The sequence below is a fragment of the Microtus oregoni genome, unplaced genomic scaffold (genome assembly GCF_018167655.1).
Source record: "Microtus oregoni isolate MIOR12 unplaced genomic scaffold, Mior012 000080F_ref0000499, whole genome shotgun sequence".
NCBI classification, from domain to species: Eukaryota; Metazoa; Chordata; class Mammalia; order Rodentia; family Cricetidae; genus Microtus; species Microtus oregoni.
In genome coordinates this window covers 2,119,025-2,191,113 of record NW_024544538.1, presented here as the reverse complement: position 1 = coordinate 2,191,113, position 72,089 = coordinate 2,119,025, and the positions used below count along the sequence as shown (strand labels likewise).

Genomic DNA, 72,089 nt, shown 5'->3' with positions numbered 1-72,089 from the left:
TTGGGCAAAGTAATTTTGGGAGACTTTTCAGGGGGTCTTGTTCACTCAAACCACGTTAGTCTGGAAGGAATCCACAGGGTCTCATTCTCTTTGGAAACAACAGTAGAACCTCTTTTCCAAAGCAACATATCTTTAGACCCATATTCTGTAGTCAAGACACCTTTAAAATGTATATGTTGATTTAACTAAACAGTCCATACAATGAAATGTCTCTCTGTACTTAGCTCATTCACAGTTAAAAAATGTAAAGAGAACACAATAATATATACAATCTAGTCTCTCTGTGTATTTCCATCTTTATGTGGCTTATTTTTCTTTACGCTAATCTATGTCTGTATTATTCTATTTTACTTTTATTGTCACTTTAAAGACTTTACTGATTTTTATAATTGTCCATACTCTTTTTCCTCTCTCTCAAGCCTATGTAAATTTAATCAACACTATGACTCATTTAGAGGTCTTTTACATGTAAATTTGTCTTTTTTACATGGGTATCTTTAATTATTTTCTGAACAGGAACACTTCCTTTTTTCCCCAAATGCTAAGCTAGCATGGCTAGGACTAATTCCACAGCTCTGCCTGTTGGCTCAGCCTAGGCCAACATGGTGGAGTCATGTTCACCACCTCTGCAAGCCATACACACTGCAGCATTTCAGGCACATCGTGTATTTTAATTTGCCATTAAGCAAATTGTAGCATTCTGCTCACAAACCCCATTCAAATGCTCAGCCTCCTGAAAGAACCAGAACTGTTCATGCAACTAGCACAAACCATGAAGCCTTCCCTTGAAGAAAACATGCAGTTCTTGCCACTAAAGCTGACAGGAAACCTCTTAAAGGAACTGCATCTTTGCTTGCCTCCAGTTAAAGAAAGCCTAGCTGCTCTAAAGTATTTGTATGTGTGTGTGTGTGTGTCTAGAATTCCTTTCAAGATCGCTCAAGTTTTATGTGAATATAGTTACCAGCGTTGGTATCAATTCTTTTGGTGGAAGCTGTTCATTCATTTTTGGTCAATCAGACTTAAAATAACCAGAAATTATACTATTTGTACTACTGTTTGGCCAACAGCTTATGCATATTTCTAGCTAGCTCTTACATCTTAAATGAACCCATTTCTATTATTTTATATTTTACCATGAGGCTTGTGGTCTACCAGCATGGTTCCGGCTGGTGGCTCACATTTTTCTCCTCTGGTGGCTACATGGTGTCTCCCTGACTCTGACTACTTTTTCCCTGCATTCAGTTTAGTTTCCCCCACTTAGTTCTATTCTGCCCTATCACAGGACAAAGCAGCATCTTATTCATTAACCAATAAAAGCCACACCAGTGAAGGCTTCTTTTGGATCTTGTATATATTTATTGAGTGACTCAGACTTCTTTCCTGATTCTCTCACCTTTTCCCAAGCATATGAGGCTGCTAAACAACATAGGACCAATGTGTGATCATTCAATACATACTGTCTTTGCAACTCAGCATATTGGCCTTCACTTAAAAGCTGATCTTGGGAAATATTGATGCTTCTAGTTCTATTTTATTGTTGTATGATCACTGGCTTCCTCTGTCTAGCATGTTCACCATTGTAGCTGAGGACCAGCTTCCGAAATTGCTGTAGCTAAATCTTTTCAGTATTGGAGAATAATAGTTCTAATCTGAGTTGCCCATGAATTTAACATCTGCTTCACATAGGATGAATGCATACCATATAAACTGACCACTTCCTTGAATCTCCTCAAATCTAATATATCTGAAGGATTTCATTTACTTTCTGAATAATCTCAGGGGTGTCTATCATCTGGTGTTTCTTCTTCTATAGTAACTGGATAAACTAAGGTTGGTTCCCTAATAACATTGGGTCGCCCCTTTTTAGTATCATCGTGCAGTGGTGTGGTAGATTCTTGTCTAAATTCCTCTGTCTGTGTCTGAGTATGCTTCTTATTTTCTTGAGTAGGTCTTTCTAAGGCTTGTATCTTATCATTAATTAGTCTTTCTAAGGCTTGTATCTTACCAGTCAGAATTTCATATTTGGTAAATTACTTAACTTTTTAAGGATAAAATATGGATTACCAAACTCATAGTAATTGTAATTATATCAATCCCAGCCAAGTCTGTTATTACTCCCTTTATTTTATTCTATTTTCAAGCCATCCATTGTGGCATATACAGGGTTTTAACTCCCTACATTATGCTATTTCCCATTCTTAACATAGGAAAGGTTTTTTCTTGCAACTTCCCGGGTGTCTTATTAAATCTGCTATGACAGTTGCAGGGGCTGGGCTGTGAGGCACTAAGGGTTGGAGTGTGCAGGAGGAGCAACAGTGGAGGCAGAAACCCGAGCAGGCATTGTAGCTATGTGTGAGTGGGTGCTGTGCCATTTGCCTGGGGAGCAGATGTAGGAGGACCATGCCAGAGAAACCACCAGAGGAGTATGTATATCTGCAGGGAGAAATGTTGGCTCCAGAAGCCACTATGTGACCTCATGTCATGAGTTTGATGCCAAATGTTTTTATCTAAGTTGTTCTGTTTACCAATAAAGACTCAGGAGTTAGATGTTGAAAATCTGTTAGAACAGAGAAGTCAAGAAGAAACCTTCTGCCTGTTTTTTTTGGCTGGGGGCCCAGCAAGAGGACATCTCTCCATCTGTCACAAACCAAAACAGCCTGTCAATCTTTAAGTCCATCCCTACTCCTTTATGTGTGTCTCTCTGTCTTCCCAGATCCTCTACTCTCTATGGCTAGTTCTTGTCAACTAGTCACTTGCTCCATCCCATGATCCAAGGTTAATTTTATGAACACAGTCTCAGTGTTTCACAGTGCAATTAAATATCCCACAAAACTTTCTACATACTCCTGTGTAGCAGCAAAGCTAATGTTTTGAAATTGCTGTTAGGATTTTATCAACCATTTTTCATATTGAGTCTACAGAATTTTCATTTAGTTCAGTTCCATTGTCAGATTTATAGAATACATAAGTGAGAATCTTGAAAAGATGCCTTCTAAAAGAGATGGAGGCAACACAGTCATGCCTGATGGAAACATATGACTGTAATCACTGATGCTGTCAAGCTCATTTCTAATGAAATTTTCACCTTGTAGAGAGGTATAAGATATTGAGGGAGTCATTTGGCAAGAGGCTTGGCTCTGGAGGGGTTCCCAGGTATCCACGGGGACGACTCCATCTAGGACCCTTGGCCATGGAGGAGAGGGTGCCTGAACTGGCCTTGTTCCATAGTCACACTGATGACTATTTTGAATATCACCATAGAACCTTCCTCTGGTGACGAATGGAGATAGAGACAGAGGCCACATCGGAGCACTGTACTGAGCTCCCAAGGTCCAGTTGAAGACTGGAATGAGGGAGAATATGACCAAGGAAGTTAAGATCACAAGGTCTTTGTCCACCCACTGAGACAGTGTGTCTGAGCTAATGGGAGCTCACCAAATTCAGCTGGACTGGGACTAAAGGAGCATGGGATCAAACTGAACCCTCTGAATGTGGCTGACAATTGGGGCACACTGAGAAGCCAATGATAATGATACTGGGATTTGTCTCTACTGCATGTACTGGCTTTTTGGGATCCTATTCTATTTGGATGCATACCTTCCTAAGCCTGGATGTAGGGAGAAGGGCCTTGAACATCCCACAGGGCAGGGTACCTTGCCCTCTCTCAGGACTGGAGGGGGAGGAGGGAGAGTGTTGGGGGAGCTGGAGGGAAGTGGGAGGAGGAGAGGAAGTGGAAAATTTTTGGTATTATTTATAAAGTAATAAAAAATAAATAAAAAAGAAAATAAAAAAATGCTGTTGATTCTCCTGACTTTAGTGACTCTGATAACCACAAACTTTTCTTTAAAAAAAAATAAAGCATATCATCAGAAACTGTTGGCATCAATTTCTGTGGACTTATAGATGAAGCAGATTTATATTCACCTGTTTTCCATAAATTAGATGGGCAATTGTTTTGTGTCTGTAGTGCCCACAGTGGCCAGGAGAGGGAACCAAATCCCTCAGAACTGGAATTGTGAGAATGACTAAGAACAAATGCTATTAACCTCTGACCCAATTCTTAAAGCCCTAGTAATGAACTTTTTGTTTCTTAAACATAAATGCTTATTCTCTGTAAAATATGCTTAGTTTTATTTGTGTTGGATTCCCACTTTTTTCTTTTTTTTTTCTTCTTGCCTTTTTGAGACTGTTTCTCTGTGTAGTTCTAGATGTCTTGGAACTTGCCTTGTAGACTAGGCTGATTTCAAACTCAGAGATCCATCTGCCTTTGCCTCCTGAGTGCTGGAATTAAAAGCATGGGCTACCATGCCCCACTCAATACACATTTATTTCAAAGTTAGTCATCTGAGATGTTGAAGTCTTTTATCAAAAAGGCAATAGGATTGATCATGAAGACACAAAACTTGTTTGATAAGCATGGTTTGATCAAGGCAGTAGTACCCTGATGTAGTCACTGAAACTTTGAAATTGGTAACTCTACTAGTTACTTATGACTATAACAAAATACCTCACAAAGCTTATGGAAGGAAGGATTTATTTTGTCTTATAGTTCTAATGAATAAAATCCATCATGGCAGGGAAGGCATGACAAAACAATAGCAAATGGCTGATCATATTATATTCATAGTCAGGAAGCACAGAATATTGAATGCTCATGTTACACCAAATGTCTTTCTTTTGTTATGTAGTCAGAGACCCAACCTATAGTGGTTCCCAGAGTTGGAGTGTGTCTTCCCACCTCAGTCATGATAGTGTAGATAAACTCTCAGCAACATGCCCAGATTCTTGTTTCCAGGGTGAGTCTAGATCTTTTGCAGTTGACAACCAATATAAACCATCATAATAATGGAAGTATTTTTGTTTGAAAGTAACAAACATTTCTAACTTTGTGAAGATGGACTATATAATAATTCACCTATATTTTATTTGATATTCAATCTAGGCTTAGGTGTACATAGCTTTTTGAGTGATAGAACAAGCAGAGGCTTTTCCTCTGGTAGTGTGTTCAGGAAGAGACATACCTTCTGGAATGGTGTTACTCTCACTATTAACTAGAAAGTTAATGCATTTTCTTCTGTTATGACAGATCAGTAAATTTTTGAAATATGGATCTAGTAACACCTACAGCCTACACTGAGAAGGCTTTATATTCTGAATTTACAAACTGCTATTCTTCAAGGAAGGGTATACGAGAGGGTTTAGAGGGAAGAAAGAGATGGGAGAAATGATGTAAGAATATTATCATCCCAAAAATAAAATAAATATTAAAACAAACCTGATATTCATCTTATCACTATAATCTAGTTATATTGAATGTGGGATAAATTGTATTTCATGATGTAATGCACTATTTATTACAAATTATCATTAAGCCACTCTTCATTTGTGTGGTTTGTTCAAAGAGAGTATATGATTTTATGGCCTTGGAAAACATGTCATTTAAGACCTCTCCAATTTTGTTTAATACTTGTAATCTGGCACAGTTCTGAACTTTGCTATATCTAGAAATCCATTGAGAAATAACTATCTATGTTAGTTTCATATAAGAGTTAAGACTTGGCTGGGAATGGCAGTGCATACCCTTTACCTAGCACTTGGGATGTAGAGGTAGGTGGATTTCAATGAGTTTGAGGCCAACCTGGTAACAATATGAGTTCCAGGACAGTCAGTAGTGAGTTCCCCTCTCAAATAAACAGAAGATTTTTAAGATTTTGAGTATTCCCTTTGAAGGGAGTGACATATTTATCTGTCTTTCTACTTAATACTGTGTCATAATATCATTGTTTAGTGAAGTTACAAGACAGCCAGGTTCAGTGTTTAGCATCAAAATGTCAAAAATGGACTTACACCCCTTATGCTCGAACTTTAATTTATTTCCAATTTTTAGCACATTGTTAGTCTATATAACTAGACATCTTTTTTAAAGCCCCAAACTAAAAACAACAACAAGAATAAAAACATTTTGCCAGGATGCAAGCCTAAGAATGAAACCCATCATTTCCACCCGATTTTGGGCAAATAAATGAGTCTGGGTATTTAAAAACTGTAAGAAAGTATCATGAACTGCAGACTTAGGGGCAGGCTTCCATTATCCACACACCAGCGCTGTCTTGGCTGTCTTGGTGCATTGCTACCAGGTAAAGTCAAAACACTCCATGTTCATCTTACCTTTAAACCATCCATGTCAAGGGGTTCTTTTTTTAGTACATGAGTACCACCCACACAATGTAGGTGTACTGATGGCAATGGCCTGTTCTTAGTGTCACTGTTATGTGACTGGGAAGCACAAGGAAGGGTTTTAATACAGTCTGTTCTGTATCTTTAATTATGGAGTGGATTTCAGAAGGTAAAAATACTTAAGCCTCTACAATGGTGATGTGACTAACCAGTTATGCAGGTTTTTCTAGGTAAGAAGCAAAGTTTCATAACTTTTTTAATGGGCAGTGTGCAATGGGCATACAAGTTATGTATTTCAATAATTCCACCTCAATACTTACTAGTATGCTCTCTGATGATGTTTTCTGTTTTATTTTTTGACTGAAATTCCAGATATGTTTACGTAGACTTTATGTAGCCCTTAAAAGATTTTTTTGAGAGGGGTGAAATGAAGGCAGCCCTGGTAACCAGGCATCCAATACGGCCAAATCCGTTCACTCTGACCTTCACCATCCTGGCTCTGGAATGAGGCTGGCACTGCACGAGAAGAAGCGGCTTTCCTTTCTCTAGAACAGGGAGGAACAAAGAGCCTATAAGGTATTTATTCTTAAAAGTTAAAATGTCAGTTGTTGTGGACCATTATTTTTGTTTATGCTGTGGAATATTTATTTAATGATGCAAAAATGTTTTGCATTCTTTTATGTTGCATCTGTTTAACTGTGTAAAGCTGTGGTACATTAAGTAGAAGCAACAACAAATAACCTAAATAAAAATGCCCGTCACAGTACAGGGCACTGGTATTTCAGAATTGGTGGGTTGAATGCACTTCCTGGTCAAATGCACCTCCAAACAGGCAGGGGATTTAGGACAGAGAAGTGCATGGAGCCAACCACCAAAACCACTTCCTTTAGCAGTTTTTTGCTCATGCAGACAAATAAAAAGCCTAGAGATATTTAGTAAAGACAGATCCCAGTGGAAAAAAAAAAACTTCTAAATCAGTTACAGTGTGTTTAACAAGGTGTGTAGGCTTAAGAAACAAAGAGAAAGAGTATAGCTAGTCCGAAAAAATTAATACTTTAAAATAATAAAGTATAATCTTTAAAGAGATTAGTAAAACAGTAAGAAAAGAATAAGCCACATAGAGATGGAAAATGCACAGGGTGTCTGGATCCTGCTTGTTACCTTGTATTGACCTTGAATTTTTTGATGGCTGATAATAAAATCACAGCTGGGTTTGAAAGAGGCACTGATGAATAAACTAGCCTAGATATTTTTAAGAATGCTTTAATTGTAAAATGGACCTCAAAAATGCATTTCTTTGAAGAAGACATTCTGCTGTTGTTCCCACAGTAAACGAGAGGCTGTGGATTTCTTCAGGATTGATATAGAACAGGTTTGATGGGGGAGACCTCCTGAACCTTGGCAGATGATATATATCAACAAAGGCTATGTAGCTGGTCTTCTGAGGACTTGGTCATTATCTCAATTTTCTCAAGAACCCCTAAAGATGTCTTCACCCACACACAACAGGAAGCAGTCTAGAGAAGATGACACCCACATTCCAAAGAAATGGGATGGGTGGTCCTTGGTTATTTGGTGGGTTATGGACATTTGTTATCATTCAAGAGAATGTTGGAATATAGAATAAAAAGACAACTATTACTCTCAGATATTTTTCATTGGAATGGATTTTGGTATATTGATACAAATTTAATGTTTTTTTGCTATACTGAATATATGTTTCTACTCTTGCTTGGGGTATTGTGGTTGTGTACCTCATTTAAAAGTGCTATGTATAATTAAGAAATGAGGATAGTAGTTAGTATATAATAATCAAATTTATAGTCACATTAGGTATTTTTCAAGGTTAAACAGGTATATTTTGGAAAGATAGATGATTTTCAAACACTTACAGAATATAGCATTTAAGATATTTAATAATCTAAGATTTTTCTTAACAATGAGGCACATCTGCTACTGGCAGAACTAATTTACTTCATAAAAGAATGATGGCATTGAAGAAACTCCATATGGAATTTGCTTTTAATGTGGCAAGGCCAGCAGTTTGGGCAAGAATCTGTTTTTGCCTTGACTCTTGACAGTGTGCTGTGCAGACTAGACATGCAGGAACCATAGGAAAGTGACTGATGAACTTTGCCAAAACAAGATAGGAGAGTCCTTCAAAATTCCTGCTTCATAAAAAAGTCTGCCAGATATTCTGCAAGACACAGAGGAACACAACTGATGAAATTTGCCAATACAAGGTAGGTCAGTCCTTCAAATTTCCTGCTTCACTGTAATGTCTGTTAGATATTCTAGGCTTATAGGCTGAAGATGGATGGCCCAACATTACAGAGGAACTTTGGGTGACTGTCCAGACAGCCAGATGTCTCTATTGTTAGGTAATATTATATCTTTCTTGGGTCTTTGATGGAGTTGAAAACCAAATAGTTAAGAGTTATAATTTTCCTTAGTTATGATAGAAAATAAACTAGGTATAAAACTTTGGAATCACTAAGATAAGATAGATAATGAAGTATTTTCCCTGAATTTACTAAACACAAATGGACTGAATATTGTAAATGTAATTCTTGATAACTGTTTTTGTTGTGTGTAGTTTTACTATGTTTAAATTTAAACTTTTTATTTTTATTTAGACAAAAATGAGTAAATGTTGTGAAATATTAGTTGAAGATATGTTACATTCATTTATGCTATGGAATAGTTGCTTAATGATGCAAATAGGTGTTGCATTCTTTTATGCTGCATTTGTGTAACTCTGTAAAGCTCAAACACCTGATTGGTCTAACAAGAGCAGAATGGCCAATAGCTAGAAAGGAGAAAGTATAGTCAGGGCTGGCAGGCAAAGAGAATAAATGGGAGGAGAAATCTGGGAAGAGAAAATCAAGGAGTGAGAAAAGGAGGAGAAGGTGATGCTGGGGGCCAGCCACTCACCCAAACAGCCAGAAGCAGAATAAGAAGGAAAGAAAAGATACATAGAATTAGAGAAAGGTAAAATCCAGGAGGCAAAAGGCAGATGGGAAAATTTGAGAAAATCTGGCTATTTCAGCATTTAATGAAATGATCATATTTATTCTTTCAGATTATTTATATGGTGGATGACATTGTCAGACTTTCATATGTTGAATCATCCCTGCATCTCTGAGATGGAGTCCATTTGATCATGGTGGATTAATTTTTTGATGTATTCTTGTATTTGGTTTGCCAGTATTTTATTGAGTTTGCATCAGTGTTCATGAGTGAAGTTGGTCTGTAATTCCTTTCTCAGTAATATCTTTGTGTGTTTTGGATATCAGGGAAACTGCAGCCTCATAAAAAAGAGTTTGACAATGTTCTTTCTGTTTCTACTGTATGGAACAATTTGAGGAGTACAGATATTAGCTCTTCTTTGAAGGTCTGGTAGAAATCTGTACTGAAACTACCCAGCCCTGTTTTTTTGTGTGCATGTGTGTGTGTTTTTGTTTTTGTTTGTCTTTTTGTTTTGGTTTGGTTTTTTTTTGTTGTTGTTGTTGTTGGGAGACTTTTGATGACTTCTTCAATTTCCTTAGGGGTTATATATCTGTTTAAATTTTCTGTTTTTTTTTTTTAAATTTAATTTTGGTATGTGGTACCTATCCAGAAAAGTATCCATTTTTTTTACATTCTCCAATTTTGTGAAGTACAGGTTTTTGAAGTATTACCTAATGATTCTTTGGATTTACTCAATGTTTGTTGTTATGTCCCCTTTTCATTTCTGATATTGTTAATTTGGATATTCTCTCTTTATTTTTGGTAGTTTGGATAAGGGTTTGTCTGACTGGCTGATTTTCTTAAAGAACCAGCTCCCTGCTTTATTGATTCCTTATATTGTTTTCTTGGTTTCTATTTTATTGATTTCATCCCTCAATTTAGTTATTTTCTGTCATCTACTCCTCCTGAGTGAGTCTGCTTCTTTTTATTCTAGAGGTTTCAGGTGTGTTGTTAAGTAGCTAGTGTGAGATTTCTCCATTTTCTATATTTAGGCACTTAGTGCTATGAACTTTCCTCTTAGCACTGCTTTCAAAGTGTTCCATAGGTTTGGATATGTTGTGCATTCACTCATTGAATTCTAGGAAGTTTTAAATTTCTTTTGTTCATTTCTTCTTTGACCCAAGGGTGATTCCATTGAGCACTGTTCAATTCTATGAGTTTGGAGGCTTTCTGCAATTAGTGTTGTTGTTGAATTCTAACTTTAAAGCATGGTGAGCTGATAAGGTACATGGGGTTACTCCATTTTTTTAATCTGTTAAGGTTTGCTTTGTTACCAAGAATGTGGTCAATTTTAGAGAAGGTTCCATGAGGGATTGAGAAGAAGGTATTTTTTTGTGTTTGAGTGAAATGTTCTATATATGTGTGTTAAGTTCATTTGAGTCATGATATCTGAATTCCTTTATTTCTCTTAAGTGTCTGTCTAGCAGACCTGTCTGTTGGTGAGAATGGAGTGTTGAAGTCTCCTACTATTAGTGTGTGGGATTTGATGAGAGATTTAAGCTTTAGTAATGTTTATTTTATATATGTGGGTGCTCTTGAATTTGGAGTATAGATGTTCAGAATTGAGACTTCATCTTGATGGATTTTTTTCTGTGGTGTGTTTGAAGTGTCCTTTTCCAACTCTTCTGATTGATTTTAGTTTGAAGTCTATTTTGTTAGATATTAGGACAGCTATACCTGCTTGTTTCTTAGGTGTTTTCCACCCCTTTACTCTGAGGTAATATCCATTGTTGACATTAAGATGTGTTTCTTGTATGCAGCAAGGATGGATCCTGGTTTTTTTTTTTGTTAACCTGTGTCTTTTTATAGGTGAATTGAGTCTATTGATATGAAGAGATATTAATGATTAGTGATTGTTAATTACTGTTATTTTTCAGTGTTAGTGTTTGTGTGTTTCCCTTCTTTGTGGTTTGCTGGAGTGAGGTGTAAGGTTATCTGTTCCTGTGTTTTAGTGGGTGCAGCTAACTTCCTTGGGTTGGAGTTTTCCTTCTACTACTTTCTGTAAGGCTGGGTTTGTGGCTCTGTATTGGTTAAATCTGGTTTTGTCGAGGAATATCTTGTTTTCTCCGTCTATGGTGATTGAAAGCTTTGGTGGGTATAGTAGTCTGGGCTTGCATCCATGGTCTGTTAGTATCTGAGAACATTTATCCAGGACTTTCTGGCTTTCATTGTTTCCATTGAGGTGTTGGTGTAATTCTGATAGTTCTGCCTTTATGTTACTTGGCCTTTTCTCTTTGCAACTCTTAATATTCTTTCTTTATTCTGTATGTTTAGTGTTCTGATTATTATATGGCAAGGGGAGTTTTTTAATTGGTCCAGTATATTTGATGTTTTCTAATCTTCTTATGCCTTCATAGGCATATCCTTCTTTAGGTTGTTAAAGTTTTCTTCTATGATTTTGTTAAATATATTTTCTGTGCCTTTGACCTGGACTACTACTTCTATCTCTATTATTCTTAGGTTTGGTCTTTTGATGGTGTACCAGATTTCCTGGATTTTTGTGTTAAGGATTTGTCAGATTTAACATTTTCTTTCACTGATGAATCTATTTTCTCTACTGTATCTTCAACCCCTGAGATTCTCTCTTCCTTCTCTTTTAGTCCATTAGTTATGTATGCTTGCCTCTGTAGTGCCTATTAATTTACCCAGATTTTCTACTTCCAGAATTCCCTTGGCTTGTATTTTCTTTATTGTCTCTATTTCAATTTTCAAGCCTTGAACTGTTTGCTTCACCACTTGGTTTTTTTCTTGCTTTTCTTGGCTTTTTAAAGACATTTATTGATTTCTTTCAATTTTTGTTTGCCTTTTCCTCTATCTCTTTTTTTTTTTGGTTGTGACTCTAGCCTTTAACAGCTGAGCCATCCCTTTAGCCCCTTTCCTCCATTTCTTTAAGGGAATTTTTCATTCTCTCTTCAAAGGTCTCTATTATTTTCATAAAGTTATATTTAAGTATCTTTTCTTCTGCTGCTTCTGAGTTAGGATTTTGTAGGACCACTAGGTTCAGGTGTTGCCACTGACAGTAGTACCAGGATTTATCTGTAGTTCTTGAACTGGCATTTTAGAGTCCATTCTTTTTGGAGGGATACCTTGATCAGTCTAAATATGGGGGGGGGGCTTGTTTCTGCCTCAAAGTGATGTTTTGTTGACTCCCTATGAGAAGCCTTACCCTCTTTGAGGAGTGTATGGAGGGTGGGGTAGGGAGGAAATTGCTGGGAGCTGGAGAAGGTGAGGGAGTATGAACTGGGATATATATGTAAAATGAGAAAAGATAATTTTTCAAAATTAATTAATTAAGAAATAAGAAAGATGAAATCTGGCTAGAAAGAAGCCAAGCTAAAGTAGGGTATCCATAAGAAAGAATAAGTCTCCATGTGTTTATTTGGGATCTGGGTGGTAGGCTCCCAAAGAGCAAAGAGTAAAAAAAAAAAAAAACCAACTACAGTCAGGATTTAATTCAACCTGATTTTAAAATATTATTTATTTTTTTTATGTGTGTGTGCATGCTACAGTATATGTCAGCAGACTATGAGTGGGAGTTGGTTCTGTCTTTCGCAGGTTGTCAGGCTTGGCAGCAAGTGCTGAGCCATCTCAAAAGTCATTGTCCTATTTTCTTTTTCTTTTTTTTTTAACTTTTTTTTATTGAGAAAAGAAAAAAAAAAATTTCCTCCTCCTCCCAGCCTCCCATTTCCCTCCCCCTCCGTCCTATTTTCTTGAAATACTTCTTTGTCTGGATAGCAGAGTTTGTAGGTAAGTTGATATTTCTTTTGCTATTTAAGAGCAGCAAGTGAGTTTGTCAACCAGTGATCCAAACCCTCTTAAAATTTTATTTCACTTATTTTATTTTTTTTGGTAATAGAATATTTAGACAACAATATGATTTCAAGGTTTTCTGCTTAGGGTTCCTATTATGCTTCTGTTCAAAGGTTGTAGATTTTTCCTCCACAGGCTTTCCCCCGTAGCTTTTTGTCTTATATATGTAGACCAGTGGTTCTCAATATTTCTAATGCTGTGACCCTTTAATACAGTCCCCCAACAATAAAATTATTTTCATTGCTACTTCATAACTGTAATTTTGCTACTGTTATGAATTGTAGTATAAATATCTGATATGCAGAATATCTGATATGTGACCCTTGTGAAAGGGTTGGTTGAACCCAAAAGGGTCTCTACCCACAGGTTGAGTATCACTGATATAGACAGTCTTGGTGATGCAGCTGATGGCTCCTATGCCTTGTCAGATGATTTTGCATGGGATTCTGCCAAAACTTTCAGTGCCAGTTTGTGCATTAGTGTTTCATTGCATGAAGTACACAGTGTCTTGAACTGTCTGAGAAGATACTAGAGCTAGAAGCCATTGGGTGTAAATAATTTCATATCCTTTTTGTGTTTTGTGATAATGGAGTATAACATGCTGGTCCGAGAAGTCAAATCCCATGCAATTCTATCACAAATTATACTTCTTGCGGAACACCGGGCCGGACGGCGGAAGGCGGCCGGAGGATGCCCAGCACAGCCGGCGGGGACCAACTGGGACAGGCTGGTACCAGCTGGGACCTGAGCGGCAGCAGAGGACACAGGCTGCTGGTGGCGGGAACCATCCCAGCAGCAGAAGCAGGCTGCAGGGACCGCGCGAAACACCGAGAACAGATCGCCCCACTACAATTAAACCAAAGAGGTAGGCATTCGGTTGGGGAGGTCCCTGGCAGAGGAGGAGCCCGGTCCTATTCTTGAAGACCCATCTGAGGGGTGAGAGGGATCTTGGCCCCCCCCCCGGCAGGAACCAGGAAACAGAGCAAGAGCATTTTGTAAGAGGAGCCCCTGGCCAGCAGGGAAACCTGAACCAGTTTTAACAGACCCCTTAGATAGCATCGATAGGAGGAGATGGGCAGGCGTCAAGGAAAGAATTCACCCAATAATCTGAAAATCAGCATGAAAACACCAGAACCCAATGATCTTACAACAGAAGGTCTCCAACACCCTAACACAGAAGAAGTGGAAAAAATTGACTTTTTGAAAGCAGTAGAGTCCCTTAAACAACATGTGAAAAATGCCCTTATAGAAATGGATGAGAAGTATAACCAAAAATTTGAAGAAATGAGTAAATATGTACATATTACCCTGGGAAACCAAGAAAGAACGATCAAACAGGTAATGGAAACAGTTCAAGAATTGAAAACTGAAATGGAAGCAAGGAAGAAAACACAAACTGAGGACCAGCTGGATATGGAAAATCTAGGTCAACGAGCACAGCCTACAGAAACAAGCATAATCAATAGAATACAAGAAATAGAAGAAAGAATCTCAGATTCTGAAGACACCATAGAGAAAATAAACACTCTGATCAAAGAAAACTGCAAAGCCAACAAATTCTCATCACAAAACATTCAGGAATTATGGGACACAATAAAAAGACCAAATATAAGAATAATAGGAATAGAAGAAGGAGAAGAGTCACAGCTCAAAGGCCCAGAAAATATTTTGAACAAAATTATGGAAGAAAACTTTTCCAACTTAAAGAAAGATATTCCTTTGAATATTCAAGAAGCATACAGAACACCAAACAGACTGGATCAAAGGAAAACATCCCCTCGCCATATAATAATCAAAACACAAAATATACAGGTTAAAGAAAGAATACTAAGAGCTGCAAAGGAAAAAGGCCAAGTAACTTATAAAGGTAAACCGATCAGACTTACACCTGATTTCTCTATGGAAACAATGAAAGCCAGAAGGTCCTGGATAGAAGTACTGCAGAAGCTAAGAGACCATGGATGCAAGCCCAGACTACTATACCCAGCCAAGCTTTCGTTCACTATAAATGGAGAAACCAAGACATTCCAGGATAAGAACAAATTTAAGCAATACGTAGCCACGAATCCAGCCCTACAGAAAGTAATAGAAGGAAAACCGCAACCCAAGGAATCCAACATTGCCAACACTGCCTACAATAACTCAGGCATCTAGCGACCCTTCACTAGCACAACTCAAAGAAGGGAGACACACAAATTCTACTTCCAAAAACAACAAGAATATCCGGCATGAACAACCACTGGTCATTAATATCACTTAATATTAATGGTCTCAACTCACCTATAAAAAGGCACAGGCTAAGAGATTGGATACGAAAACAGGATCCAACATTCTGCTGTTTGCAAGAAACACATCTCAACCACAAAGACAGGCATCTACTCAGAGTAAAGGGTTGGAAAAAGGTCTTTCAAGCAAATGGTCCTAAGAAAAAAGCAGGTGTGGCCATATTAATTTCTAACAAAACTGACTTCAAACTAAAATCAATCAGAAGAGATCGAGATGGACACTTTATACTCATAACAGGAACAATTTGTCAGGATGATGTCTCAATCCTGAATATTTATGCCCCTAATATAAAAGCACCCATGTATGTAAAAGAAATATTACTAAAACTCAAGGCAGATATCAAACCACACACACTAGTAGTAGGAGACTTCAATACACCTCTCTCAGCAATGGACAGGTGAATCAGACAGAAACCTAATAGAGAAGTAAGAGAACTACTGGAGGTAATGAAGCAAATGGACTTAACAGACATCTATAGAACATTCCACCCAAATAGGAAAGAATATACCTTCTGCTCTGCAGCCCATGGAACCTTCTCGAAAATTGACCACATACTCGGAAACAAAGGAAACCTCCACAGATACAAAAAGATATCAGTGTCCACCTGCGTCTTATCAGATCACCACGGATTAAAGTTAGAATTCAACAACAATCCTACCTCCAGAAAGCCGACAAACTCATGGAAACTGAACAGTCAACTACTGAACCACACCTGGGTTAAGGAAGAAATCAAGAAGGAAATTAAAGTCTTCCTGGAATTCAATGAAAATAGAGAAACAACATACTCAAACCTATGGGACACTATGAAAGCAGTGCTAAGAGGAAAGTTCATAGCACTAAGTGCCCACTTAAAGAAAACAGAGAAAGCATACATCGGAGACTTAACAGCACACCTGAAAGCTTTAGAAAAAAAAGAAGCAGACACGCCCAGGAGGAGCAGAAGACTGGAAATAATCAAACTGAGGGCGGAAATCAACAAAATAGAAACACAGAAAACAGTCCAAAGAATCAATGAAACAAAAAGTTGGTTCTTGGAGAAAATCAACAAGATCGACAAACCCCTATCCAAACTAATTAAACGACAGAGAGAGAACACGCAAATAAATAAGATCAGAAATGAAAAGGGGGACATAACCACAGACACAGAGGAAATTCAGAGACTCATTAGATCTTACTACAAAAGCCTGTATGCCGCAAAACTAGAAAATGCAAAAGAAATGGACATGTTTTTAGATAAGTGCCACATACCAAAACTAAACCAAAACCAGGTGAACGATCTAAATAGACCTGTTAGTCGCGAAGAACTAGAAACCGTTATCAAAAATCTACCTTCCAAAAAAAGCCCAGGACCAGATGGTTTCAATGCAGAATTCTACCAGAACTTCCAAGAAGAGCTAATACCTATACTCCTTAATGTATTTCACAATATAGAAACAGAAGAGTCATTGCCAAATTCCTTTTATGAAGCTACAGTTACCCTGATACCAAAACCACACAAAGACCCAACCAAGAAAGAAAATTACAGGCCTATCTCACTCATGAATATCGACGCAAAAATTCTCAATAAAATACTGGCAAACCGAATCCAAGAACACATTAGAAAAATTATCCATTATGATCAAGTAGGCTTCATCCCAGAGATGCAGGGCTGGTTCAACATACGCAAATCTATCAATGTAATCCATCATATAAATCAACTGAAAGAAAAAAACCATATGATCATTTCATTAGATGCTGAAAAAGCATTTGACAAAATTCAACACCCCTTTATGATAAAAGTCTTGGAGAGATTAGGGATACAAGGGTCATACCTAAATATAATAAAAGCTATTTACAGCAAGCCGTCAGCTAACATTAAATTAAATGGAGAAAAACTCAAAGCCATCCCACTAAAATCAGGAACACGACAAGGATGTCCACTCTCTCCATACCTCTTCAATATAGTGCTTGAAGTTCTAGCAATAGCAATAAGACAACATAAAGGGATCAAGGGGATTCGTATCGGAAAAGAAGAAGTTAAGCTCTCGTTATTTGCAGATGATATGATAGTATACATAAGCGACCCCAAAAACTCTACCAAAGAACTCCTACAGCTGATAAACACCTTTAGTAATGTGGCAGGATACAAGATCAACTCCAAAAAATCAGTGGCCTTCCTATACACTAAGGATAAGGAAACAGAGAGGGAAATTAGAGAAGCATCACCTTTCACGATAGCCACAAATAGCATAAAATATCTTGGGGTAACTCTGACCAAGGATGTGAAAGATCTATTTGACAAGAACTTTAAGTCTTTGAAGAAAGAAATTGAAGAGGACACCAGAAAATGGAAAGATCTTCCTTGCTCCTGGATTGGGAGGATCAACATAGTAAAAATGGCAATTCTACCAAAAGCAATCTATAGATTCAATGCAATCCCCATCAAAATCCCATCAAAATTCTTCACAGATCTGGAGAAGACAATAATCAACTTTATATGGAAAAACAAAAAACCCAGGATAGCCAAAACAATCTTATACAACAAAGGAGCGTCTGGAGGCATTACCATCCATGACTTCAAACTCTACTACAGAGCTACAGTATTGAAAACAGCTTGGTATTGGCATAAAAACAGAGAAGTCGACCAATGGAATCGAATAGAAGACCCTGACATTAACCCACAAACCTATGAACACCTGATTTTTGATAAAGGAGCTAAAAGTATACAATGGAAAAAAGAGAGCATCTTCAACAAATTGTGCTGGCAAAACTGGATGTCAACCTGTAGAAGAATGAAAATAGATCCATATCTATCACCATGCACAAAACTCAAGTCCAAATGGATTAAAGACCTCAATATCAGTCTGAACACACTAAACCTGATAGAAGAGAAAGTGGAAAGTACTCTACAACACATGGGCACAGGAGACCACTTCTTACATACAACCCCAGCAGCACAGGCATTAAGGACCTCATTGAATAAATGGGACCTCCTGAGACTGAGAAGCTTCTGTAAAGCAAAGGACACTGTCGCTAAGACACAAAGGCAACCCACTAACTGGGAGAAGATCTTCACCAACCCCGCAACTGACAAAGGTCTGATCTCCAAAATATATAAAGAACTCAAGAAACTAGACTGTAAAAGGCTAATCAACCCAATTATAAAATGGGGCATTGAGCTGAACAGAGAATTCTCAACAGAAGAACTTCAAATGGCCAAAAGACACTTAAGGTCATGCTCACCTTCCTTAGCGATCAGGGAAATGCAAATCAAGACAACTTTAAGATACCATCTTACACCTGTCAGAATGGCGAAAATCAAAAACACCAATGATAGCCTTTGTTGGAGAGGTTGTGGAGAAAGGGGTACACTCATCCATTGCTGGTGGGAATGCAAACTTGTGCAACCACTTTGGAAAGCAGTGTGGCGGTTTCTCAGGAAATTTGGGATCAACTTACCCCTGGACCCAGCAATACCACTCTTGGGAATATACCCAAGAGAGGCCTTATCATACAACAAAAGTATATGCTCTACTATGTTCATAGCAGCATTGTTTGTCATAGCCAGAACCTGGAAACAACCTAGATGCCCTTCAATGGAAGAATGGATGAAGAAAGTATGGAATATATACATATTAGAGTATTATTCAGCAGTAAGAAACAAGGACTTCTTGAATTTTGCATACAAATGGATGGAAATAGAAAACACTATCCTGAGTGAGGTAAGCCAGACCCAAAAAGAGGAACATGGGATGTACTCACTCATATTTGGTTTCTAGCCATAAACCAAGGACATTGAGCCTATAATTAGTGATCCTAGAGAAGCTAAATAAGGAGAACCCAAAGAAAAACATATAGGCATCCTCCTGAATATTAACCTTCAGCAAGCGATGAAAGGAGACAGAGACAGAGACCCACATTGGAGCACAGGACTGAATTCTCAAGGTCCAAATCAGGAGCAGAAGGAGAGAGAGCACGAGCAAGGAACTCAGGACCGTGAGGGGTGCACCCACACACTGAGACAATGGGGATGTTCTACTGAGAACTCATCAAGACCAGCTGGCCTGGGTCTGGAAAAGCCTGGGATAAAACCGGACTCTCTGAACATAACGGACAATGAGGACTACTGGGAACTCAAGAACAATGGCAGTGGGTTTCTGATCCTACTGCACGTACTGGCTTTGTGGGAGCCTAGGCAGTTTGGATGCTCAACTTACTAGACCTGGATGGAGGTGGGGGGTTCCTTGGACTTCCCACAGGACAGGGAACCCTGATTGCTTTTCGGGCTGAGGGGGGGGGACTTAATTAGGGGAGGGGGAGGGAAATGGGAGGCGGTGGTTGGGAAGAGACAGAAATCTTTAATAAATATATAAATTTAAAAAAAAACAAATTATACTTCTTAGTTCTTCAGAAGTTACTGTAAAAGAAATGAATAGTGATGCAAGCTACACTTGATATCTTAATTGAAGCCAATCCTTAATTTGATATTTTAAACAAAGCTAAAATAGGCATGGTATGATGAAGGAACATAGGTATCTGAGTTAGGGTTTCTATTGCTGTGATAAATACCATGATCAAAAGCAAGTTGGGGAGGAAAGGGTTTATTTGAGTTATACTTCCACATCACTGTTCATCACTGAAGAAAGTCAGGACAGGAACTCAAACAGGGTGGAAACTGGAGGCAGGAGCTGATGGAGAGATTCTGCTTACTGGCTTTCCCTAATGGCTTCCTATATCTGCTTTCTTATGGAACCCAGGACCACCATCCCAGGGATGGTACCACCCACAATTGGGATGGACCCTCCCCCATCAATCACTAATTAAGAAAATGCCCTCCAGGCTTGCCTGTAACTGGATCTTATGGAGGCATTTTCTTAGTTGAGGCTCTCTTGTCTCAGACGACTTTAGTTAGTGTCAAGTTGATATAATACTACCTAGAACAATTGTAAAATATTTCCTTATAACTCCAGCTAAAAGTTTGTTCTCTAGGGACATGACTTATTTTGGGTGCAACTTTTGGTTCAAAGGCCCTTGGAAACTTGCTTTCAGTACTGATAACTGGGGATACATGACTTTATGGTTAAAAGCAATATGTGGGTAGAATACTTTAGGTTCATATAAAACAAATGGTTTGGTACCAAATAAAACCATTATCCAAGGAATATTTATTTTTGTGTTTTAAATATTTATTATTACTATTAATAATATATTTCTCTGTGTATATGACACATTTGTGTGTGCCTTCAGAGGCCAGAAGTGTCAGATCCCTTGATTCTTGAGTTAAAGGTGGTTATGAGCTGCCTTACATGGGTGTTTGGAAATGAACTTTGGTCCTTTGAAAGAACTGGAACTACTCTTAAACACCAATCCATCTCTCCAACTCCTGTGAATATTTTTGAGACAGGGTAGCCTAAGCTAACTCTCACTGTGTAACCCAGCTTAACTTCAAACGCATGGCAATTCTCTTGTCCAGTCTCTAGAGGACCATCTTATAATATTACACTATTTAGGCATCTTAATCATGTTTATTCTGCAGTTAGTAATCTGGGAAGAGAGGAGATGGGAGAAGATGAGTGATGAGAAGGGAATGAGACATTCTCTCTCTCTCTCTCTTTCTCTCTCTCTCTCTCTTTCTCTCTCTCTCTCTCTCTCTCTCTCTCTCTCACACACACACACACACACACAGAGGGGGGGGCGGGAGAGGGAGAGAGGGAGAGAGAATATCCTGCTCCTTCTGCCTGCTCCTCATAATCATTTTATATCCATTTCCTCAAAATTCATAGTCGCCTCTCATAATAGGAAATGGTCTGAAGATGGCAACTTGATAAATATGGAATAATACGATGTGTTCTTGTTTATATTCAATACCGAATTAGGTATAGCTCTTTCTAGGTGTCATAATATTCTGCTCTATGTCATAGGCAGAATTATTACCACAGAGAAACAAAAACGCTATTTACCACATTGTAATAAGCAAGAAAATGATCTAATCATGTTTGGCTAAAATGTTTAAAAATAGTTCTAAAATTGCAATTCTGAATTGTCTTATTTTTCTGCTAACATGAATCTTGCGCCTTTTTTCTTTGACTTTCCTATAGGAAAACTGGCAGTTTGTCTTCATTTTAACTTGGCATGCACTTTATATTATTGAATTTACCTTTTCTCTCAAGGTCTTCAATTCAATTTTGAGAAATACAGCCATAGTGAGAAATTACAACCTAACTCTTGGTCAGGATAGAAAGTCTCCGAACATTTAGCTGTGTAGCATGTTTAGGTTAGAGTAACCTACCCTCAGATGAGTGTCCTTTTGGAATGTCGAACCAAAAGTAGAAATGCTGGCATGGTTTCATCCTGGCTTCCTGTAGTTTATTTTCTAAGACCCACTTTCTCAGACCAATTTGGTACAAGGTTCTTTCTATATAGATGGCCTGCAGTTTAATGTTCCAGGTCCTGTCCTCTTCTCTCTCTGTCTCCCCCCCCCCCCCCCCGCCCCGGCTGCCTCATACTACAAGTGGCATCCAGTGTTTCCTCTATCTGTTGCTATGTGACCCCACAGGTGCTTTGTCCCCAAAACATGCATTTAAACAAAAAAATGAAAAAAGGGTTCATGAAAAACCCATAGAAATTAGTCATACTATCAGATACAATCAAGAAGTTTTATTAAATCATCTTGTTCAAGTCAAGTGATCAGAAAAATGCAAATGTATGGGTTGTTGTACAGGACAGTTCTCTCATGAATGATAGGATAATCTATTTACCGTTTAAGATGGTCTCTTTTAAGTTTATTTACTTTAATTCTTTGACAATTTAATGCTCTTATATATTGTATTTTTGTCATTCTCACCCCATTTCTCTCTCTCTTTCTCTGTCTCAATCTCTCTCTCTCTCCCTCTCTCTTTCATCATCCACCTATGGTGGCACTTTCTTATAGTTCGGCCAATATGCAAAGACTTCTACTTAAAATGTCTAGAATTTAGATAATTTATGATGCCTATTCTACTTTTTGAAGAAATCAATATATTTTTAAAATTTATTTATTTATTTAAAAATTATTTCTGGACGTCTGAGGGCTGAGAATAAAGATTTGAAAGTAAGACCATGGCTAGATACCTGAAGTCCATTGCCAGGACTGTGATGGTTATAGAGGGGATAATATTTCTTGTAAGATATCTCTAGGGCTGGAGAAATGGTTCTCAGGTTAAGAACACTGGTTGCTTTTCTAGATGTCCTTCCTGAGTTCAATTCCTGGGACCACAAGTTATCTCACAACCATCTATAATATGTTCCAGTCTCTCTTCTGGGCAGCATTGCAGGAATATATGCAGGCAAAACTGTATACATACTAAATAAATACATATTTAAAAATAAAAAAATTCTGTATATGATGTGTGTTTATGATATATTAGTGTGCGTGTGTCAGAGTGTGTGTGTGTGTGTGTGTGTGTGTGTGTGTGTGTGAGAGAGAGAGAGAGAGAGAGAGAGAGAGAGAGAGAGAGAGAGAGAGAGAGGAGAGAGAGAGAGAGGGTGGGGGGATATGGGTATTCATATACCACAGTACTTGTGTGGAAGTCAGAGAATAATCTTGTCTCAGTTGGAGACAGGGTCCCTTTGTTCTTTGCTGCTGGGTAATTCAGACTAGATTGTCAGTGAACTTTTAGGGATTTTCCTGTCTTTGCCTCAGATGTCCTGCTTAGAGCACTGGAAATATAGGTATGCACTACTGCTCTCAGATTTATGTATGTTCTAAGGATTTCAGTTCATGTCCTTACACTTGAGTGGCAAGCGCTTAACCCATCAGCCCATCTCCCTTACTCAGAAACAGTGATATCAACAACAGTCACTTCAGAATCCCTTGAGAGAAGGCACTTTTTCACAATTTATTTTGTCACATTATGAAACTGTAAATAGAATGTACTCTTGACCTTCATATAACCTCACTTTAGTCCAAAAATCACCCAAATAGTATCTTTGTAACATGAGGGCCTGCTTGTTGGGGTTTCTGTCCTGTCTGGTCCCCATAGCCATTTAACCCCAAAGAAAATCACACAGAGGTCTCTATAAGTTATAAACTGATTGGCCCATTAGCTCAGGCTTTGTATTAGCTCTTATAACTTATATTAATCCATTATTCTTCTCTATGTTAGCCACATGGCTCAGTACCTTTTTCAGCGAGGCAGGTCACATTCTGCTTCTTTGGTGTCTGGACAGGACTGGGGGGATGGGCTTCTTCCTTCCTAGAATTCTCCTGTTCTCATTGCCCTGCCTCTACTTCCTGTCTGGTTATCCCGCCTCTACTTCCTGCCTGGCTACTGGCCAATCCGCGTTTATTTAAAACATGATTGACAGAATACAGACAATTCTCCTGCACCATATCTTCACTTGGTTGGTCAGTCACTGACCACTAAAGATTAATGTGGCAAGACTAAAGTTTAGTCAGTTTGCCTAATCCGTCTTAATATCTTTAATTCTAATTGGTAACCTTCTCATTTCTCAGACTCGTAGTTTTGAGGTGTGATACCTTCTGATTTTCTTCACATTCCAGCCTACTGCTGAATACACTTACTGTGGCAGCTGGATGGGATTTGAAAGCAGTACCCATGGGTCCCAGCATCAGTGTGCTAGCCTGAGAGCCAATGATTACATAGTTCCATCTGTGGCTAATAGTATTTTTCCCTTCTTTTCTCTTCTCCTCTCCTCTTCTCCCCTCCCTTTCTCTCCTCTCTTCTCCTCTTGTCTCCTCTCCTCTCCCCTTCTTTCCTTTCTTTTTTCGTTTTCTCCCCTAAACACCCTCCTACCTTTCCTTCTCTAGACTAACATAATGTTTGGCCTAGTTAGTTTCTTCCTATGACACTGCTAAATGCTGAATGCTATGAACACTCACACAATTAATGAAAATTGATGTTCATGAGTTCTTAGCTCCAACTTTTCTAGGAATCTTGGTCTGAATGGCAATACTGTTTATTGCCACATATACTACTATACTTTGCCCACACATTTGTATCATATTTTGTGATTTATGAAGCTCCTCCTGTACCTTATTTGGTTTGTTGAGTATTTGAAATATGATCATGCTCTGTGTGTTGCATTGGGAGTTACTTTACACATGTGAAAGATGTAGAGAACAGAGCACTGTCAAAATAGAGGGCTACTAGTGTTTGAGGGCTGAGAGGCCCATAGACTGAAAATCAAAATCCTCTCTATAGTCTTTAATTTCTATCACTAGAGAAAATATCCATAACGTGGACTAACAGTGGTTACTGCTATAGACTAGAATAACTTATTCTTTAGGAAACTAATAACCACACAAGATGTAAGTAGAGCTGCAACTTTGACTAGTTATGTGGAGGAGCAGTTGGTCCAGACTCATGGAAGTCACACAGAGAGAAGAGGTGGTGGTAGGAGTCTACTTGAAAAGGGAGTGAAATCCTGGGTTTAAAGGGAGCACATAAATAGATGGAAGAATGGGAATGACTAACTTTGTCTACTTCATTTACTCTTTTAGCTTATCTGAAAGGTTACAAGAGATGGTAGTGCCACTACATGTAAGTAAACTCTATGATGAAGAATGAGTAAAATCTGCTCTCAACAATATTCCTATGTAATAAACAAATAACCTATCCTATTATGTTGTTCCTAGACAGTTTCCTGCTGTAATTGCTCTATTTTGATCCTCCAAAGACTCCTGGGGAAGCCTTTTCTATCTTACCTCAAGGTTTGTCCCCACATTTCCCTTATCTGGAACTCTAGTGTCCCTTTTGAACCTCTTACCCTTTCAGTATTTGTTGAGCTCATACCATCTTCTCCAGAGAACTTTCTTGAAATATGCCAATGTGTCTTCTGTACGTGCTTCTGAAGAGCCCTGTACATCTTCTTGGTGTAGGACATACTGTTCTATATTGTAGTTACTACTTTACAGTGTCTGACACATAGATCAAATTCAGTAATGTAACATTTGTTGAGTGAATGATTTATGTGTTTGTTCATCTTTTTGAATATCATTAATTCCTTCTCATTCAAACACAATTGAACACATTTTCCCATCATCTTATTCCACAAGTAAATTTTATAAAATACTTATGGCTATTGATATTAAAGTAAATACTCATTGAGTATTTCATGGGAATCCTTGGACAGTATATGTCAATTATACACAGACCTGAGTAAATCCAAGCCTTAAATAGGAGTTTTTGAGTAACAAAAGTATTATTGATTGGAGCCCAATTCATGCTTAAGGTATTTTTGGTATTTTTCTCCCAGTAAGTGTAAAGTATACTGTGAAGGAGCAGTAAATTGTGATCAGAGCTGGAAGCGTAGTTTAGGAGAAGAGCATTTGTCTAGCCTGTGCAAGGCCCTGGGCTCAGAAACCCAGCAGCACAAAAGAATCAAAATGATCTATTTTGAATGTCTTATTTAAATTACATGTATTTTGTGTTTCTTTGCGAATATGGTGTGTGTGTGTGTGTGTGTGTGTGTGTGTGTATACATGCATACACATGCTTCACTGTGTCCTCCTTGTTCAGGATACATTTCTCACATTGTCTATTGTAATAGCCTCTTTTTCATGAGAAACAGATAATTTACTACATTGAGACTGTGGATAATTTACTATATATGAAGACTGGTGGATAAAAATACTAACAACTTCATTAAATTATTGGGAGGGTTAAATAAGAATATCTATGGATTAGGATAGTACCTAGTGTACAGTATACATTCCATAAATGCTGTTTTAATATTTATTATTTGACTCTAGTCTTTTTATTCTAATTCCATTTCTCTCTTTCACAAGGGCAAATTACAACCAAATTGTGCAATTGCTGAAGAATTCAATAGCTTCTCTTCACTAACAGGGTGATGTATATGTAGATGCTTGATGTATCTTATCCAAATCTTAGTGATTCCGTCCTTATCTACCAGTCACACTTCATCTTCTGTGATTTCCTTAAGCTTTTAGCTAGGGCAATATTGAAATTCTTGGTTTATATAAAATATATTGTACTGTAATGTAGTTACCTGGCAAACATATTCCTATTTGCTAGAAGGCTCCATCCCCATCATTCTTTTGTTTACTTGGAAAAGCAAACCCTTCGTGTGTCAGCTCAACTGTCGCTTCTTGTATAAAAGCCTCTGTAGCTTCTGCACATTTCCACTGTATTATATGTTTATCTGCTTCTGTTATGCACTGATCATATGGGGGTGTGATTACTGACATGACTTCTCCACCAAACTATAAAATACAATGGTCAGAATCATGGCTTTGCTTCTTTGAATGTTCATTAGCCAGTCTGGTATGTATAGCAGAAGCTCAATAAATATGTGATTGAATGGGTCATAGGATTTACTTAATAAATATTGCTAACGTTTACATGACCCATGTTTAAGTGCTTGATTTCTTGGTCTCTTTTTAAAAATTAAACTACTATCTGTCAGATATATATGTCAAAAGAAAAATATAAACAATGAAATAAAAGTCCCCCTACAGCAGCTTTCAAAGGACTTGAATATTGGCTGTTGCTCATTCTAAAATCCCCAAAATTTAAGAACTAATTTGAAATGTGTTTGTGTGTAAATGTGTATATAAAACCATGTTTTATTTGGCTTATGCTATATGTATATTATTTGGAGAATTAAAAGGTAAATGAAATTCATTAATGCTCTGAAGTGAATTAATTGTGACTGGGGATGCTGGCACCATGCGTGCCTAGCACGCTCAAGGCTACTTCTACCCCAGTGATGTAGAATTCATTTAGGAGGACATCAGAAAGTTTCCTTCTTGATAATACTGCCCTCAAAACATGTTGACTTTTTAGAATAGCAGAAGCCGTTAGCACAGTGCTGATGGAACCTTAGATCTGATATAGATTTGACTGCTGTCAGAGTAATTGGCATCCCCTACAGCAGTGGTTCTCAAGCTGAGGTTTACTACTCCTTTGGGGGTTGCATATTAGATAGCCTGCATATCAGATATTTACATTATGATTCATAACAGTAGCAACTTTACAATTCCAATTTAGCAATGAAGTAATTTTAAGGTTGAGGGTCACCACAACATGAGGAACTGCATGAAAGGGTCGCAGTATTAGGAAGGTTGAGAACCACTGCACTAGAAGCAATCCATGTTGACACCAGAGGTTTCATTGTGAATATCTGCTGCAAACGAACTTCCCAAGATGGCTGAGTACCAGTGCCAAAAGGGACAGATGAGACAATATGGCTGTCCCTGCACTCTGTCAGCAGCAGAAGAGAAGCAATTCACAGTTAATTGGATGTTTCCTTTGGAGGGCACAGCATGTGCCTTAAATATTTTGCAGTTCACTAGTGAGGGGCCCTATAACCTGATAATTATTAAGAGTAAAAATCTTAATAGTGATCAGATGATCACTATTAAGAATCGTGGCAAGTTGAGTCGGTGGGGGGAGGATTGTAATTCCAGCTACTTGAGTGAAGCTGAGCCATTTGAGGCCACCCTGAACAACTTAATAAGACTGTAAGTCAAACTATAAAAGTAAAATAGGGGTGTGTGGGCCAATGCTTTTTTAGTGTATACAAGACCAAGTCAATCTCTAGTACAACCAAAAGAAACACAGGCAAATAAAGTGTTCAAATTCAGATCTGCCCAACAAATTTAAAACCCAAGGCTCGCTGCATCTGTCAGCTTGCTGACTGTCAGTTGCATTCCACACATGTTGAGTCTGGCTACAGAAACACAACCAGTAGAAATGGGTGTCAGCATGCAGAAGTACCCCATCACGGTTACTGAAATTCACCTTTTAATATTTTCTAGAATCATTAAGGTCAAGGAATAGAGATTTTTTTAAATTATCATTTAATGTATAAAGTTTTTACACTAATCTTGATGGTAATTTCATAAATCACTTGCTCTGTCTATGTGTGTTTCGAAAAGGAATATCCCCCTCTTGTTTTGTAGTATCATGAAGAGACTGTCTAGAAACATTTGTTGCTTGCATAGAGTGAGACGGAGCAGGAATTGAGCCTCTTTTGACTCCTAGGATGAAGAAGAAGTACCATTGAATATGAAAATATCATACAGTCATCCTTGCTGGGAATCTATATTACTAGTAGACTAGACTACTAACAGATACAAGGAGGTATTATTTATACAAGATAAGGCAGAACCTCCAAAGATAGGGTGACTCCAAGGCTTTTAAAATTCTTCTTTCTGTTAAGTTTCACTGGGTCACCATTGCCGTAATCTTAGGGGGCTGGTTACTGCAAGAGTGAAGAGCAGAGTGATGCAAACAGAAAGGAAATGGGGTTGTGAGAGTTTAAGAAGATCAGAATAATGAAAATTTAGAATGTAAAATATAGGCAATAGAGTAAAAAAATGTGTTAGCTTTTATGCCTGGACAAGAACAGAAGGAATGGAGAAACAGAATGTTGGTTCACTAGAAGATGATACATTTGACTTTGTGCAGGTACGTTTTGGGACTTGATAATCACCCAGGTTGTGATATCCTAGTGTTCTTCATAGGTGTGTGTGTGTGTGTGTGTGTGTGTGTGTGTGTGTGTGTGTGTGTGTGTGCACATGTGTAATATGTTTGGGAAACTTTTGTAGGAACTAGCAGAGGTTTGCCTAACCTCTAGTCCAGCCCTTGGGAGATAGAAGATAGGCTGCATTTGTGTTATGTTTATAAGAAAAGTATAGCAAGTAGAGGGTAGGTACCTTCTTTGGAGATTTTTCTTCATCAAAGCTCCGAGACCACAGTATAATATGTGAGGAATATGTATAGATGGATATGGCAAAGACCCTAATTTCATTATACTTTATAAATCCCAAAAAGGCCCATTCACCTAGCTGCTGTCCAGAAGTGTAAGAGTGACACTAACACATTGAATTTAAAGCTTCTTGTAAGCAAAGAAAGCACAAAATTTATAATCATGAAAAACTACAAAACTGGCTATTCAACTGAAAAAAAAACCCACCATGAATACTGCTCATTTTCTTACCTCTGTCATATGAATGATGTGATGTCTTTCTTTCTTTATCATGCTGTACGGTATACCATTAAAAGGAAAAAAACATCGATTAAGTTTCTAAAAGTGGCTGTTAACCTACTCTACAGTAATCTAACACAGTACCCTCCCTTTAATCCAAAACTCTTTCCTTAGCACTGTTCTCAAGGCTGATACAGACTGCCAGAGTTTGTCTTGTGCTTCACACGGGTACCTACACCTAACTAGTTCAAAACAATGTCCTATGTATCTGAACACCCCATCTTTCCAAACTTGTTTCTCTTCTGTATTTTGTATTTTGGCTAAAAACATGGCCAGTACTCAATGCCAAAAACTTAAGAGTTGTTTCCTTTGTTTAAGAGGAGTCTAATTCAATGCAATCTAGTGTTTATTGAGCACATTTCTTGGAATGAAAATTGGCTATTTCTGACCTCAAGAAGTGCAGCTACTAGAATGGACAAATACAGTGAGTTCTGATGAGGGAGTAAGCCCAAGCACTCTGAGAGGGAGCATTTGAAAAACTCAACATCATCACCTTCCTCATCTACCTCAGAAATCGTCCATTTATTCAGTGGCCAGGTTCTGAAACACTCAGATTCCTTGACTCTGTAGCCTCTAATTCAACCTCATTGCCATTGCCTTAGTTAAGGCCCTCACACTGTTGTCATTTTTCAGTCTTAGGGATTGAACACATGTCCTTTTACATGCTAGCGAAGCACTCTGCCATTGAACTACCTTCCCAGGTCCTGTATTCTACACTGTTGTCCCAACTATCCAAGAAGACTTAGAAATAACTTTCCCTTATTCTCCATCATCCTTTCCACAAACTGCAGCTAGGTTATCATTTTAGAATCCAAATAATTCTTTTTTTTCTCCCACATTCCAACTAAAAAAGTTTCAATGGCTCCATTACTGAGAGGACAAATTTGTACTTCAGCAAGGTTCTGGCTTCAATCTACTTTTACAGGCTCATGTCCATCTCCTTGGCGCCCATACTTTTACTCAGTCTGCAATATTGCTTCAGTGTCTCCTTCCATCTATCAACATGGAAAATCCCTACTTATATTTCAAGGTTTAAATCAACTAAACCTTTCTTTAGTATCCTCCCTTTAGACCTCTCAAGGCAGGACTGCTCTCTATACCTTCTGTGTTCCCACTGAATTTTGTAAAAATAAAATCTTTTGCTATATTGTAAGGTTTTTGTTTATGCGTGCTTTACCCCTAGATGATAACTGTCTTCCATCTTGCTATCCTAACTTACCCCTTTCCTTCCTTCTTGTTTAGGCCAGGACCTGGTCCACAGTAGACTGTGAGTAAACGTTAGCTATTATCTTTGTCATTGTCACCATGCTTGTGATCATCACCATCATTCAATGTTTAATCTCATTTCTGCTAAAGTTCATGGTACACTAAGCATGAGACTGGCTCAGTATACCTTATTATGGAGAGGGTAAGATCTGCCTAGAACTCCATATTCTCTTACTGAACAGTATCAAGCTAAGTAAGGGGCTACCCTGTACAACCCAAAGCTAGCTACATCAGCCAACAAAGCGAAACATGCAACACAACTTTCTACCTTTTGCTCGGCTGGATGTTGTATGTTCCTCACTTGGGGTGGTAAAGTTGTTGATGTCCTAATAAAAACCTTAATGTTACTTTGAGACTGTTGGCTTGATCCTGAAGGAGACCAAAAGAAAATTATATACTTTTAAAAGTTCATTGAACTATAATTGAAGTAGAATAAACTGTATATAATTAAAATGTGTAACTTCTTCAGTCTTGATATATTAAACTTATGAAATAATCATTAGAACCAACAAGTGCTTCCATCATAATGAAAGGTTTTCTTATGCAGCTTACCAAGATAGCATTCAACATTATGTAGCAGTTAAGAACTGCTTGACTCAGAAAATTCTCATATATTGCTGTTGTTTAGATGATTTTAAAATATTTTATTTATGTGTATAAGTGGTTTTCCTGTATGTATCTAAGTGCACCATATTCAGTGCCTGCAAAAGGCCTGAAAGGATGTTGAGTCCTCTGGAACTGGAGTTACAGATGGTTGTGATTTGCCATGTGTGTGCTGGGAAATAACACAGGTCCCATGAAAGAACAGTGAGTACTCTTAATTGCTAAGTCATCCTTCCAGCCCTGTGGTTTGGATCTATTAAACTGACCTCAAAAAAGTGCATAAGACTTGATCCTTAGTTGATGATACCATCGGGAGTAGTGCAGACTATAGGAGGTGGGAATGAGCTGGAGGAAATTAGGTCACAGGAAGCACATCCTTGAAGGGTATATTTAAATGCTTGCCCCCATTTCCTATCTTTACTTACTGTCTTGTATGAGGTAAGCAAGATCCCCCCTCCCCATCCACCATGTTGTAGTACCTTACCACAAGCTCAAAGAAACAGCTCCAAATGTTCATGAATGGCAACCTCTAAAGATATGAGCCAGACTAAATTTTTCTTTTGACAGCCGATTTTCTCATATAAAACAACCATCTGTAATGAGATCTGGTGCCCTCTTCTGGCCTGCAGGCATGGAGGCTGAACACTGTGTACATAATAAATAAATCTTTGAAAAAAAAATAATTATATTCTCTTTTTAAGTGACTTCTCTGGTATTTTGTCATAGAATCAGAAATTTGACTAACATGTAGTGTACAGGAAATATGTTTGTTCACCATTAAGAGTTATCTTGGGTAGGAAAGATGGGAGATATTACTTAAGGACAATTACTGGTGAAATAGCACTCCATTAACAGCACAGAAGTGGTGGGAAGATAGAAGGGTGGTGAGAAAGGGGAGAGCAAAAGTATCAGCTTGGCTTCACACATGGCTTCTTCTGAACCTTGGTTAATATGGAGAGCAGACAAGAAGGACCACTGCTGCACTGTTTAAGACTCTGGAAGGAGGTCTCTTAGGTCATCTCTACCCTTGACTCCTTGTTACCCAAGGCACAGCACAACAACCTGGCTATAGAGTGGGGCTGAGCACAAGGCACTCTTTCTAGAATTTTACTTCCCGTACCATTCTTGGTTCCCCTGCGGTATAGCTATGTTTAGAAAACTCCAAGACTCTAACTAGGGAGCTTCCTAGGAGCCACTATGAAGGTGGTCTACCTTGAATAATATGCAGAATCTAAGCATAATTATCAGGGTGTAGAAAAGAGAATTAGAAGGTTCCACTCAAACTAGGGATAAGAGGATAAATCATGAGCTGATAACAGCCTTCAACTGTCAATTTGAAGAGGCCAAAGACATTGAGAGTGGTGATAAGGACATCCTCTGGAGACCAGGAAAGGCAGAGGCTGTTTCATCCAAATACACTATTCTGCTTCCATGGGAACTTGGAATGCAGTTTTGCCTAAACTTTAATGTGCATGCAGAGCATGTGGATATCCTGTTGAAATTTAGTGGGATGTGAAGGAGTCTGGGAATCTGTGGTTATAGTTACTTCCTTTGTCAGTGCAGCTGATACACATCTAGTTGAGTGAAAACAAAAGACATGCCTCTTGTATCCAGATGAAAACTGTGGGGAAGAAGCAGAACAAAAGGGAGACTCCCTGAATGACTGAGGAATTTAAGGAGACTCCACAATGATAGAATAGACTCCACTGGTCTATTGTTAGGTTGGCGGCTAATGCAGCAACAAAAAGCAAGACTACATATAACACATAGTACTGGTCCTGTGCGTGTTCCACAGTCAGCATGGGCAGAAATGTCAAAATGACAATGCCATCCTGTGTAATGCATAGAGGACATCATCACTAAATCTAGTATTGCCGCAAATTAATTTCAAACCATAAAAATTTCAATTACGTCTGGATTCCAGAGATTCTTGAGATGATTTCTGGTCAGCGAAACTTGTTTTCTTTACATATTGTCGAGGTGCTTTAAAAAGAGAGAGAGAGAGAGATTTATTTTTAACAATGGTCATGTCAAGTACAAAATAACAAATATTAAAAATGGCAACTGATTTGTATTCAAGTTTTTAGAATAAGACCAGGGGAATAAGAATAGAGAATAGTACACAGCTTCAGAAATATATGTGTATAAAGGATTTCTGCTGCCAGTGATATGACTTGCTACCCCTATGTCTCAAAACTCAAAGTCAAAGGAATCACAAGATGCAGAAAGCACATTAGGAGGGCTCTTGGTCCTTCTTAGTCTCATAGAGACAGAGGCTTCAAAGACTTCAGTAGATCCTTCATTCAGTACTAACGAAGGATAGTTATGTAAGTGGAACAAAGGACATAGAGGCTACCCCCTCTTCTCTGTAGACATAACAATGGAGCAACTTGGTGGGTGGCAGCATCATAGATGGCAGCCCCAGAGGCATAAAATGAAGCCCTGCCTCTGGATCTTATTAGGAATAGGAAGGTACAGAGATATGTTAAGAGACAGGGATTTGGGAAAGCCACTGTTCTGAACTGGGCTTGGAGAGCTGTGAGCTGCAAAGAATGGTCTAGTCTGCTGGGGGAGTGTGGAGAGAGCAACAGCAGCTGAGGGATAGGGATTCTCATCCAGGAGGCGATAAGGACAGTGATGCTGTTCAAAGTCATGACACAAATTGAACCATGCAACTGAGTTAGAGAGAGGATGTTTTTGTATTATGCAGAAGAGATCGTTACCAAATACAGTATTCTCACACATTGTTAATTTAGAAGAATAAAAATTCAATTACTTATTGCTTCCATGAGTTGTAGAAATGATTCCTCTTCAGAAAAACTTGTTTTCTTTACATTTTGTGGAGTTGCTTAAACAAAATCAAAAAGACATTAAATCTTTACAGTCGAAATGACAAAATGATAAAACAACAAATATTTAAAAAGGTGTCAGACTGCTACTGTTGAACTTTTCAAAAAAGACCAGGGAAGAGGAGTGGGGAAACTCTGTTGCTGTTGAAATATATGTGACTTATATTTTTATTTTCAGTGACATGACTTTGTCACTTGAGGTCTCATATCAGCAGAGGTCTTGGTTGTTGCTAGGTTTATATTTCCATAGGCTTCCAAAACATCAATAGATCCTCTGTCAGCAACATTTAAGGGGGGATTTCCAGGTGGAACAAAAAGAGATGGGGATAAAACCTCCCTGGGAAACAGAGTTGAACGGCAAGGGGTGGCAGCCGCATAAGTACCAGCAGACACACAGGCTTTCAGAAAGTCACTGTTTTGAACTGGGCTTGGAGAATTGTCTAATGCGGAAAGTGGCATACCTACCCTGCTCAAGAGAATATGGGAAGAGGGGCACCAATCAAGTAATCAGAGGATGACAGGGTGCGATCATTGGTTAGCATTGCCCTCAACACATCATTTGATGGAAGAGGCTAGAGATCTTTGCTGCATTGTTAGTAGAAGAGCTCACTACCAAATCCAGTATGCCCACTAATTACTAACTTGTAATAATAAAATTTCAATTACATTTTATTTTGACTGGTTCATAAAACAATTTCTGTTCTGAAACACTTCTTTTCTTTGTGTTTGATGAAGTTGCTAAAAGAAAAAAAGAATTAAGTTAACAGTGGAATTGCCAACATGCGAAAATAGGGGACATTCAAAGAACCACTAACTGCTACTGAGTTGGGCTTTTCTAAAACAGCTAGTGGAGAAAGACCGGGAAGCACTCTGATATCGAAGAAGTATATGTGGTAAATAAAGCACCTCTATTCCCAGTGATGAAAATGCCACTGTAGCTAAAGGAGGGGTGGGGCTAAGAAAGCACATTGGCAGGTGCCTTGATCCTTCTTGACTTGTAGGGCCAGGCTTCAGAGACATCAGTGGAACCTCTGTTCAGTAATATAATAAGATAGGTGTCCAGATGGATCAAAGGCTCAGGGTAACCCCTGAAAGGTCCAGGTGCTAAGAAAGTGGTATCAGCATTAGAGGAGGACACTGAATATCTGACTCTGGATCTTGTAGGAGACAGAGAAGAACAAAGACAAGTCCACGGTAGTGGGAGCTGTGCTTTGAGCTAGGCTTGGAGTGTGGTCATTTGCACAAAAGAGGAGCTATCATCTCAAGTAGTATGGAGAGAGCATCACCAATTGGCTGCAGGGAAAGTTAGCTCAAGGGACCACAAAAGGGGTCAAAACTTTCATAAGCACTATATAGGACATGTCATTTCATGGATGAGAATAGAGGATAGTTAAGCAGAAGAGACCGTTACCAATCATGCATTAATTAATTTATGATTCAATTACATTTTGCTTCTAGATTGTCTCCCGTCAGTCTGTGATCGGTGAAACTTCTTCTCATAGTATTTGGGTAAAGATCTTAAAAGAAAAAGAGACATCAATTTCAAAAATGGAAATGACAAAACAACCGATATTCAAATGGCAACTGACTGACCTCCATTGGGTTTTGCCAAAAGTACTAAGAGGAACATGAGTGGGGAAAATCATGGGACAAAATATTTCTGCTGTGAGGGATGTTGCGACATGTTAATATAGGTTTCAAAAAAGCACAAAGCCAAAGCCAAAGGAAAGGCAGGACCGGGAAGGCAATGACACTGGCTAGGGGTCTAAGGCCCTATTAGGTTTCCAGAGCCTCAGGCTTCAAAAGTCTTATTAGACCGTCGGTCAGGAATGTAGCAGTCAAGTTCACCAAGTAGAAAAAAAGTGAAGTTAGAGGTAAATTCTTCCTGCCAGGCAGAACTTCCAAACATGGGATAACAGTAGCAGAGGCTCAAGAACTGCCTCAGTTCCTTTGGGAGTGAAAATGCAGAGAGAAATGTAGAGTAGCAGGGAGTATGGGGAAGGTGGGAGATCATTGTTCTGCACTGAGTTGGAGGGTAGTAGCAGGAAATGTAGCTTCCCCTACTCCGAGAATGTGGAATGAGCAACACCACTTAAGTAATTAGGGAGTGTAACCCAGAGAGCAACGGAGAGGGTGGCAAAGTTAGTGTTTCACCAAAACACCATTTGGTATATGGTAGGGGATTGTCTGCATTGCGTGCAGTAGAGATCAAAACCGAATCCAGTACTCCCAGAAGTTACTGATTTCGAAGCAGAAAATTGCAATTACATTTTGCTTCTAGAAGGTCTTCCATAAATTTCTGGTCGATAAAACTGGATCTTTTTGCCTTTACCGGACCATCTTAAAAAAAAAAAAAAGACATATTTTTAACAATGGGACTGACAAGTTCATACAATGACATTACATTAACATGGTAATTGACTACTGTCAGCTGGGGTTTTCCACAAGACCAGGAGAACAGGAGTGGAGGAACATGTTCTTGCTACAGAAAATCTATATAACGAATAACATTTGTGCAGCTTAGGAAATGACTGACAGTAGATCTCAAGCCCTCAAGGCTTACGGCAGACAGAATTAAGTAAGCACATTAGCAGGGGGCCGTGATCCACTCAGGTTTCTGGGGCCACAGGTTTCAGAAACATTAGTAGATCCCCCATTCAACAAGAGCTTCAACTCAATTATCTTGGAGGGAGTTCTCAAGGTACAAAAAAGTATTTCAAGGCAAAACCTGCAGGAGGCAAAGGTGGTGATGGAGGAACAGCAGTAGCAGAGACGGAATGAAGGTATATTTTGGGAGTCTCATTGGTGATAGAAAAGTACAGAGATGGGTTAAGGAGGGGGAAGATTCGGGAAAGTTGGGGTTTTGAACTGGGGAGGGGGTTCCTCTTCATTTAACAGAAGAGGTTCCCAAACTTTTATATTCCCACCAATTACTAACTTTCACCCATAACATTTTGATTACATTTTTGTTCAATCGGTTCGTAAAACATCTGCTCAGCAAAACTCGCTTTCTTCTCACTAGGGTGATAGTAATCTTTAAAAAAAAAAAAACAACAGTCATTTATTAACACTGGACATGATGGAATAAAATGACCAATATTAAAACCATAGTTACAAATCAAGATTTTTTTCTGAAAAGGGCGGGAAGAGTGGAGAATACCCTACTGTTGGGAAAACACATGTTACAATTGAACCATTTCTGGTTCATGTGATATCATGTGACAAGTAAAGCTGCGAGTTTTGCAATTATCAGAAGAATCTCTGTTCAGCAAGATGAAAGGCTAGCTTGCTAGTTTTCTAGGCAAGTATTCCAAGCCTCTGACATCTGTCACATTGTTGTTATCTGCAGTATTGGTACTTGAGGAATGTAGAACAGTGTTATAAACAATATTGCAAATGAATCTTTTAATGCTTCATATAAGTTTATAATTTTGTACTGGGCAGCATTCATAGCTCTCCCTGGCCACAGGTAGGATGCACCTGAGTAGAAGAATGGAGGTCGAGATAAACCCTCCGTGGGAAGCAGAGCTGCTGAGCAAAGTGTAGCTGCAGCAGAGGCACAGATTCTGCCCAGAATCGCATTGGCAACAGAGAAGTACAGAGACAGATCAATAGCAAGGCCTTTTGGGAATGGCAGGGTACGACATGGGGCTTGGAGAGTTGTCACCCACAAGGCAAGACCTGTTTTACTCTGGAGTGTGGTGGGATTAGCACCAAGTGCATAATTTAGGAGTCTAACTCAGAGGGAGACAAAGGTAGTGCCGCTCATGGTAAGCATTACTCCAAATACCCCATTTTGCATGAGGATAGAGAATTTTTCTACATTATAGTCAGAAGAGTTCCTTATATTACCGATTCCAGAATCCCCCTACAAATTACTAATTTCTAGTGATAAAATTTCAATTACATTTGGGTTCCAAAAAGTCTTGAAATGTCTGCATCTCAGGCAAACTAGGTGTCCTTGTGTCTGTTGGAGAAACTTAAAGGGAGACATTTATTATTAACCAGAAAAGAATAAATGAGAATATGACAAATGTTAAAATGACAGCAACCACTAAAACTGGGCCTTCCTAAAAGAAACAAGGGGGACATTCTGTGGTGCAGAACTATAAATGACAAACAAATGAACTATTTCCGCTGCCAGTGGCACATGGAACTGTGCCTCAATGGCTCAAAGGCAAGGGAAGGAGAGGACTGAGGAACACAGGCAGTGGTCTTGGTCCTTAACTGCACAGGGCCACGGGCTTCAGATGCACAAGGAGAACCTCTATGGAGTAATCTGGAAGGACAGTTCTCCAGGTGAAAGAAAGGGACCAGAGGCAGAGGGGTGCCATCAACAGAGACACACACTGAAGAGCTGCTTCAGGTTTTCGCAGACAGTTCTCCAGGTGAAAGAAAGGGACCAGAGGCAGAGGGGTGCCATCAACAGAGACACACACTGAAGAGCTGCTTCAGGTTCTCGCAGACAGTTCTCCAGGTGAAAGAAAGGGACCAGAGGCAGAGGGGTGCCATCAACAGAGACACACACTGAAGAGCTGCTTCAGGTTCTCGTTGGTAACAGGACAGTACGGAGACAAGCTCAGTAGTGGGAGTCATGAGAAAGTCAGGGCTCTGAAATGGGTTTGGAAATTTCTCACTGCAAAAAGTGGTGTGCCCTGCTCTGGGGGTGTGGAGGGAGCATCATTAACTGAGCAAATTAAGGCATTTATTCGGGGGCAGTAGGGAAGGCGACACAGTTCCTAAGCATTAACCCCAAAGCACCATTTGATGGAAAGAGATGGAGCATTGCTGCATTATGTATGGTAGTCCCACAATTTACTAATTTTTAATCATAAAAGTTTAATTACATTGTGTCTCCAGAAGTCCATAAAATGAAGGTTTCTCTTCGTCAAAACTGGTTTTTGTGGTTTGTGAGGTAGCTTAAAAAATAAGATAGTTGTTTTTAGCAATGGAGATGACAAAACTAGAAAAATCACAAATATTAAAAGGATCACTGACGACGACTACTACTCAGTTGCGCTTTTCTAAAAGGACCAGGGAATCAAGAGTGGGCAACATTCTATTCACACAGAAATGCAGGGAGCAAATCAAGTATCTCTACTGCAAGTGACCATATGTCACTAGAGGTCTCAAGAGCCCAGAGCTGAAGGGAGGGCGGGATTGAGAAAGCATATCAGCAGGACTCTTGGTGTCAGCTAGTCTCACGAGGTCACAGACTTTAGTCATACAAAGTTAAGTAGTAGCAGGACCTCCATTCAGCAATCTGCAGGGTTGTTTGTGGAGACAGCAAGGAGGTCAAACCTCCTTGGGAGGCAGAGCTGTTAGAGCAAGGGGTGGCAGCAGCAAAGGCATGATTGAAAAATCTGCCACAGGATTTTCTTAGTAAGGAAAATTACAGAAGTTCAGTACAAGGGTGGATGAGGGTTCTGAACTGGGCTTGAAGAGTTGTTGGCTTCATAGAATGGGTCTTCCTGCTCATGGGAACGAGGAGAAAGCTGCAGGAAATGAGTAGTTCCAGAGTCTAATCTAGGTGACAATATAGATGGTAGTGCCACTGGCAAACACTATCCCCAGGCATCATTTGATAAATGGGCACAGTGAGTTCATCTGCATGCTAAGCAGGAGTGATCACTGTCAGGTCTCATAACTTATTAAATTCCAATAATAACACAATAGTTACATTTTGACTCTCTTGATTCTTGTAATAGTCTTTGGTCAGAAACACTTGTTCTTAAACTGGATGTAGATGCTATAAAAAAAAAGAACATTTATTTTTAACAGTGATGAAGATGAAATGATAAACTAACAAATGTTAAGATAAATACTATTCAATTGTGCCCTTCCAAAAGAAATGGGGGAACAATAGTGAGGAACACTGTGGTACCGCTTCAAAGTATGTGGGGAATGGACTATTTCCGCTGCCAATGGCACATGGAACTGTGGCTCAGTGGCTCAAAGGCAAGGGAAGGAGAGGACTGAGGAACACAGGCAGTGGTCTTGGTCCTTAACTGCACAGGGCCACGGGCTTCAGATGCACAAGGAGAACCTCTATGGAGTAATCTGGAAGGACAGTTCTCCAGGTGAAAGAAAGGGACCAGAGGCAGAGGGGTGCCATCAACAGAGACACACACTGAAGAGCTGCTTCAGGTTCTCGTTGGTAACAGGACAGTACGGAGACAAGCTCAGTAGTGGGAGTCATGAGAAAGTCAGGGCTCTGAAATGGGTTTGGAAATTTCTCACTGCAAAAAGTGGTGTGCCCTGCTCTAGGGGTGTGGAGGGAGCATAATGGAGTAACTAAGGGGTGTGGTCTAGAGAAGTGAAGATGGTGACAGTTGATCATGAGTGTTACCCACAAAACACCATTTGGTGGAAAAGGGTAGATGACTTTTCTGCATTCTAAGCAGAAGACTTATTAGCAAGTCCAGTATTCCCACTAATTATTAATTTCCAATCATGACATATCAGTTACATTTTTGTTCCAGGTGTTCTTGAGACGTCTTTGGCTCTGTGACGCTTGGTTTCTTCTGGGTTGTCACAGACGCTTTAAAAAAAAAAAAAGGACATTTATTGTTAACACTGGAGATGACAAAATGATAAAATGTCAAATATTACAATGGCGACTACTACTCAGCGGTGCTTTTCCAAAAGGCCCAACATAACAACAATATAGAAAACTCTGGTGCTGTAGGAATTTATGTGGCCAATAAAATAAATCTGTTCCCAGCCGCATGTTATATTACCGTGGGTCTAAAAGGCTCAAGACCGAAGGGTCTTGGGGAGAGTAAGGGAAAAGGAGATTAAGAAAGCACATTGGCACTGGCCTTGATCTTCAGGAGATTCATAGGGCCACAGGCTTCAGAGCAATCCCTAGAACCTCTGCTTAGCAATCTGGACGGGTAAAAGAAGGGGGCAGGGATGCTGAGCAAGGGCTAGTAGGAACAGAGGAACAGGCTAAGGTCTGCTCACGATCCCACTGGTAAGGCAAAGTATAGAGATGAGTTCACTAGCAGAGCCTGTGTGGAAGTCAGTGCTGTGAACCACACTTGAGAGTTGTCAGCTACACAAAGTGGATAGAAAAATACAACTGAGTAACTAGGGAGTTGACTCCAATGAGCAATAGATTATATGGCATGGTTTGTATAAGGAATATATATAACACAACATGTGATGGCTAAACACAGAAGATTTATTTGCACTGTAAGCCACAGATATCATGACAAAATCCAGTATGCCTACGAATTTCTACTTCCTAGTTGTCATGCTTAAAGTCAAATTTTAGCTCCAGGCTTTCTTGGAATGCCCCCGGCTCAGTGGCAATGTCATGAGCTGTCTGTGGGTTTGTAACAGAAGCTTAAGAAGTAGAGGAGCTGCTGATTCTGGTGTTGTCCTGTGTTGCTCAGGCAAGCCTTGAACTAATTAATGATCCTCCTGCCTCATCCCCCAGAGAAGTGAGTATAGGCCTACTGTTTTGTCTTTTTCAGATGATTTGAGGTGACTACCACATAAAATGTGTACTCAAATCCTTTCTGTTAGAAGCAGCCATGAGTAGTTCTGAACAGAGGGAACAATGTCCCTAATGTAGCCCAGCATCTGAAGCAGAGGGCCATACTTTGAACTGTATTAGGAGCTTCTTCATGATTGTTTAGTAAAAATGGCATTTTCTGTCTCATCTCATCTCTTCTTGTTTGCTGTGCCTCTTCAAATTCTCTCCTCTCTCTCCTCCCCGCCCCACTCTCTCTCCTATTACCATTTAAAAGAGCCCTTATTCTGCTTCCCTTGTAAAACTTGCTCAATCCCTCCCTGTATTTCTCTCACCCCTTCTCGTTCATTCTTAGTCCTATATTTATTTCATTGTTTCCTTCTTTACAGAACATATTTTGATTGTTCCATATTTTATTATAATCTGCAGTTGCAATTCTTGACTCACTCTTCCTTGGTCAAGGCTAGCCTCAACCTCGCTGTGTAGCTAAGAATGAACTTGAATTTCTGATTTTCCTTTCTCTTGTATTTACAGGTATGGACCACCATGCCTAGCTCTGATGTTGGAAATTGAACCCAAGGCTTTGTGCAAACTAGGCAAGCACTCTACCAACTGAGCTGCATCTGTAGCCCTAGATTCTCTTTGTTGCTTCCTCCACTTTCTGTTTCTTTTTCACACTTACTTTTCTACTGGTCTGTTCCCATATCTACTATTAATTGACTTTTTCTCCTAGCTGCAGGCTGTCCCTTTAGTTATTAATCAAGTGCCTTCCCCTCCCCAACTCCTACTTCAAACTTTTCTTCTACATTTCACCATTGCCCTTGATTTCTTATCAGGTTTCCCTCTTATATCCTCTGTCTATCCCTGTTCCTTACTGACTCATTTGAAATTCCTCCCTCTTTTCTTCCATCTCTGTCATTGCCTCCTTGATTTTACTGTCTTTCCTTCACATTTAAAATTGGCACCGTCCTGCGGGGCCAGGATTTATCCCTACTGCTTGTACTGGCTTTTTGGAACCCATTCCCTTTGGATGTATACCTTGCTCAGCCTAGATATAGTAGGGAGGGCTTTGGACCTTCCCCAAAGCAACTCTCTGAGGAGTGGATGGGGGGGGGGGTGCTGCGGGTCAAGGAAATGGGAGGAGGGGAGTAGGAACTGGGATTGGTATGTAATATGAAAAAAAAAAAGATAGCTTGCTTTCTTTTTTAAAAAAAAGTAAAATAAATTAAATAGAAAATAAAATAAAATTGGCCCCTTCTTTTAGAATTTCTGTCATTCTTAACACTCGCTGTGTCCCCAGTTCATCCGTCTTTATTTCTGTACCACTTTGCTGACATCTTACATATGCATCACTGGATTATCTTGTTCTCTACGATTTGAATTTTCTTGCTAATCCTACCTTTCTAACCTTATCTTATATTCAAATGCTCTTTTTAAAACATTACTTTGCACAGACTTACAAGTTTAAACTTCTATCTCTCCCCTTTCTTCATTGTTTGCTCCTAATCTCCTCTCACTTCGCTTGACATCTCCCTTTCTCCCTCCATCTCTCACTTCCTTCTGTCCCCTTCTTTTCCCTCTTCCTTCATTATTTAATTTTTTTCTATTAGTATAATTCTATTGTTATTTTTTTCTGAGACAGGGTTTCTCTGTGCAGCCCTGGCTATCCTGGAACTCACTCTGTAGACCAGGTTAGCGTCAAACTTATGCCTGTCTCCTGAGTTCTAGTCTTAAAGTCATGCTCCCATCACCTTTAAATTCTCTTCATATTGCTTATATTTGAGTACACATTTTTCTTTTTTTCCTTTCTCTATATTCTTGTTCTGTCTTCACTACTGACTTTTTTTTTAAAAAAAAAAACAAAACCAAAAATCAGTGCTATCCCCTCCCTTTGTGGTTCTGGGAATGGAAAGGAAGACCTGAGCCTATATCCCTGGGCCCCCCTTTAAAATCTATCCTATCCACATCTCTCCCCGGACACAGCTGTTTCCAACCACTCTGTTTTACTTTGTTCTACTGATCTTTCTGCCTCCCTCACATCTCTCCCTATTGGCCAAGACTCTTACTGACCAAAAAAGTCACTCTTCTGGTAGGCCCATCAGTGCACTTCCATAGAAAACCCAGCATGAACAAAAAACCCTTGGTGCATGAGGTCACACATCACTGTCCCCAGCCTGTTCTCTCCCCTCCTCAGGGGATATCCCATCACTCTGGCCTGTCTTCTACAGAAGTTATTAGGTTCCTTTAACTAGACCCTCTTCACCCTTTGCCCCTCTCCTCTGAAACTCAGAAGGAATTTCAAGCTCTTGACTAAGTTTGCACCAGCCTGTGGACCGTTGAAAGTCTGGCTCTCTCTTATTGTAGTTGCCCCAGTGGTTTTAACTGCTGGCTGGCTCTTGTTTTCTCTTGCGTTCTTGGGTTACTTTCTCTCACTCATCCTCACTAATCCCCCCTTTTTCCCCTTCTTCCTATGCCTTCATTACTTTTCCCATCACTCTTCGTCCACTTCTCCCCTTTGTCTTCCTCCATTTACAAGCTCCTGTTACTTTATTCAATGTGTATATGTGTGTGCGCCCAAGTGTATGTATGTGCATCTCATGTATTCAGGAGCCTGCACAGACCACAAGAGGGTGCCAGAACCCTAGAACTTGAGTTACAGGCATCTGTGAATGTCACCTGATGTGGGTGTTGGCATCAAGCTTTGTCTTCTGCAAGACCAGCAAATGTTCTTAATCAAGGAATTATCTCTCTAGCTCCACAGGCTCCTGCTTGTTAACCCTTTGCTTTCCCACCTGCATTTTTATATTGTCTCAATTTACTAGTTTCTTTTTAGAATCCAGTCTATGCTAATTTGCTTTTCTATCAAATCACCTGTGTTATTTTTATCCTCTTACACTTTGAATTCTCCTATTGTGCCCATTTTTCTTGTTCTCTTGAGGGTTTTCTTGCTATCCTTATACTATCTTTACTATCTTCCTGCCTTTTTATCTACCTGTAATCTCTATTTCAACTCTTGCTGGCTTCTCAAAATGTCTCCTTCCCATAGTGTACTTGATCTCACTAGTTCCCACCTTTCTTCTTTATTGTGTCTCCATTCGTTTACATTTTATCCCTTGTTGCTCCATTCCCTGAAGTTTTTAGTTTTTTTCTCTACCTTTACTCTTTGTTCATGTTTGTTTTTTAAAAGCTTTCTTATGCTTTTCTTTCTTCTCCCCTTCCCTTCTCTAGTCTATTCTTCATCTCCTCCATTCTCCCTTTCTCCATTTCTTTTCATGAGTTCACAATCTATTGGCTCCTCCTTCTTTCAATTTTTCTTTCTTGTTTTGTTTCTACTTCTCTTTTTCTGCCATACTGTTATAGGTTTTCTTTCTGATTTATTTTTCTAAAATTCAGACATATTATTAATCTTTCTACATATCCTGTCTTTTAAAACCTGATACCCCTGCCCCACAAGGCCTGAATTACTCATTGGCCCCTCCTTTTAAAGTATCTTTCCCACAATTTCCTTTTCTTTGTTTCCACTAACTTTGATTTTCTTTTACACTTACCTCCTTCTTTCTTCCCCTTGCTATTTCTCCCTTGTCTTCAAATTTTACTTCATTTTTTTTATTTGTCTTTGCTTTATCTTCCTTCCTTCCTTCCTTCCTTTCTTCCTTCCTTCCTTCCTTCCCTATCCTTGCTAGCTTCCCTTGATTCTATACTTTCTTCCTCTTTCCTTTCCTCTCCTTTCTCTTAATTTCCTTCCCTTCTTCCTCCATTTCTTCTGTACTTTTTCTTCCCTTTCTTCTCCTTCCTCCTACCTCTAGCTCTCCTTCTTCCCCCCATCTACCTCTCCCCCCTCCTCCCACCTTTCCCTCCCTTCTCCTATGTTTATCCTTCCCCTCACCTCTCCCCTCCCTCCTCCCACCTTTTTCTTACCTCTTTCCCATCCTTCCATCTCTTTCCCTGCCTCCTCCCATCTTTATGCTTCCCCCTCCCACCTCTCCTCCTCCCTCCTCCCACTTCTTTCCTCCCTCCTCCCACCTCTTTGCCTTCCCCTCCTCTCTCCTCCCACTTCTTTCCTCCCTCCTCCCACCTCTTTGCCTTCCCCTCCTCCCTCCTCCCTCTTCTCTCCTCCCTCCTCCCACCTCTTTCCCTTCCATCTTTCATCTTCCCCCTCCTATTTTTCCTCTTTCTCTTCCCATCTTTAGGCATCCTCCTCCCATCTTTATTCCCCCTCCCCATCTTTACTTTCTTCCTCTCATCTTTACCCCTCCCTCCTTCCTCTTTCTTCTCTTCCTTTTGTTCTCATTTTCCCCTCCCTCCCCTTCCTTTCCTGCCTTTTAATTCTACCTCCTTTTTTCCCTTCCTTTTTCTCTCCTTCCCGTTTCCCCCTCTTGTCCCTGTTATCTACCTTCTTTTCCTCCTCCCCTCTCGTGTCTTATCTTCTTTCCATCTTTTTCTTTTCCTTTCTCCCTTTTTCCTCCCTTCCCTTTTTCCTCTCCTCTCTTTCCTTTTCTTTTTACCTTCCCTCCACCCTCCCTCCCATCTGTATCCCTCTTCCTTCCCTCCCTCATTTTCTCTTTCTTCCTCTTTCAGACAGCATCTTTGTAATTTATTGATTTCCAGCCTCTCCACGGGTAGAATAACAAGCATGCTGCCTCCTTTCCTTCTTCCCTTTTAAAGATTACTGTCTCCCTTCCTCCTTGCCTCACTCCCCTTTATAACTTACAGTCCTCTCTTTCCCATCTTACCTTTTTATACTTACTTTTGTTTTGTTTTGTTTAAAAAAAAAAACTGCTCCACTTCTTTAACTTCGTAGGGCTGAAGTCTCTTGGGTAAACCCTGCACAGCTTTGCAAGTGTATTGGAATTCCTTCCTTACAAATCCTTTTCAAACCCCTCTCTCACCATCACAATCTCCCTTTTCACTCTTTTCCTATTAGCTCTTCCTTCCTTGTCTACCCTTCCTCCTCTACCCTCTTCTATCTCTTTTTTGTCTTCATCTCTCCCTATTCCCATGAAGCGATTAATGCTGAAGTCTACTGGTTTCTCCTGTTCAATTTGCTTTCTTCTGTCTCTCCTTGTTTTCCCCATTGTCTTGTATCACCATTGCCTACTAGGTTCTTTCTCTTTCAATGTTTTGTTTTCCTATTACTTGCTTTGCACACTTTAATATTCTCTCAATCTTTGTATATTATCCCTTCATCTAACTTCTGTAAATTTTCTTGCTCTTACTCGCTTGTTAACCTTTTCTTACTTTCCCGTGTTTTCTTACTGCCTGCCTCAACTTACTTCTCGCCTTTGCTTTCTGCATTTCTTACCTGAGTGAGCATGCTATCTCCTCCTTCTGGCTGTTTGTAAAACTATGTGTTTACTTGTTCACTATAGGCATTGTGCTTATACTTTTTTGTGCATATGCTTTTTTCAACTGGATCTGTAACTGGAAAGTGCATCACATTGTGCCTGACACAGGTATTGAGGGTTTTTAGAACTTACTTTTGCAGGGGCCTTTTTAAAAAATCATGTGAGCATAAGGTGGTTTTATAGAGACATTAATATTTCATATATTGTTCTTCAGCTTCCACTTATCTACTATGCCTTTTATTCTCCCTCCCCTATCTCTCTCACCTGTTTCAGATTGTCTTTGGATTTCAAAGGCACTTGCTTTTCCGGTTTCTTTTTTACTGTCTTTCTTTTGTAGTTTTTGCAAATGGTAGGCAATTCTTTTGTGAAGCAGTACTTGTTTCTACAAAATATTTAAAAATACATTTAATAGGTTTCCAATTCAAATAGAAACCCGTCAGTAAAAATACAACACAGATTACTTCAAATGTGATGACATACCTGAAGTAGACCTTTGTCCCTATTTGGAAATGTCGAAATTTACAATGGGTTTGAAGAAATATACGAAGAGGTTAAGTTTCCTTTTATGACTCAACATGAAATTGTGTGTACGCATGTGCATGTGTGCATGCATCCGTACTCTCTTGCCATCTGGAAATTTAAGCTAGGGTCTTGTACATGCTAGGCAATCCCTTTACTATTGAAGAAAAGCATATTTTAGTAACAACTCAATCTAATCTAACGTTCTTGGGACTCTCTTTAATTACAGATTGGGGCTAGAATGAATCTCTCCATCAATAACTATCTTCTGAAAATTCATATTTTAAAATATAAAATCGTGCCAAAAGCTTTTCCTGAAACAGCCCAAGTCCAGCAAAGGCTAACTACCTTTCGGTTAATTTCATCTCTGATTTTCCGACGACGGCCATCAGCTTTGGTGTTCCTTTTCACTTCTTCTCCAATCTTTGTTAGAAATGCCATTTCCTTGGATTGCCATTCCTAAGGGACATGCCATTACAGTTATCAGCATATGTCTGTTTTATTTTAAAAGCATTTTCTTTTTCTTCAACCAATATGCAAATTAGATCAGATCAATGGCCTAATAAATTTTAGGTCAATAATAAAGCAAATCTTGCATTGTGGTTTTAAATATGCTTATTTATCTGCCATTCATTGGGACTGACCAGCTGGATGCAATGGGATGGGAAAGTAAAGAGATGATTTTGTAATTACAAGCATGAATCCAGCATGAACATGACTCTAAAGATGAATTTCAAAAGCTATTGGCAAAGGGGTGTTGATTTCTAACTCAGGGAGGATATCTGCTACTCTCAAAGGTATTCTCAGAGAGGAACTAAACAAATAGCTGTGTCATAACTCATGTGGAGGTCTATAGAGTGAGCTCCCTACTTCCAATGTCACATACATTCTGGGACTTGAACTTAGGTCACCAGGCTAGTACAGGAAGTGGCTTTCCTAATGAATCCTTCTTGCTGGCCTGGGTTTCTTTTTTTTTAAAAAAAAAAATATTTATTATGTGTACAATATTCTTTCTGTGTGTATGCCTACAGGCCAGAAGAGGGCACCGGACCCCATTACAGATGGTTGTGAGCCACCATGTGGTTGCTCGGAATTGAAATCAGGACCTTTGGAAGAGTAGGCAATGCTCTTAACCTCTGAGCCATCTCTCCAGCCCCTGGGTTTCTTTTTTAAACTGAAATAACTTCAAATGATAGAGAGAACCTGTGAAAACAGTTTACAAATGAAACAACCATACAAGTTTCCAGTTCAAAATTTGACCCTTACCTGGTCAATGTCTGTGCGGAGATTCAGTTTCCTTCTAACGTTATCCCAGTGTTGTAGGTCTTCTTCCAGTAACTGCAAGGTGTTTCGCCTTTCCGAGGTGTTTTCAATTTTGTCTAGTTCTTTGTGAATCATATGCAAATGTCTGAGTAAAAGTGAAACAAAGGAATGTAAATGAGATGCTTCTTTTAGGATACCTGTCAGTCACTCTGAAACTCTGGTATAGCAACATGCATTTTGGTATACTCCGAGATGAATGTATGGATGAGAGGAGCCAGATAAAGAATAACTGGCTTTCACTCAAAATGATCAAAAAGAAAAATCTACAACTCCTCCATTTACCTTCTAAGGCTGTGGCTTGCTATCTAAATATTAATGTGTGATTAGTAGCTGAAGGAAAATGTCCAGTTGGTAGAGGAATGGTATGTTTCCATGCATCCGAGAAAGTTGTAGCAATTTGATCATTGTGGCTTTAAAATAATTTCATTTAAACTTATGTTTGATATATGTTAAAGACAGTCTCTTTCCCTTTGGTAGTGCAGACCTGGCTTTCACAAGTTCAGTGATTTGTATTTTGGATTTCTTCAGTAACAGTTTAACTTACCTCTTGGGCTCCTGGTGACTTCAGTTTCTCAGGTACAAACTTACCTTCCCAGTCTTTAAGGTTAGCATTAAGGTTCCCAATCCCTGTACCTCTTGATGTAATTATTATAATTTATTATAATTTTTTTTTAAAAAAATGTGTATTGATGTTTTCTCTGCATGTAAGTCTGTGTACCACATGCTTGCAGTGCCTATAGAGGGCATCAGATCTTTTACAACTGGAATTCAGATGGTTATGAAGCACCATGTAGGTTCTTGGAACCAGACCTTAGCCCACTGGAAGACTACTAGCCCGTGATCTTAGCTGCTGGGCCATCTCTTCAGCCCCGCTTGATATACCATTTTTTTTGTTCTCCATGTTGAAAATGCTGAGGGGCTTAAATGTATCTAGTACCTTCATGACTCTATCTTCAATTCTTTCTAGTGTTTTTGCAGTTTGAGGGGGTTCTAAAATATGCCCATGAACTCTGGGCATACACAAACTCTGACTCTACCTGAGTTTCAGTAGTCGGTCTTGATGCGGGCAAGGTTTTTTCCCTTCTTGTAACAACCACTGCTGAAACTCAGCAGCAGCAGCGTCGTCACAGGCCCGTCTCTCTTCGTTCAGTTTGTTCACTTGATCTTCAATGATTTTCTGCAAGAAAGCAATTATTGGATGTTATATACTTGACAGAAATAAATCTATGCTTTGATAAATTTTCTTTAAATTTAATTTTAAGTAGAAGTTCTGACTTGCTAACCTGCTTTTTGCCTTGCATGGCCCTATCCCACAAATAAACTTTTTCTATGTAAAAATCAAATGGGCTCTCTGTCGTCTACAGATTCTTTAGATACTTTATTCCTGGAATAGTTTAAGGAAATATTGTGCAAAGGGCCTAGCTTTTCACAAATTTTTATTGGTCCCAAATAAACTCAAATATTTAACTTACTTGTTCTCTGATATAGTTTCGTTCAAAGTCAATTTTTAAAGTAGTAAGATATTGTCTGTATTTGTTCAACTCTTTTAAGGAACACACCATCTACAATTCAAAAATAAAAACATAAAATTTTAAAAATTATAACATGTTTATAGAGCAGAATAAGGACTTTCATTCTAGTAACAATTTTAGGATGAACTGTAATAATATATTTTTTGTAACATTTTTGCAGTCAGTATCTCTAAACAGTTGATGACCAACCAGGAAATTTCTAAATATTTTGTTAACATAGTTCCAAGTTAAAATTACTTCTAGAGACATGAAAATAAATGCCTGTTTACATACCAAAAATTGTTCAGTAATTCTCTTTTCCTATCACTGACAAACTGTCAACTATAGAGTAGTTTTTACAAGAAAAGAAAATCCACCCAACGCTAAGCAATTTATTGACTTTCTTCTGTGATATCTGCTAGTGATCAACTAGAAGCTGGCATAGGTACTGAAGTGCCAAGCAAGTGCCTAGATTTTTGCTGTTCAGAAGAAGGCCTCAACGCACTTTGTTATTGCCGGTGATGTATCCTCCCTGTCTTAGTTTCTTAAGGATGTCTTTTCGCTTGAAGTATGACTTTAGGTGTGGATCGTGAAGACTTTTGTAAGTGGTTTCCATGAGTTTGCAGTAAGGATCATTAAGGTTAAAACCAAAAGAAGGCTGATAAAGCTGCCAAAAGAAACATATTTGAAATTATTGCAAGTGCAAAATTCATGAAATAATACTTTTAAACATCAGTTTATTGAAATAATTATGTTCATTGAAAGTAAAACATACAAGCAGAAACTACAGTGAAAGAATGTAATGGGCTGATCTGGGTAAATATGCCTTCCATCTTCCCTCTCTTCCCCCAGCCTAATTTTTACATTAGCAGTGGCATGGGGAATCTTGTTTATGAACTTTGTGTTTGATTTACCTATAGCCTCAACCTTAACTCAATTCCTGTGTACATAGGTCAGGATAGACTGTCAACCAAGAGAGGAGAGTACATGGTAAGTTTCGGGCGTCAGATGAACCAAGGCACAGATGCAGAAATCAGCATGTGTAGGCCAGAAAGACCACATCCTGTCAGGTTGAGGCCTTGGCTGGAGAAAGTCTGGATGGAGGGATTGCAGCTCTTTCTGGGGCGTTCTATCATTAACGTGAGTTTAAGGACTTTAAAACATTGCCAGCTTATTTAATTCCATCTGTGTGAAACTGAAGGTGATATACAAAGTGCAATCATAGCAAAATGTTTCAAATTTAACAACTAAAAATGTAAAGAAAGCCACTTATACATCATTAAAACATAGTTTACCTTTTCACTTAGATTTGTTGTGTAGAATATATTAGTACTTCCTGGGATAACAGGCAGTTTGGCTCCAAGAGGCAAATCCAATAGACTAGATGGTCCAATATTTGGAATGATAAGGTTCTTTTTCTTCTGTGTTAAAGAAAATGGAAACGTTTGTCTTTTCTACTAGGAAGTGTTCCTTTAGTTTACTTCAGATGTGTTACACTTCAACAAGATAGCACAACCCAGGTTGCTAGGTATCTGGGTGGAAGGAACTGACTGGCCGCAAACCAAGGCCTCTATTTCTGGGCCCTTCCCTATAAGTCAGGGACATCTTGAGCCCTCCCTGTCCCTCCACACTCTGTCCTGTCTCCGCCCCGCAGGCCAGAAACTATCCCATGATTCTACCTGCTGGTCTGAAACCTGCCCTGACCAAGGAAGAAAGGCAATGAACAAATAAATGCACTGTATGGAGGGGCCAGCACTCACGGTTCTACAAGTCTCTTTGTCAGATTTTAGGTTGTCCGAAGCCGCTTTGGAGGCAGCAGCCTCCGCGGCCTTTAAACAGTTGTTTAGGTACAAGTCCATGGCTACCCGTCAGCCCCCAAGGGCTGGGGGCTGAGGGAGTGGACTATCTCCCGCTCTCCCTTCCTGCGACCGTCCCCTCCGGTGTCCGGGACCAGACTGAGCCAAGGCCCTAGACACCCTGGTTACAAGCCCTCAAGGATGCACACGTCACAATGCTGCTTTGCTAGCGTCCTCAGTAGGCGCTCTCAAGGCCACACCCAAAGGGTGTCGCCCTTTAGGCACGTCACACCAGCAGAGCCACAGACATCACCCAATAGAAGTTTCCACAATAAATGTGGCTCCAACAGAAGTAGCTCTAGCAGATGCTACTTCAACAGTTGCCAGTTTCTAAAATCCTTGCCAAGAAAGATGTTGTTTCAACAGACACCACCCAACAGACAACCCCTCCATGGACTGTCCCAATAGACATTGTTCCAGCCGATGTCGCTCCAGTGGATGTCGTCCCATTCGATGTCGCCTTAATAGACGTCATCCTTAGGTGGGGGCAAAGACCTAGTTGCCTCTCGAGGAGCGCATGCGCATTACCCAAGCCTAGCGCTTGAATAATTTGAGTCTAGAAAGTAGCCTGAAAGGCCCTTAAAGAGTACCACAGGTGGGGTTCCACAGCTCTCTGAAACCAATGTCCCTTACCAAATGCACCAAAGCTATTATTTCTATTCAACAAGGATCCAGATTTCCTGAAACGAATGTCCCTTACCAAATGCACCAAAGCTATCGTTTCTAATCAACAAGCATCCAGATTCCTGAACAATTGGGCAATTTTTATTAGGGTCATTTTCCTGGCTTCCCCTGTCTACCCCCTTTATAATCATTGTGATTTTCCTTTGCCCCTAGGTATGTGAACTCCAGTCCTATTTGAGACACAGGCTTTGTTAAAACGGACATTTCAGGCTAAGAGATATCTGAGACAATTTATTGAACTGTTCTAGATGCCAGCCAAGGTGAAAGAACCAGTTGTGGTAAAAATTCACAAACCTAGCAGCAGCTCTTCATCCGGGTCCTCTACCTGTCATTTCCAGAGAAGTGAATCTCACTCAGACTCTGATAGTTCTTACTCAGGGAATAAGTGTCACCCTGTAGGCTACAGGAACCCTACACACACACACAAGGGTGGAGGTGATCGTGGGGGCCCACATGAATTGGGGTCGAGGCAGGGCACAGCAAGGAAAGAGGCATGACCTAGCTCCAACCAAACGCAGATGGCAGATGGCTCCAACCAAACAAAGAAGATGGCTGCACTGGAGTGTGAAGATCCAGGGCTGAGCTTAAGAAGGAAAAGAGGGCAGCCCGTTTCCAGCATGGGCACCCACGCCGCCTGCGCCTTGAACCTTTGGTATGAGTAACCTGGAAAGCAGTGGAGATCCAGGTTGTGGGCACGTCTCTTGACATCACAAAGCACTGTCTACTGCTGACCTACGTCCCAGACCCATCAACTGTGAGACCTGTGGCTGTTTTGAAGAAGTCTCTGTGCATGGTCAAGTCTCACTGGAAGGAGACACAAGACTACTATGCCTTTGCCTGTGAGCAGATGAAGTCTATTCAGCAGGACCTGACCGTGCAAGGCATCCACCCCGAGTTCACTGTGGAGGTGTTTGAGACACATGCCTGCATTGCCTTGGAGAAGGGTGACCATGAAGAACTGAACCCAGTGCCAGTCGCAACTCAAGTCGCTGACCACGGAAAACTTGGCAGGCAATGTGGGCGAATTTACGGCATACCTAATCCCCTATTACATCTTCACCAAGAACTCTGGGGACATCACTACGGAGCTGGCATACCTCACAAGTGAGCTGAAAGCTGACCCCTGTGTGTCCCACGCATTGGCACTGAGGGCAGCCTGGGCCCCAGACATCTACCACCGTTTATTCTGGCTCTATTGCCATGCACCTTGTATGTCAGGCTACCTTGAGGACAAGTTTGCAGACCGGGAGCACAAGTCTGCCCTCAAGGCCATGATCAGAACCTTCTGCCCTGCTCTGCCCATCTCCTACCTGCAGGCCAAGCTGGCCTTCGAGGGCAAGACCGCCTGCCAGGCCTTCCTAGAGCCCCTGGGCCTGGCCTACACGGGCCCAGACAAACTCCAGCGCGGACTGCCGCCTCAGCCTGGCGCAGCTGCCAGCCTTCTGAGCACCCATCGAGAACGTGCAGGATTAGGGCTGTGGCCCAGCTCCACCTTTGTGGATTTTGTTTTTGAGCCATGGACATGGGCTATAATTTAATTTGTGGGCAATGGGCTCCAGGAAGACTCAGCATCCCTACCCCCATTTCCCACCGGGAATGTGTACAGAGATTTTTCTGTTATTTTTTTGTCTCAGAGGGTATAATTGGTAGTATAGTGGAGGAGGGCAGGGTGGAGGCTATAGGTTCTGTGTCCACCTCTCACCTCCACTAATGCTGTCTCAGTGTTTTCTCTCTCTTCTGAGCTCGTACTCCAGCACCTGACCCTGCGTGCTGGCCCATCCCATGTTGGGGGGTCAGCAGAAAGAAGATAGGCCGTCCAGCGGGCACCCACCTGCAGGGGGCCACCAGTCAGGCACAGCTATTGCCTCGTCTGCCTCTTCATAGACTCTTGTCCAGTCATTGGGGCCTCAGTGATTGGGATGAAGGGAGCTGCTTAAAGACTATGCCCCACCTTCAACCCCTCACTCCAGTAACGCTAGCCAGCACCAACAACACAGCCAGACCAGCGCTACACCGTACCGAGGACTCCAGGGCCTTTGGGGGACCATGCCAACCAGGCTGCCTTGTATTACTCAAGTTGTATTAAGTTGTCTCCGTGTCCCCTCCTCCCTCTGCCCCAATGTTGCTTCTGCTTTTTTCCCCTTCCCTCCCTTCTTCTTTTTCCCTTCCTGCTCCCTGGTTCAACACACGTAAAATGGTTACAATCACTAAGAACAGCAGCAGCAGGGGAGTGGAGCCAGTCAAAGCCTAGAAGACAAGATGTGTGTTATGCAGAGGGCGAAGCCAGAGAAGTCCTCTTGGAGTAGTCCAGAAGATCATGGGTGAGTCCCAGATAACGGAACATTGAGTTATTTACTGTATTGGAATTTGGTTTTGCTTTGTTCAGATTGTGATGATGCCCTGGTTCTTCCTGCTTGAAGAAAGTGTTTAGCTTAATTTTGATTTTTTACAGGAGTCCACAGTTGAGACTTTGAACTTTCAAAAGAGATTTGGGGTATTTTAAAGAGGCTGAATTCTTAATGTGTTTGAATTTGTAAAGACAATGGGAGATTTGTAGTTATTTATGTTTTAAGTGTGAGATCTTGGGGATGAATGAGAAGGGAAAGGTTGTGACTTAGTGGTGATGTGTTTGTGTGTCAAGTGGAAATGGGGTCAGTTGTGCTGAACAGTTTTATGTCAACTTTATACAAGCTGAAGTCTGATTCTAAGACACGGACATAACCCCCTCTGGCTAGCCCACTCCTCCACTTTACTCTACCTTCCCTCCCTGTAATGGATGTTGGTCTTTCTCAGCTCCATGCTACTGTCAGTAGGTCAGCTAGAACACACCTTTGATACTGGGTAGAAATCCCATATGAAACCCTGCTACCACTCTCTTATGGCTTCTCCATCTCCAGACCGTTTCTCCCCACCACCTGCTATTTCACTCAGGTAGAGCCCAGCTTTTGTGTCCTTATGTTGCCACTCTCTATCACCCCAACGCTTGTCATCATTTGATCATTCATTAGTGGGCTAAATTCCCTGATCCTGGCAGGATGGTCAGTCTGCTTTGTTTTGTTTTTATTTACCTATATATTTTTCTCTGCTCTCCTCTCTCCCTCCCCCCTTCCCTTCTACCCTCTCCCATGATCCCCATGCTCCCAATTTACTCAGGACACATTGTCTTTTTCTACTTCCCATGTAGATTAGATCCATGTATGTCTCTCTTAGGGTCCTCTTTTCTGTCTAGGTTTTCTGGAGTTGTGAATTGTAGGCTGTTTTTTCTTTGCTTTATGTCTAAAAGTCACTTATGAGTGAGTCCATATTATATTTGTCTTTCTGGGTCTGAGTTACCTCACTCAATAAGATGTTTTGTAGATCCATCCATTTGAAATCAAATCTGGACATGAAAGCAGAATCCAGTACTATTTACATGGAGGAGGAGGAGGACAATCAGGAGGGGGAAGAAGGGACATCAGGGAGTACTGGAATGGAATATGAGCAAAGTACAGCTATATACACACATAAATATGCACATACATTTATGAACATGGAATAATGAAAATTTTGCATAGTAAATAAATAAATTAAAAGTTGAGTTTTTTAGTTCCTTTATCTTTTCTTTTCCTGTATTTTCCAGAAAAGCTCAGTACTAATGTCTATAATGTTATGATATTTAATATATACAATATGTAATCAATATGTGGAAAATATTGGAGTGTCAGAGCCAGTGTAGCTTCTAGGGCTTCCATTCAAAAGTACCACAAACTAGATGCTTTCCAAAACAAAAGAATTTATATTCTCAGTGTTGGAGACTAGATATCTTAAAGTGGTGGCAGCTTCCCCTACCCCCATCTTCTGGAATGGTCCATGGTCTGGTTAACTGTATAGCTTCCTTTGGGAAGCATTGAGGACATTCTCCTCTGTAATAACCTTCCATTCTAGAGAGTTTACACTTCCTGGAACCCAACCACTATGATCTCCACAACCTACCTGATCAAGGGGGCAGGTGATTTATCAGAAGTGTGAGGTTCCTTTTCAGGTGTTGTCACTTGTTCCTGTAGGACCTACCTAATCCAGGAGAGAGGGAGGCAAAGGCCATGGTGGTGGCTTTCCTCTTAGCTACTCTGTCCTCATTAACTTTGGCCTCCAAGTATGACTGTTGTAAGCCCAGAGCAGTTACATCAGTCTTGAAAAGTGAAAACTAGTTTAAAATTTACTTGTTGCCGTGGGGCATGGTGGCACATGCCTTTAATCTGAGCACTAGAGGCGGAGGCAGAGAGATCCCTGTGAGTTTAAGGTCAGCTAATGTTAATCAGTGAGACCCAGTGTTAAAAGCAAAAAAGCCTCCCCACAAACAAACAAAAATACCATCCAACATACCACTCAAATCAAAAATCATATGTTTTTTAACCAGAAATATATTTACATACCTATAGCCCTTTATATCTCGTTTTCACACTTGTTGACTCCTTTAATTTTTAGACCATGAAAGCCTGAACACATTTGATTATTTTAAATATTTTTGACAATTTCATACTTGTATATGTGGAAATTTGGTCATTTTTATGCCCTGCTGTCTCCTGTTGAAATTCTTCTTCCCACTTTAATGCTTCCTCCTGTGTGATTCACTAAGTTAAATTAGACTTGCTTTACTTAAACATAGATGGAACACTATTTACTGGACTGTGGGTGACCCATCAGCGACTACACCACCAAGAAAATTGACACCCCCCCCCCAGCAACCATCAACTGTCAATAGACCCTCAGGGAGGGGCGAGACCTCATGGAGCCTTCCTCCATCCATAATTAAATGGTCACAATTTTGTCCAGATAAACAGAGCTGCAGTGAGTTTATGAGTATAAGAGCTATGTCGTGTCTCCCCTTTTCATGTTCTCTTTGATGCTCTTTCCGGAGCCATGGATGGTACGATACAGATGTCTCATTTAGGGCAAAGCACTCCACCATCACTTATTGTCAGCATTTCGTCGAGTTATGGTTTCTACATTAACTGCCACCTGCTGCAGTAAGAAGCCTCTCTGATGAAGTCTGGGGAAAGTGCCAATCTCGAATGGCAACCAGAAGCTGGACATCTCATCAGTTTAAAATCTTTTACAAAACAGATCTACCTGGAGGGCTATAAAACCTTAAATTATCAACTATTAGTAATATCTCTTTAGTATCTAACAAATTGTTTTGTGACATTGTGCAAAGTCAAGTTAATATCTTCTCACTTCACTTTTAAAGTAAACAACTCATTGTATTTGTTTAAATCTTATGAATTAAAAGTAATTTGAACTAAATTTATGTTTACTCTTGTTTACTTACAGGCTGACTTAAAGTAAGCATACCATACAGCTTATTTCTACAGTTCTCTCACAAAATTTCAAGTCACAAAACTACATGGTAAGACCTTAGTGCTGGAGATACCACATGGTTTAACTGAAGAACACAGAGGGAAATCGGTACTACACTGACTGGCAAGTTTCTTACCTTCAGGAAAGCTTCCATAGTCATTGAAGTTGCTATCCAGGCTGATGGGGAAGAAAAGGCATCAGTGTCTTACTCAGCATTGAATACTACAATATTGACTTCCCAAGCAAAATGTACCACTGGTAAAATAGAGGCAGGACTGTTAATGGGGTAACTAGCCACTTTCTGATCGTATTTAAGGTTTGTTCTGCAGGATAGAATGCAATGCCTGATCCTATAATACTGGTCAAAAGTCCACGGTTTGGATGGTCAAACAATTATTATTGTTATTTTGCTAAATGGTCAAATTGTCAAAATGTCATCTAAACATTTATGTTTGTATCCAGAGACATGGGCTTTTCTCAACTTTGGACAGAGATTCATAACTTGTCAAGGCACTGAGCATAAGAGACAGCTCCCAAAGTCTCAGGGATTGCTGTGAAAGAGGAGACAGAAAGGATTGAGAAGAGACAAAGAATGAAGAGGAGGGAATGCATGAACTCACAGCAGCTGGGGTACCTGCAGAAGGCCTGCACAAGATCAGACCAATCAAAATTCTGGTGTAGACAAGGGAGGTGCTGCTCTCCAAGGCCCACCCACTACTGAGGAACTATCGGAAGCTGATAACTGCTGGGGGAGGGATGATCATTCTTCCTTGAGGATATGGCCACTAGTAGGTTTCCCATGCCAGTAGATGATACCACATCCATGTACATGTGAAATACTAATTGGAGTTAGTGGGTTAGAGGAGGAGGCGAAGGAGGAGGAGGAGGAGGAAGATGTGAAGTTGGAGTGTGTGTGGGGGGGACTGGAAGGGGGAAATGGAATAGATATGATAATTTTACGTGCTGGGAGCAAAGACCTGTATTTTGATCTTAGACACAAATTAAGTAAGATATTCACCTCTGCAAGGCAAGTTCCAGGCCTAGGAAATTAACCCAGTGTCTTATCTCCCTGTGAGACCTGCAGGCCCCAGGCTTCAGAAGCAATTAGCATTTCCTTTGTTAGTTAACAGTCATAGACCCTCAGAGTTCTCTTTATATCTTTCTCTCAGCCAGAGGCGGCTCCAGACCTTACATTCCATCATACCTGACTTTCCAGCATCCTACCCTCCCCCTGCCTGTTTGCTATATAAATGCTCCTGAGAAAAAATAAAGTTGGCAGCTTGATCAGAAATTCCGACTTGCTGTCCATTTCTTGTGTCTCTTTGTCCCTTCATTCCTCTCCTCCAGGGCAAATTCAGTTCTATTCGTGTCCTGCTGGTCAGGACATGTATACATGTATGAAAGTCTCAAAGAATAATATAATATCAAATAAAATATGCAGAATAGCTAGACAATCAGACAAAATGATATATAAACAATTACATAGACACTTGAATAAGAAACTCAAACAACACACAGCATGATTCCATTTAATCAGAGCCCACTCAGTTGAAACAAGACAGACAATTTTATGTCCAATACATAGAGTTTAAATTAAACATTGAGTGACATCCTGTGACAGCAACCGGTTGAAAAGTAAGCTTATGTAGACATGAATTAAAGAAACATTTGTAGGAAATAAGTCAGACACTGAGCTAAAAGTTTGTATCTCTTATTTGGTGGGGAGCAATGTGATAACATTTTGAGGTCAGGGTCTTGGATTCAAGCTTGGACCGGTTTTTAAATATGTCTCAGGAGTAAGTCAGAAGGGAGGGTTTCAGACATGGGTTCTACTGAAAGTATAACATTTCTCAGACGGTATTCAGCTTGGCAGTGACCCTCTTTCATTATCAGGGATAAGACCCAGTCCCACAATAGCAACTCCCAAGTGTACTTTTTCCTGAGAATCTCTAAGAAAAGGACCTTCTCAGCTTATAGAAGTGAAACTTGTTTCATTTCAGAGCTAAAGACATACAATTGGGTCAGGCCAGACTGACCTTAAAGGAAACTGCACAAACTGAAACTGATTGAAGAGAAATGAGGAAATTCACTGTCCTGGTAGGATAAAAGCCCAATTTCCCATGTTATCCAATTGGGAAAGTATGATTAAGAGATGGATCAGTGGCAGCCAAATACCACTCGTGCTCCTTCTCCGTCCATCGGGCAAATGTTGGAGGAAAGAAAGTCTAGCAGAGGGGGGGGATTTGAAGGCATCTGCTTCGCAGATAGATGGTGGGAGCATAGTGAAGCCTCTAATGTTCAGGTGTGCAGCACCAGCAGGCCACAGGTCAGGAGGAACCTGAGGGCCTGTGCAGGTAGGTCTGTAAGCACTTGACTCAGTCAGATGCCTGTTTATTCTCTTAGCTACCCTACTTCATTTTGGTGCTCTTTCCCAGGAGCATGCGGAAGAACCAAGTGTTATCAACAAGTGCCCCACGAGTGTTCCCATTGATTTGAATAGCAGAACAAAAATGAAGGAGGAGAGCCGATAAGGAGGCAAAGCAGGGAGGTAACGGGATTCTAAAACTGGAACATGACAGCAGAAAAATATCTGAAGATTAAACCCTTCAAAAGAAATCTTAGACAAATGATAGCCACTGGGGTTTTAGTCAAATGAGGATTTTAGAGTTTTTACTTTGTGTCCTATTTTGGTTTCTGTTGTGACAAAATACTGACTACAAAATGGGCCTGGGAAGGAAAGGGTTTATTTTTTCTTATCATGAAGACAGGAACTCAAGGCAGGATCCTGGTGGCCGGAGCTGAAACAAGGAACCAAGGAAGGGAGTTGCTTACTGTCTTGCTCCCTATGGCTCACTCAGCTTGCTTTTTAAATACAACCCAGAACTATTTGCCCAAGGATGGCACCAACAGCATTTTTGTAAGATCTACTCATGGGTGTGAAATGTCTCACTTAGTAAAAGGATAAGGCAAAACTCTTTTAAACCCAGTTTTAAAAAAAACATCATTACTAAGAATAAGAACAGATCAGTTATTGAGAATAACATTATTGTATACAGAGAATCTGGCATTACTTTATCTCAGTGTATTGAATTTTGACTTGAAAAAGTTCAATAACTTGATTATAACTAACTTAGTTATACCTGTGTTACTTTTCTTCTCTTTTTTTTTTCTTTAGAAAGCAGGCAGAAAATCTCTATCTCAAAAACAGAATATAACCTGATCATCAATAGCTTAAAAATCAAAATGTTTAGCTGGTCACACAGAACTATAACAATATTCCTTCCCTCCCAGGGCTAAATAGCAGAGGAACAGACACCTTATAGGTGAGATCTCCTTTACAATATCACTAGGATCCAACACTTCTTACTCTTCTAATTCATAGTGAGGTCAAACTGCATTTCCCATATTTGCTTGTGTGTCAGAAAGAAATGGGAAAGGATAATGGTAAAAGAAATATTGAATCCTGGGTCATCTACCTGCCTATCTGCCAATCTGGAATATAGTTCCCTTCCTGAGTCAGGCAGTATGGCATCTGAGGACTATAGCAAAGGTTTCCCTGCTTTTCGATAACTTGCCTACCTGACGTTTCTGGTAAATAAATCTTCATTTATGACTATCTTTGTTCTGTTACTATAAAACTTCATGATGCTATTGCCAGGATTAAATATGTAGTTTGGGAGTATACTCAGCCTGTATTTCTGGGCTGTGACCTCTCGTATTTGGCTCTAGATTGTGGCTGTCAGCCTTCCTAATGCTGCAATCCTTTAATTCAATTCCTCATGCTGTGCTGACCCCCAATCACAAAATCATTTGGTGCTACTTCATAACTGTAATTTTGCTACTGTTACAAATCGTGATGTAAATATCTGATCTGCATCCCCCAAAGGGGTCATGAACCACTTGTTGAGAACCATTGTTCTAGAATAAGTAATTTTATATTGCCTTTGTGGTAAGAGCTGTGATTCTTGCATAAGCAGTCACGGCACCCTAATTTATGGTACCCCAAAAAAATCCACTTTCACTGGAACGGTAACCTCAATTGGAGCCAGGTACAAGCATGTACCTTTCATGTCAAACTGCCACGCACAGCTTCCTTCCATTCTAATAAACATCCTACCTGAAGGGAAAAGAGGGTTATGTGCCAGCTTCATTTCTAGATTGACAGGGGTTTTACCTTCTTATTTATATTTAACAAAGAATACTTCAGGAATTAGGGTGACCTCACCTGACACAAGCTCCAAGGTTTGAAATAGAAATGCATTTGAAAGATTGTTTTTTAGACTTACTTATTTTATTTTATGTGTATGAATATTTTGCCTGCATTTTTGTTTGTGTGTCATGTGAGTGCCTGGTGCTCACAGAGCTCAAAAGAGGGCATCGTATCCCTGGAACTGGAGTTATGGATGGTTGTAAGCCACTGTGTGTGTGCTGGGAGCCAAACCCAGGTTACAAGAGCAACAAGTGCTCTTAACTGCTGAACCATCTCTTCAGTCCCTCATTTGAAAGACATTTCAGAAAGTGTCCCTGAGGTCTTATATTCTCATAGAGAACCCTGTAGAAGTGTTTTCCCAGGATGAGATATCAAAATGGTCATAAGCTTCTACAGCTCTAGTCCGAGAGGGCACAAATAATACTTGAGTTGGCGGCAGAACTTAGCATCATCTACGTGGTTCTGGTTTTCCAGACATGCAGAATATAAGAGTTACAGAATCTTAGAGTCTTGCCTCATGATATTTAAGGAGATTCTACAAGGCAAGGCAGTTTGTTGCTAAATCAGATTTTCTGCAAGGAAGACATGGGAGGCTGAGACATGAAGCTATTAGTAAAGCCTACATTACAATGGATGTTGGGTTAGGATGACCTCAGGATGTTGGTGGTGACAAGAATATGGGATATCTGCCGAGGAAATACACATATAATGACTATAGCTTATCAGGAGAGAAGCAGTGTGTACCACAAATTATAAGACCAAAGTGGTTGGTCTACTCAAGCTTTTTGGAGCTCAGATGATGCCAACATGTATCCCAGATACAGGGCATAGAGCTCTAAGATGTTTTACTTGCCCTGATTTGTTTTTTGTCTCGTTTTAATACTATCTTCCCTTGATAGCCCCATGTTCCTCCCTTTTAATTAGGAATGTTTACTCAGCACCACTGTGTATATGAAGTGTGTGGTTTTATTTTTACAGGGGCTTCCACTAAGGGAAAACCTTAGCGTAAAATCTTAGTAGGGGCTTTGAAGTTCAGAACTTTAAAATGTTTGTCTTAGTTTCCTTTCCTGTTACTATGATAAAATATTCTGACAAAGGCAGTGGAGAAAGGGCTTATCTGGCTCAAAGTCTCAGGTTATAGCCCATCATGGCAGGTCAGTCACAGTAAAGAGCAGAGCACAGTGGATTAATGCTAGTGTTTATTTAGCTTTTTCCTAAGTCCAGTGGAATGGTGCTGTCCACAGTAGGTTGGCCTTCCCACAGCAATTAAACTAATTAGAATAATCCTCCACAAATCTTGCAAGACCCTACTGCTAGATGAAGAGCTATAGGCAATTAATGTCTGCTGAGAAAGGGAAAATCGTTTTTCTCTAGGGGAAAGCCCCCTGACAAGTTACTCAATTCCAGGGGTTAAGAACTAAATAATAATACATGCAGGCAACACTAAACAGAATCAGCAGGCAATATATACATGTTTATGTATATGTGCACAACAATAATTAAAGAAGAGCTCATGTATTTGAGAGGGAGATTGGGGGATATGGAAAGAGTTAGATGTGGGAGAAGAAAGGAAGGAAATGATGCAAATACAATACTCCTGTATGAAAATCTCAAAAAACTGAAACAAAGATAATCTCCCATATACATGTCCACAGGTCAACTTGTGTAGAGAATCTTTCCTTGAGACTCCCTTCATGGGTGATTCTATATTACGTCAAGGTGACAATTAAAAGGACAAGTCCTTAATCCCAGCGCTTGGGAGGCAGAGGCAGAGGGAGGTAGATCTCTCTGAGTTCTACTTAGCAAGTTCCAGGCCAATCAGACCTGAATAGTGAGCCTTTGTCCCCCAAACAAACAGCCAAAAAATGAAAAAGAAAAACCAGCAAACAACCATAAAACCTAGCCATTACACTATTGTGACTATCAAGACTGTGGGGAATCTTGACAATGTAGTTTGCATTATGAGATGGGCATAAGACTTTCGGGACCAGGAACAGATTGTTATGTTCTGACTCTGAAATGTCCACCACAGGTTAATGCACTGACTACATGTTCCCTAGTTAGCTGCTCTGTTGTGGGAAACTGTGGAACTTTTAACAGATGGGGCTTGCTGGTAGAAACTGGTGATAAAGGAATGGACCTTCTGGTTCCAGTGTCTTTCTTAGTTTCACTGTCCACCACAGTGTGAACAGCCTCAGCTGCATGCTCCTGCCACTGTGGACCAATGGCCCCACCTTGCCTTCCCTGCCATGATGGATTGTCAGGAAGCAAAATAACTCTTTCCTCTCTTTGAGTACTTTGGATGGAGCAATACAAAAGTGACTGATATAGGCAGTGTGGTCCTTTGAGATCCCTCATTATTAAATCCTAAACCCACCCAGAATTCACCGCACACTCTCACCCCTGAGCCGTGGAACGTTTCTCTCAAATTCTAGTATTGGTCCAACCCCTTCAACCTTGAGTAATGGGCCACCCCTCTGGAACACTGATAGTGGTCCCACCCCATCTGCCTTGGGACTATCCCTTTGGAACTCTGGTTGGTGGACTCCTCCCCTCAGCATTAGGCAATGGACCCTCCCTCTGGAACTCTGGAAGTTGTTTTACCTCTCCATCTCTGGTCAGTGGACTCTCCCTCTGGAATCTTAAACCCCCATCATCTCTTGACAGTGGACCCTTCCTTTGGAACCCTAGTAATAGTCTCACCCTCTCAGTCCTGGAGAATGAGCACTTCCTCTGGAACCCTGGTAATAGTATCACCCCCCTCAGTCATGGACAGTGGATCCTCCCTTTGGAACCCTGATGGTAGTCCCTCCCCCCAGCCCTGGGAAGTGAAACCTCTGAAACTCTGGTAATGAGATTCCATACCCTCAACCTTGGATAGTCTCCCAGTCCTGTCAAGTGCTACTCTTGGTTGTACCTCTCTGTCTTGACCAATGGATCTCCTTGTTAGTTTTTCTGTTGTTGGATCTTTTTATTACTCTATTTACTCTTTACTCTTTTGGGGGCTCACCAACAAGCTCCCAAATAAATACACAGAGACTTATTCTTTCTTATAAATTTCTGGCCTCAGCATGGCTTATTTCTAGCCAACTTTTCTTAAATTATCCTATCTACCTTTGTCTCTGGACTTTTATCTTTATTTTTATACCTTTCTTTACTTCTTACTCTGTGGCAGCTGGGTGGCTGTCCCCTGTTGTCTTCCTCTCCTTCTCCTTTTTTTTACTCCTCGATCTTCTCTTCCCAGATTTCTCCTCCCATTTATTCTATGCTTCACCTGATCTTTCTCCTGCCTATCTGTTTGTAGTTCAGCTCTTTAGTAGACCAAGCAGATGTTTTAGACAGGAAAAACAACACAGCTTCACAGAGTTAAAACATCTTTGAAACACATCTTTGCATCATTAAACAAATATTCCACAGCATAAACAAATTTAACACATCTTAAAATACTATTCCGTAACACCCTTCTTTGGAATTTAGACATTGGTCCCATTCATTCATCCCTGTTTAGTTAGTTTTAGCTCTGAACCTGACTTACACCCTTCAGACCTAAGCAGTGACCTCATTCTTTGAAACCCTTATAGTGGCACCACTCCCTAAGCCTTAGGCTTTTCCTCTACCCCTCTGAAACTTAGGCACTAACCCCATCCCTCCCTCATGAGGCCTGGACCTGGCATTTGGCACTCTGACAGTGTACCTACACTCCTAACCCTTGGAATAACACTTTACTTTAAATCCTGGAAGAGTTACAACACCCTCAAAGATAGTGACTGAGTCTTCCTTCTGAACTCAGATAGTGGTCTCCATCCATCCCGGGAGGCTGATCCCCTCTCTGGAATCTAAGAAGTCGTCTCAGCCAATTCAACTTGGGCAATGGTTCCTCTATCTGGAACCTTGGCAATTGCTTCACCTTCTTAGCTCTGGCCAGTGGTTCTTCCTGCTGTAGTTTTGTCTGTTCTCAAAACCTCTTTGTTTTTGTGCTGTGCCCCTGCCTTCTGGAACTCATGCAGCAATGCCTGTCCCCTAAACCTGGGGTATTGGATCGTAGCTTGATGACCACAGCCTCTAGAACTCTATCAGTTTGCTCACCCCTCATCCCTAGTCTATGGCTCCTTACTTTCAATTAAGGCATTTTTCCCATTTTATTATTCAAGATGTGGGGTCCTGCCCTTTGTAATCCAGTTAGTAGTCACAATCCCCCAGGCCTTGACAGTAGCCCTGTCTCCTGGAAACCAGATCTGGGTAGTGTCATCTGACTTTAAAAGTGGTAGTGTTTTCTTTACATGAGCCCAGGGCAATAACCCTGCTCTCTGAAACTCAAATAATGGCCTTTCTCCTGTGCTGTTAGTGGCCCTAGATTCTGCTGACCCAGGTGGTAGTTGTATTCCCTCAGACTTGTCCAGTGGATCCTCACTCAGAAACCCCAGCAACAGTCAAAGAAAATAACCTTTCTTCCTATGTCTAATAACTTGGTCCCTATTTCTGCCAGGGCCTCAGGGAAAGCACCATTTTACAATATTCGTCTTTTAAAGAATCCCTTTTTGGCAATTGTGTTAGTCACTTTGTATCACTGTGGTAAAATATCTGAGATAAACAAGGTAGTAAAAGAAGGATTCTTTTGGCTCATGGTTTCAAACGTCTTGGCTCATAGTTGTTTTGCCCCATCAGTGTGGGCCTGTGATGAATATTGTGGTCAGATAGGATATAATAGATCAGAGATGTTCATCTCATAGCATTTGCAAAGCGGAGTGAGCAAGAAAAGAAGACCCTGGAAATAAGACATACCCTTTAACGACTCATTGCCAGTGATCTACTCCTCTAACTAGGTTCCGTCTCCAACAGCTCATTCAGACGTACCGTCAACAGTAAATTAACCACATTGATGATGATAGCATCTTCGAGTCCAGTCTCAAAGGTACCAACTGGGGACCAATGTGAATCTTCTCTTCAGAGTCTTAACCAGATCACAATAGCAGTGTAGGCTGTTGCTGTGAACTTTTTATAGTCTTCAAACTCTACCTAATCTCAAAGCTCTTTCCACATTTAAAATTATTTATGACTGTAGTATCCATACTCACAATGCCAAAATCTATGCTGGTGTCCTAAAGCTGCCACAAGAAGTATAGCAGTACACAGTGGGTGACCTAAAATAATAGAACTTCCTTGTATCACAGTTCTGGAGTATGCAAGTCAGGAATCAAGATGTCAAGTAGGCCACAATCTTTATGAAACCTGTGAGGGGGAAACATTGCCTTTCCCCAGCAATCTTTTTGTTTTATTTTTAATTGCTGCATAACTCCAGTTGTTTGTCACATGAAACTCTGCCTTATATGTCTGTATTCACAGAGCCCCCTTCTTATCAAGAGATAACAGATAGTGGTTTAGGAACTCACCTTTCTCCAATAGTCATCAATTATACCTGCAATGTTCAGAGGTACCAAGGTTCTGAGGCTCCACTTATTTTTCAACATATAAAATTTCCTGATCGAGTGTGGTGGACTGCCAACCATAGGGAAATCAAACAAAACAGGAGTGGGATGAGGAGGGCATCATATCTATGGAGTCAGACCCGGAGCCATGTGCAAACAGACATTTCCAAATAACCAACCACTCAGAGGCTTAATATTACTTACAAGTGCCCACCTGAGAGCTCAGACCTGTTACTAGCTAACTCTTACACTTAAATTAACCCATAATTCTTATCTATGTTTAGCAAGGTGGCCTGGTAACTTTTCTCAGTATGATTTGCCCATCTTGATCTCTGTGTCTGCCGGTGACCTCTGACTCTGCACTTCTCCTTCCTTAGTTTGGTCACTCTGTCTATACTTCCTGCCTGGCTACTGGCCAATTGGCATCTTATTCACCTATTAGGTGACTAATCTTTATAGTGTACAAGAGGGTTATTTTACAGCAGTAAAGGAGACTGGATTTTTTAATTCAATTTTTAATTAATTAATTCTTCTCTCATATATGATATCCTAACCACAGTTTCCCCTCTCTCCTCTCCTCTTAGTCCCTCCTTCCTCCCCTCTCCATTGGATCCACTCTTCCTCCATTCCCTTCAGAAAAAGGTAGGCCTCCCATCAATATCAACTAAACACAGCACAACAAGTTGCCGTAAAACTAGGCTCCTACCCCCATATTAAGGCTGTACAAGACAGCCCAGCAGGAGGAAATGGGTCCCAAAAGCAGGCCAAAGAGTCAGGGAGAACCCTTGTTCCCACGGTTAGTAATCCTGCAGGAACACCAAGCTACACAACCATAACATATGCAGAGGACCTAGCTCAGACCCATACAGGCTCCCTGTTTGTCCATTCAGTCTCTGTGAACCCCTGTGAGCCCTGCTTAGTTGATTCTGTGGGCTGTTTTCTTGTGGTGTCTTAGCCCTTCTGGCTCCTACAATCCTTCTTCCCCTTCTTCAGCAGGATTCCCAGAGCTCAGTCTAGTGTTTCGCTGTGGGTCTCTGCATCTGTTTCCACCAGTTGCTGAATGAAGCCTCTCTGATGACTACTGGGCTAGGCACCAACCTATGAGCATAGCAGAATATCATGGAAACATGTAGGCAGACATGGTGCTGGAGAAGTAGGTGAGAGTCCTACATCTTAGAGGCAACAGGAAGTGGTCAGTATCTTGAGCATATATGAGACCTCAAAACATGTCTCCACAGTGACACACTTCCTCCAACACCACCGCATCGAGTCTACAAGAACACCTTCTAATCGTGGCACTCCCTTTGGGGGGCCATTCTCTTCCAAACCACCGCACTGGTCATGTTTAGTTCTATACTGAGTTTCTAGAATATCCAGTCCCTGGTTCCTGGTTCTCCAGGAAGTTTCAGGCATGGGCTCCCTCTCATGGCATCGGTCTCAAGTGGATCAGACATTGGCTGGCCACTCCTACAACTTCTGGGCCACCTTTACTCCAGGATATCTTGCAGGCAGGACCAATTGTAGATGGAAGGTTTTGTGGCTAGATTGGTGTTCCAGTTCCTCCACTGGAAGCCTTGCCTGGTTAAAGGAGATAGTCTGTTCAGGTTCCATACCCCTCATTAGGAGTCTTTGCTAGGGTCCCCCTCATAGATTTCTGGGAGTTTGCATTGCTCTAGGTTTCTATCTCATCCCTGAAATACCCCCCACCCCAATTACAGTCATTTCTCTCCGTATTCTTTCCCTCACCCCCTCAATCCCTCCTATTCCTATCCCCAGCTGGCCCCAGTTCACCCGTGAAATAACCTTGGGAAATCTTGGGGAGGGAGTCTGAGCAGGGGAAGAGAGCATGTGTGAGAGTGGTGTCAGGTCTCTGAGCCTGAGCAGAGTGAGCGAGCCTTGGTTGTACATAGGAGAAGGCTAGGAATCTGCCGTGGCTTTTCAGATCCCAAGCAATGTGGGGGGGGGCATCTATGAAAAATAGGGGGGCTTTCTTGGGCTTCTGAGGTCCAAGGAAGGTGAGAAAATTTTCTGCACCCGCAGTCATCCTGGCATCACATCAGTGAGAACATTACTGAGACAATGGGTAGAACTTGAACGAAGTCTGAAAATCAGGTTTATATAGGAAAGCATCTTTTGCTCACCTTAAATAGTGAAGGATTTGGTGATAGTGACATCAAACTGAAAACCAGAAAGAATGATCTGAGCCTTACTTAACAACTGTTTTTGCACATTTCAAAATAGAAGAGAACTAAAACCCAAAGGAAATATGACAAAAATATATTTCTAGAGACTTGGGAGTATGTTTGCAATTTTTATTATGATGATACTCACAATTTTATATGTATTTTAAAAAATTCTAAAATAAAAATATTATAAACTAGCAGGAGTACATGCTTACTGTAGAAAAAAATTAAGACAGTAAATAACTCATGAATTCTTGTTCAAAGATAGTAACACTGGGTATATTTCCTTAATAATAAAAAGTGAATGACCAAAATCAAGTATGATTTATGCTGTAAGCCTTTGAAAGGAGGGTGATTATTTTAAACTACACTGAGGTAAGTCATTTTCCTTTTTTATTGTTTAGAGGAAATACAATTGTGGAGACTGGTGTTCTGCTGCTTGGTCATTTGTCAGTCACCGTTCTAGTCACTAGAGGGCGCACTCTTACCAAATGCCATGGAAGTTCTGAAAACACAGTCAGTCCTGTCACAGTTTTTTGAAAAAACCTTTCAAATAGATTCCCATCCATCTTCTAACACACCAGCATGCTGTCCTGACATCTTTTAAAATGTTTTTGTGCCTGTTTCTTTTTATGTGGGCTCTATTGTCACTCACATCATGGCTGTCAAATACTGCATTTTTCCATTTAAACCTATTTCTTCCTTAGTTCCAAGCAGTGACATAAGCCGTCTTGAGGTTTTCTATGTTCTCCTCATAATTTTCTCATGCTTGCATGGAAGTAGAATCGTCCCAACTTCCTTACCAGTCCCAGATACTTTACCTTCCTATCATAGCTATGAAATTTTATTTTATATGTTGAAATCTGTGAGCTTGACAGTTCCCAATAAAGAGATAAGAAAGATGCTCCTGGTTTTAAAGCCAAATCAGTCTTGTTTTTAGGGCATGTATGGGAGAGGGCAGGAGCTAAGTAGTGGGAGAAAGTTTCTATGGGTAGCAGTCTTCCTCTGGGAGTCTTGGCCATGACACAAGCCCCTTGGCAGATCCAAGTCATGGTGACACTTTGGTGCTATAGTAACTATGGCATCCACATGCCAGTTTGCTGAAATCCTAGGATTCCTCAAGGATTTGATCTGAATTCCACTAGGTTTTAAAACTCTGAACCTATAGCAAAGGAAACCATACCTACTAAAATGGAGACCCACCTTATTTTTCAAACTTTGAAATACTATTGCTATCTCAGCACTGAGTTCTCAGATTCTTTTATAGTTCACTGACTAATAATAATTGCTGATTATTCCTCGAATACTCTTGGTGTGGCCAACACTTGGTGTGTATCCTCTGATTTCATAATATGGTGAAAATGCTTTTACAGACGAGGAAGAGACACCTGCGAATCTTCATTTAATTGATTACTTAAATTAGGGGATACGAACAGTGGGTCCATGCTGCTGATGGGGAAGGAGAAGAAGAGTTGGGGTGAATAAAGGGGATGGTACAAGTCTTGTGATGGCTATTCTTGGTTGTCAACTTGACAGTATCTGGAATGAACTAAACTCCAGGATGACACAGCTTCAATCTGGGCCATACCTTCTGCTGGAAGCCTATACAAGGACAATGGAAAAAGGGGTCATTCATTCTTCACCTGCTTGCCTTTGCCTTGCCAGCACACATCCATGCCTTCACTGGCATTGGAGCCTGCTTCTCTGAGACTCCAGCATGTACTGAAGAGCAGCTGAGCTAGCCAGCTTGGTGGACCAAGCAACTACTAGATTCTTGGACTTTCCTTTCACAGCTAGACAACGCTGGACTGCAGCCTGTAAATCATTCCATATGTTCTGTGACTCTAGAGAACCATGGCTAATACAAGTCTCTTATTCCAAATGAAATTGGAGATACAGGGTTCTGAACACTGACACCAGAGCTGACTTAAAGGGTTGACAGGATCATTTCAGCGTTCAGCTGCTCATATTGAGGCCAAGAAGACAGTTAAGGAAGGATATCAGGAAAATTAGGTAAGTGCTTCATTGGTTCTATCACAAAGTACTGGCTAGCTTAAAACGACAGAGATGTATTCACTTCACAGATCTGGAAGCCACATGTCTGAAGTCAAGGTGATCCAGGGCATGTTCCCACCTAGAATTGTGGTAGAGCCTTCTCTTGCCTCTTTTTAGCTTGAGGTGGTGGCTTTCCATTGCAGCATTCCAGTCGCGAACAATGTT

General features: G+C 40.3%; 1 protein-coding gene and 1 pseudogene across 1 annotated transcript; one reads left to right on the top strand and one right to left on the bottom strand.

Annotated features, from left to right (window-relative positions):
- Nucleotides 1-27,886: 27,886 nt before the first annotated feature.
- LOC121441661 (fibrous sheath-interacting protein 2-like) lies at nt 27,887-52,032 on the bottom strand. The gene is made up of 21 exons (XM_041642865.1): nt 51,934-52,032; nt 51,469-51,594; nt 50,679-50,840; nt 50,135-50,224; nt 49,700-49,839; nt 48,606-48,747; nt 47,688-47,798; nt 47,085-47,202; nt 40,465-40,536; nt 39,676-39,744; nt 38,843-38,914; nt 37,903-37,974; nt 36,958-37,029; nt 36,264-36,335; nt 35,441-35,512; nt 34,662-34,733; nt 33,923-33,994; nt 33,058-33,129; nt 30,812-30,912; nt 29,230-29,272; nt 27,887-27,957 (listed from the first exon to the last, which is right to left on the bottom strand). Exons 1-21 carry the CDS (start codon nt 52,030-52,032, stop codon nt 27,887-27,889), a joined length of 1,920 nt encoding a protein of 639 aa, XP_041498799.1.
- Nucleotides 52,033-52,961: 929 nt separating this feature from the next.
- LOC121441660 lies at nt 52,962-54,159 on the top strand (annotated as a pseudogene).
- The last annotated feature ends 17,930 nt before the right edge of the window (nt 54,160-72,089 follow it).

What these genes read in the sequence shown, in the direction of transcription:
- LOC121441661 (XM_041642865.1), bottom strand. Translation starts at nt 52,032, where the DNA reads ATGGACTTGTACCTAAACAACTGTTTAAAGGCCGCGGAGGCTGCTGCC. An exon ending in AGAACACCTGGAACAAAAAT is followed by an intron (nt 39,745 to 40,464) that starts GTAACTGATATG and finishes TTTTTTTTATAG; the next exon opens with CATCTACATCCAGTTTAAGA. An exon ending in AGACCTTCTAGAAGCAAAAT is followed by an intron (nt 35,513 to 36,263) that starts GTAATTGCAATT and finishes TTTTCTTTTAAG; the next exon opens with ATCTTTACCCAAATACTATG.